Source organism: Ischnura elegans (assembly GCF_921293095.1).
Source record: "Ischnura elegans chromosome 13 unlocalized genomic scaffold, ioIscEleg1.1 SUPER_13_unloc_1, whole genome shotgun sequence".
Classification (NCBI taxonomy): domain Eukaryota; kingdom Metazoa; phylum Arthropoda; class Insecta; order Odonata; family Coenagrionidae; genus Ischnura; species Ischnura elegans.
Genome location: NW_025791657.1, coordinates 15882491 through 15954579, shown reverse-complemented (window position 1 = coordinate 15954579; position 72089 = coordinate 15882491). Strand labels below are relative to the sequence as shown.

At 37.5% G+C, this 72089-nt stretch overlaps 4 protein-coding genes across 4 annotated transcripts in view; 2 read left to right on the top strand and 2 right to left on the bottom strand.

Moving 5' to 3' along the window:
* Positions 1 to 20033, bottom strand: part of LOC124172302 (zinc finger protein 260-like) — a 23874-nt gene extending 3841 nt beyond the window's left edge. The window contains exons 1-6 of the mRNA XM_046551743.1: positions 20001 to 20033; positions 19745 to 19882; positions 9648 to 9806; positions 7404 to 7520; positions 6118 to 6249; positions 1388 to 1519 (exon numbers count right to left, since the gene is read on the bottom strand). Of these exons, the coding sequence (XP_046407699.1) occupies positions 1388 to 1519; positions 6118 to 6174 (189 nt within the window). The 5' untranslated portion in view covers positions 6175 to 6249; positions 7404 to 7520; positions 9648 to 9806; positions 19745 to 19882; positions 20001 to 20033. The remainder of the gene's footprint in view (positions 1 to 1387; positions 1520 to 6117; positions 6250 to 7403; positions 7521 to 9647; positions 9807 to 19744; positions 19883 to 20000) is intronic.
* A 1118-nt stretch (positions 20034 to 21151) lies between these two features.
* Positions 21152 to 26138, top strand: LOC124172307. Its single transcript, XM_046551751.1, has 3 exons — positions 21152 to 21586; positions 21698 to 21835; positions 25557 to 26138. Exons 1-3 carry the CDS (start codon positions 21434 to 21436, stop codon positions 25755 to 25757), a joined length of 492 nt encoding a protein of 163 aa, XP_046407707.1. The 5' UTR covers positions 21152 to 21433; the 3' UTR covers positions 25758 to 26138.
* On the top strand, positions 25690 to 55090 carry LOC124172116 (zinc finger protein 260-like). The gene is made up of 7 exons (XM_046551521.1): positions 25690 to 25724; positions 26442 to 26561; positions 28590 to 28757; positions 33179 to 33298; positions 36261 to 36333; positions 38831 to 40220; positions 54913 to 55090. Exons 3-7 carry the CDS (start codon positions 28701 to 28703, stop codon positions 55088 to 55090), a joined length of 1818 nt encoding a protein of 605 aa, XP_046407477.1. The 5' UTR covers positions 25690 to 25724; positions 26442 to 26561; positions 28590 to 28700.
* A 116-nt stretch (positions 55091 to 55206) lies between these two features.
* On the bottom strand, positions 55207 to 70071 carry LOC124172114. The gene is made up of 6 exons (XM_046551520.1): positions 69637 to 70071; positions 69387 to 69524; positions 64112 to 64231; positions 62787 to 62859; positions 58048 to 58169; positions 55207 to 55329 (listed from the first exon to the last, which is right to left on the bottom strand). Exons 1-6 carry the CDS (start codon positions 69802 to 69804, stop codon positions 55207 to 55209), a joined length of 744 nt encoding a protein of 247 aa, XP_046407476.1. The 5' UTR covers positions 69805 to 70071.
* Between the last annotated feature and the right edge of the window lie 2018 nt (positions 70072 to 72089).

Below are 72089 nucleotides of genomic sequence, written 5' to 3'. Positions count from 1 at the left end.
CAAGTAAGAATAATGTATTAACAGCAGATTTAGAACTTTTATGGATAGGATTTACTAAAACTTAATTTTACACATTCATTTCCTATGGATATGTTCTTCAGGCTATCCTGTAAGCTGCCTCAAGGAAATTAACAATAGAGAAATAACTTAAGCATATTTTAGATTACTATTCAGTTTAATAACACCAAACATTTTGACAAGTATATATAAATTAAGCAGACAATACATAATGGAATGCCATTCTGATTTAGGTAATGAAAATCAGAAATATGTAGATGACGACCTCATGGGACAAAAGGTGCATAACTCCAAAGAGGAAATGTGATGGTTCAATTTACTCTGCAATGACATTTGATATTTGGTGCTTACTTTAGTTGCTCTTACATCTACGGACTGCATACAAATTTTATTATGTATATATTAAGTACAACGTCATTAGTATGGTGCTTACTTTAGGTGATGTTACATCTATGGACTGAATACAATTTCTATTATGTATATTTCAGTACAACGTCATTAGTATGGTGCTTACTTTAGGTGCTGTTATATCTATGGACTGAATACAAATTTTATTATGTTTATTTTAGTAGAACGTCATTAGTTTTTCTGGAAATAGATCAACCATTCACAATTTATTTGCAAAAATGGTATAAGACAGTGCTTTCCTGCATATAACATTGTTTCATAAGTAATTGCAATATATCTGTGATAAAATATGAACAACAAATGAAAATTTCCACACTTGAATATGTAACTCCACCACTGACCAAGGTTATAAAAAACTACATCATTTTCAATGTCTCATATCCTCACAGTCAGTTGGATATGTTAAGCAATGGGAAGCCAAGTTACAACTGATGGATCAAACAAGCAAAAATAAAGTGAGTTGACTAGTGCAGGCACAGAGTGCATTCCACAAAAAAAGAATCTGATCACAGGTGAGAATACTGATTATAAAATGAGGAAACAATACATCTGGCATTACATTTGAAGCATATTTAAAAATGGTAGCAGAGTTTCCAAATGGAAACATGCAGAAAAGTCAAAGCTTTGAATGGCTTGCTCCCAAAGAATGTTAAGGATAAAAAGGATTGAACAAGGAAGTACAGAGAGGAGTGGAAAATAAGAAGAGTATTGGGTAAATCTTAACTTAAAAGGTCAGGTGGAATGTGAGAGGGGAACGTTATGCTTTTGAGTGTGATTCAGAGGTCAGATTATTAAGGGTTAAAAAGAGATAAATACCATAAATATTAATAGGTACGCAGATAGAAGAGAGGAATGGGAGGACTGAATGAAACCTATTCTAGGGTTGACGACTTATAATGGCAATACTGTTCATAAGCTAATTAAGGTCAATGTTCAATAAATAATTCATAAATAGTATTACCTGATTAGAAGAGTCTCGATGCATCAGGTTGCTTGTGGTGACATCAGTGCAATCGTTAAGCGCACATCCTTCGTCATAATCGCTACTCCTATCTTCTTTCACACAAGAGCACTTGTATGTTACTGGATCACTCTATTGGAAAGAGGAAAACCCATTGATACACTTCCTAATGAATTGATACAAGAAGCAAAAGTAATCGTGAACAAAGCTTGAATTACAGGGTGTCCATACAAAATATATGATCCCTGATGAAAGACTTGCCTCTTGACCAATGGGCATAAAAACAATTGATAAGGAAAGTCACGTGAAAAAGTATGATTGAAAACCTCTGGTGGAAAAAGTTCTGGAATTTCCAATATTCACACAGAGCTTACAAAAATTGCAAAGGAAAAGATAGTAGCTCCACTCTTGTCTCGCAGCTCTTGTCAAGTTGATGCAATGCAGAGCTAAGAAGGCACTCTTTCTCTCATTTTTTCTTCAGGTTGTCAACAAAAATTGTTACTAAGTATAAGTCTATTTCATTTAACCTAATATAAAAAGTTAGTAACAGGAATAAATTTGGAGTTCATTTTTTCATCGTGCATCAACATACTACACCACAAGCTGCCTTTGCCTTTTCCGGCCTATGAGATGAAACGTTTTCTGTGCTAAGAGTGGCATAAAAATATTTGGAACCTCTTTGCGCAGAGCTCTTTTTTGGGTATTCTCCTTTGATGAGGGTCCCTCCTTTAACGAGGCACCCGGCCCTCACCACCACAACTGGACCTGATCCTCTAACCCTATCTCAGCACAAATCTATGGTCAACTTATTGCAATACTAGCGTTTTTTCAAACAAATATTGCATTTGATATTCAATAATCACCGTATTTAGTTCTGTAAGCCAAGCCCTCGTGTCTCCCACGCTTTCACATTTTTAGGCTGGCTCGTGAGGAAAAACTTATCAGTAGTTTTGGGGTATGGTTTTATATTGTAACCGTTGCGTTTGGCTCGGTTCATGGGTGATTAAATCGGCGCTTACGAGGTAGGGAAGGCTTGTGCAAATTTTGTAAAGGCTTGAGTTAATTTTGTAAATGCTTATGTAATTTTCTGTGAGTGTGTGCGTGTGAATGAGAAGTGAAGCGTAAATGACTAGGTCTTGTATTTTTCCATTCCCCTCCCCCGATTCTTATGCCTACGAAGAGTGGAAAGTTCCGATGTGATTCGTAGCAAGTTTCCCTCCACCCCACTGCGAAGCCGGAACACCTGCACATGGCAAGTTGAAGGTGATGTAACCCTCCAACCCCACCCTCCACAGACTCTTCGAAACACTCCCCCTTCCCTACTGAAGAATAGCCGAAAACCCGTTCTGGGTTTTCCCCTCCTGCTACCCCCACACCCCCAAAAAGTGACCCATGGGGCTATAAAAGCGGAGTCCGGACGAAAACTACGGTTCTATTTTGCCTGTGAAGTCAGCCGGAGGCTCTTGATCTCGACCGATCCAGTCCTGTGGGGAGAGAGAGAGAGGAGCAGCAAGGCGTGGAAGTCGGCGTAATATTTAAATACGGCAGTAACTAAGAAAGAGGAGACGACAGGGAAGTTTTCTAGTACGCACGGTAAAAATCGTCACTCCACGGCGCCCAATGAAGAAGTTCTCTCATCCCACAGCAAGAGGAAACGCAAATGCAATTATTCGGAGCCAGCCAAGGAATCCTTCTACATCCACAATTTAGAGAGAGCGATAAGTACTCTAGCCACCTATTAACCCCCCAAAAAATTTCAGCAGAATCAGAAGAGGCCCATTTCCCCCCCCCCTCCACCATTCAAGATAAGAAGAATTGTGATATATTTCCGTGCATTTTTTAAATATTTTTTTATGCCCTCCCTTTTTCCCGTGTGTGTGAATGGTTAATTGTAGTTATTAGGACAGTAAGTGATAATATGGAATTGGCGTTTGTCATTATTCAATCATTTTGTAATATTTTATGCCACAAATTGTTAAATCGAGTTTATTTTCTTTTGTGATTCATTAATTTTTGTAACAGGGTATTTAACCTCCCAGTAGCAATAGTTTAATCTTTGTTATACAGAGAATTATTCATTTATGTATTTTGTAGATCATTTCCAAAACGAAATGCATATTTAAAGTGTTGTTGTAATTTTAAACTGTTACGTAATCCTTCATTATTCGGTATGTGCCAGCCTCTATTCAGCAAGTGAACCTACCCCAACTCACTTTTCCATTTCCATTTTCCCCCCTCCTCCCCTTGTCCCCGAACAACGACCCGCTCACCTTGGGCGAACCCTCTCAATTATCCTCCCCCACCCCCCGAATCCGAAGCCCGGACGGATGGACGGAATGGGTTACAATGTAGAAACTTCGAATTCATTGGTCAATCAATAAATATGAGTTATGAAACCATGACTATTAAAGTTAAAAAATGTCAGAATTCTAATTGTAATTCTGACATTATTTACCAATGCTAAACTCTGGAGAAAAACGATGGGATTTGATCTAAGAGTTTAAAGAAAAGGATAGTGAGGATTTTGATTTTGAGCTCTCTATGGTGAGGAAACGTGGACACTGTGGAAAGGGGGATCGGGTTGGTGTGGTGGCTAGAGTGTTGGCTTCCCACCCGGCGGGCTCGGGTTCAAATCCCGGCAGTGGCAGAGAATTTTCAGAGACAGCCCGATCCCTGCTTGGATGTTGTGTGGAGGACATTTCAAGCGCAACACTCCGTCTGTCGGATGGGACGTTAAGCCGTGGTCCCCTTGGCACCTTTCGTTAAGAGCAGGCTAACGCCGACGCCGGGTTTCTCTCCACCCTTCCTTCCACACCCTTCCCTCATGGCGCAAATGACCTCAGCTGTCGGTCGCCTCCTCCAAATACCATACCACTGTGGAAAGATGACGAGAGAAGATTGGAGGCATTTGGAATGTGGGTATGGAGAAGAATGGAGAAGGTGAAATGGACAGAGGAAAAGGAACAACTAAGGGCTGGATATGGTTGACGAGGAGAGGCAGCTTTTAAATGAGATACCGAGGAGACAGAAGGTGTGGATGGGAGGAGCACTTGGCGGTGAGGGGATGTTGAGAATGGAGTTAGAGGGTAGAAAGTTAGGGAAACGAGGGTGGGGAAGGAAAAGAATAGGATTTTTAGATAGATTGAAAGGGAGTAGGGCTTACAATGAATTGGAGAAGGCAGTGCTAGAACTAAAAGGAGGCTCCCAATGTGGAAAAATGGTGCGCAGCTTACATTAAAATTTGGAGGATTCCTGTAATCTGCACACACCCTTTTTTCAATAGCATTTATGGAAAAAAAGGTGTGCGGTTTCACTGAGTAAATATGGTAACTCTTCTAAAAGAATAACATATTTTGAACACTGGAATTTTACGCTGATTTCTAGCGTTGATAACAACAAAGATAGTTAACACAAGGCACTAAGACTATAAGCCCTGCAGTCTGTTATTTTTAACACTAAAATTTTGTTTCAAAGTTGCTTATGCACACAACAAAGTGAAGAATTCATTTATTGTATGGAGTAAATTGCAGTATGCAACAAAATATATCACTGCAAAAACTAATGGCAATATAACCACTTCACAATGGATTATTGCAGTGAGGATGATCATTAATGATAGGGAGGATCAGACTTAACTGCCGAAGAGTGGCCCTAAGGTCTCGCTTAGCTGGGTCTCAGGCCGTAACTGAATACAAACGACAATTGCTTCCCCAGCGGTTCCCTCGCATTGGCTATAGCCGACATCTGCTCGTTTTCTATTGGAAAATCCATGACAACTATACCTAACAACAGGTCTTCTGCATATGAAAATGCCCGTCAGCTCCACCCACCATTTGGTGCAAAAGGATTAAGGAAAGTAGTGCAAGGAATTTTATTTTCCTGCAATTCGGTTTGCAAGTTTGACACTAGGGCATCTTGGCTACATACTTAATACACGACTTAAGTGATACAAAATCTCTCAGATGATCCCCAGAGAAAAGGACCCTGGTGTTTTCAACCTCCAGATACCATGTTCTTTGTCATGACAAAATGTGTATGGGTATTTGCTTTGCTTACATCAGTGCTGCCCTCATACTGGAATTTTGTCATTTAACAACTGACGAAATGGTGAGTGAATGCATGTGAAATCCAGGAAATTAGACAAGGAAGGGATATTTAAGATTTCAAGCATTAAAACTGCTTTTTTGTATTACTTCCGCTATTATTTCCAAAACGATATGCCTGTGTTGAATACTAATAAATGAGTTTCACATAAACATACTTAAGTTCTACCTCCAAAGAAAACTTCCCAACTAGAAAACATTTTAACTTAATAAACAAACAATATTCCACCATTAAAGGCCTTATTTGTTCTCATATAATCTAATGAAATCCTTCGTAACAATCCTTAGTCACCACACAAACAACAGCACACACATGAAATACTATGGGCCACCGAGGTGCCCCTCGTGCCCACTGAAGGACTAATATGACATAATTTAATGGTCCCATGATTTATTAACTTAAATATAAGGGAAGTTAACTTTAACACAAATGTAGAACATAAAAAGGAAAAAAGCTTATTTTGAGATATTAAAAACATGTTTGAGTTATTAGTAACTTAGAATCCAATGAGTTACCTTTAAACTTGGGAAGAAGGTACAACGTCCTACAATGATAATAATTTATTTTACAACCTATTATTAGATTCGTTCATGAATTTAAGTCCATAACAAGGATTCTGTACATACCTGGGCATTCTCCTCGGGAGATGGTTCCTCCTTTGTCCCAACCAGCGTCAAGTCCATGTCTGCAAAATTTGCTCCTGCGCCCAGAGCTTCCAACTTTTCGCCTTGGGAAGCAGTTAAGGTATTGGGCTGCAACTTAATCCACAATCATCATCATTCATGATTGAAATAAAGTAATATAGAAAAACTTTTGAGAATTCCTCACACGAATAAAATTAAAGTTCGTTTCACATGGATATTTTTTTCATACTTTCCTACAAGCTCCCTTACCGTAATTAATGTCAGGAGTTCATAATTTCTGTAATTATGTTTTTAAATTTACCACTTTATACCTCTTTTTTTCACTGCAAAATCCCTGCAAAAGCCACGTGATGGCTCTCAGGGCAATGGTTTCTGGAGATATAAAACTCCAGTTATAATCTTATTCCTAACAGACACTTATTTTATGGGAGAACTCTGTATGAGAATCCAGGGCCCATAGTAATAACACACACTCATGGAAAATAAATAGGGTCAATAACGCAGGATAAATTTAGTGTATATTGGTTTATTATGCAGTTTAGAGACTAATATATAACTGTTTCAAAATAGTTTAAAAATCTTCTTATAGGTCAAATGTTGCATTACTTCAACTGGAAAATATGACTAACAAGTGATGTCTTTTGGCAATCGACTTGCACTGCCAATGACCAACACCCCATTCAATAATGGTGAAAAGGACAAATCCCTAGACCCCATCATAAATGCCTGCTCACTTTCATCACAAAATCCCAATATGCACAACCTGATTTCTGTGAATATCAAATCTCTCATAAGGGACTCATTTTATCATCAGATCTGAATAGCAGCTGCATCATGATGTCATGGTCATTCTGTCAGAGTACCAAATTCAACAGAACTCAGTAATACTCTCAATTCCCTAGCCCCCTTCTGCTTCGTGGTGAACGGAAAAGAAAATTGTGTTCGTATGTTCACAAAAAATATAACTGCTCAGTGCCCTGATGATACAGAGCTGATACAAGAACCTTAATTTAATCGCCAGAAGATAAATGATGCTACTTGCACATGAGCAAAGTTAACTGTCAGTTTGGTAAAATAAACCAAATCCATTCCTTACAATGAATCACTTATTTTAAACAATTATTCATTAAGTCTCCTCTGTATTTGTAAATGACTGTTCAGGTGAGGAACATGCTGTAGGTTTCTGCTGAGAGGTTTTGTGAATATTCCACTACGAATGATATTTTGCCCTAAAAAAAAGGAACTATACAAGGCAAAAGTTAACTCACCAAGTCAGATGCCAATGGTTCTGAGTCATAATTTGTTATTCCAGCTGGATCTGATGTGTACGGCTGAGGATTATTCCCTTCACTGAGAGGGTCTTGGTTCTCCTCTTTCACATGAAACTAGGAGAGAAAAATGGGCGTCACTTCAAAGCAAATCCACAATAACCTCCTTTGATAACAAAAGCTTCTCTTTTACTTGCAGCCATCCAAGCTGGCCAATATCATTATAATTAATTCCAAAATGATTTGACATATAACAGTATAATGGCTAATCTTCTAAAAGAATTACTGACTTATTTTTAAGCATTGTGGAATTTTAAATGGGATTCTGGTGTTAATAACAACCAAGTTAGTAAATATAAGGTAATAAGACTATAAGTCCGTTATTTTGAACACTAAAATTCCATTTAAAAATTGCTTGGGCACAAAACCCAACAAAGACTTTATTTCAGAGTATAAAAACATAGTAATATGCAATAAAACATATCACTAAAAAACTATTGAAAACGTAACTACTATGCAACGGATTCCTGCAGTGACGACGGTGATTAATGAGTGGGAGGGTCAGGCTATATTCCGTAGGAGTGGCCCTAAGGACTCGCTCATCTGGGTCTCAGGCCAGGCCTGAATGTATGAGACAATTGCTGCCTCAGTGGTCACTACCCTCCCATTGCGTCGGCCAAAGCAGACGTCCTGTCATCTGCATTGAAAAATCTGCAATAGCTATACCCGACGTCAGGTATTCTGCATATGAAAATGCCCGTTGGCTCCACTCGAAATCCGGCATGAAAGGGTTAAAAAAAACTTGAAATCTTCTAGAAAAATATTTCCTAAAATCTAAGAATAATATTATCTCACAATAAAAAATTGCTGAAATGTTTCAAAACTTTGAATAACAGCAGCAGAAAATTGAGTGAAATTAATCAAAATCACTTCATGCCACCAACAATTGAAATATTTTGCAATCGACCTTAATTGCGCAGCCCTGGTTATAAATTCCTGCTCACTTTCATCACAAAATCCAAATCTGTGGCAATCCAATTCCTGTGAATATCAATCTCTCATAAGGAACGAGTTCAGTTGTCAGATATGGCTAGCAGCTACATAATAAAGTCATTGTCAATCTATAAGAGAGTACCAAATTCAACAGTACTAAGTATAATTCTCAATTCATTTCCTCCCTTCTGCTCCAAGATGATAGGAAGTGAAAACTGTGTTTGTATGATAACAAAATTAAAGACTGCTGATGACAGAGAGCACACTTGCTCAATAAACTAAGTTGAGCTGTCAGTTTGGCAAAATACACCAAATCTGTTCATTACAATGAATCAATCATTTTCAATAATACATTCATGAAAGCCCTTCCACGGTTCCCCATGACCTGGCAAGAAAAAAATGCTGTTGGTTTCTGCTGAGGTGTTGCGAATATTCCACTTCAAAAAGACATTGCCATGGCAAAACAGTACTATATCAGGCAATGGTGCACACATACAAAGCCATCAGTGGCCAGCGGGTCTGAGGCATCACTCGTTATTCCAGCTGGATCTGATGGGTCATGATGATCACATGAAACTAGAAGAGAATAATGGGCGTCACTCAATAAAAGCAAAACAATAATAATCTTTTTGATTATGAAAACTCCTCTTTTACTTGAGACCTCTCCAGCTGGCCAAAATAATTGTGGGATTCTTGCAACTCACAGATCTAATTCTAGAATATTTATGTCCTAATAAGGAGGGGGAGCTGCATCACCAAGAGCAGTTTAATGACAGTTTCGGAGGTTTGAATGAGAGTTTTGGCCACTTACACCAGTGGCAAAACAACAGAAACGATAGATCAAAGTTTCACTGTGCATTGATTTTCCTTCATCTTTTCTTCACCTAGACTTATAAAAAGGTGCCACAACAATCTATGCTAATTCCTTAGTAGAATTTAAGCAGGAAGATGGGTTGAACAGAGATTTGACAAGGGTATCCAAAAGTCTACTCCATGGGAAAAGAGACATTTTTGTTGACAGATTAGAAGTGTTGTACAACTGATATTGACTTGCATGAAAAAAGATTTGTGTGGCATGGCTTTTTGCCTCATAGATTACTACTGGACCAGTCCAACAACTGAAGGTTGCATAATGGTGAGTGACTTCCCATAAAAATACTTATATTCATGACAGACACACCCTCTTTCTTGAAAAAACCAAGAAATTTGTACAACTGAAGGTGGTTCACTGAGTATAAGAATAAAACTCACCAACTTGTCATCCCTGGGCAGTAGGCAGTCTGGAACTGGAATATATATTTCAGTTGTTTGGGCTGAGCATGTGGGCTGTGAATTGATTTCAATCGCATCTTGAATGCAGTCCTCAGTCTCCAAAGACTCCTCATCAGCTGCCCCTCCTCCTTCAAAACTCTGCAGACAAAGTAACACTGACAAAACTCTTATCTCCCTAAAAACACATACATGGGATGCACTTAATCATTACAAAAAAAAGGATGGTGAAAAAATTGTATCTGCTTTCATTTAAAAATGGAGAGGTGCCTGCATGCCGCATTAATCAATTACTGAAAAGCTACAGCACCGACTGAAACGAAATTTAACAAGGCGGTCCATGGTATTGTGAGTCCATGCAGCGTCTTTTTAACATTCATGAGGGGCCATGTTAGCTGGCCCTTCACTGCAAACTTTACGGTAGACACTGTAGATCATACAGATGTAACATTTTTCAAATTATAAGAAATCAAACTAAAGATTAAGGATTCAAATGTTGGCAGTAAAAACGAAATAATCGACTTTCCTACTGCTACACACAATTTGCTTCTGCAATTATATTTTTTGGAGCAGTGGCTTTTGTTAGGCCAAAATCACTGTATAGAACAACAGTATATCACAATATATCTCAACAGTAGAATTGAGGAAAAACCATGTGGAAGATGTTATCAATGTATTTATTATGTTCCATGCCTTCTGCTAATATTTAAATATAAACTCTGGAGGAGAATACTGGGTGTAATATTTATGCAAAAAGAAAAGAAACCTCAAAGTCATCTTGTTTTCCAAATCCTTTTTATGAAACGGTTTTTTAAATAACACAGATACTATTATCCTTAAAACTTGCAAAACCAATCATACAACAATTATGCATTATGCACTATGCAAAGTTCTTGCTGTCTGTCAATAGATAGCTATAGAACTGATTGCTCGTCGTTTTTGAAATACCAGAAACATCATGACTCAAGCTAAGACATTTGGTAGACAAACAGCTCGATGACCATGATGAATACACCTTGGTAATATATAATTAGTGTTGTGAGAAAATGCCTAATATTGAGCCAATTAACCATCAATTGAGACAGGAAATGATTTCCTTCTTTCACTCAAAGAAAACAGGGGATGGAGTTCATCAAGAGTCCCATTAAGTTAACTGAGATGCTGCTGCACAAGAAGCAACGTAAAAGAATTAGTAACATTGCTTCAAACACAGTAATTCTAATGATGATGACGGTCCATTTAAAGGAAGACCAAAAGCCTTCAACGAAAATTAATTGGAGGTATTGCTTGAAGAAGAGGAATGGGAAACTCAAAAAGAGTTTGCTTTGTATTTGGAGTTACTTAACAAGCCATTTCCAAACCATTGCATGCGTTGGTAATTTAGTTTAAGCAAGGAACTTGAGTTCCCAACGATTCAACAGTAATTCTAAAGCATATAAATGATCCACCTCACATTAAAAAATCCATTAAAACCTATCTGTAAATAATCAAATGTAAAGGCCAAACATTACCTGCAGATTCTCCAGGCATTGCACTGTCTGATTATTACTTGTCCCATTCGATGGTACATGGTCTGACAGGTCCACACTTGCACCCACATGAATACATTGAAAAATGCCTTCATGCATGCATAACCTCAAAAGATGAACACTTTAACCATTACGGAATTCAAGCTCTGCCACAATGATGCAGAAAAATTGCATCTGACAATGGAAAACTTCCTTCCTTTTATATGTAACCCATTAGAAATTCGGATATATAGCTCCGTTTTTCTCATAGGGTGGACAGAACCTCATTAATCACCCAGATTTTTAAATTATTAATCAAATTGTAATGTATGTAAATGGATGCCGGTTACTTAGTAGCGGGAAGTTTGTTTTTCTTTTAAAAATGTGATTGTCACCAATTTTGATGCAGTTGTAATGATGAATTAACTGTGCCTGTGAGAGATATTGTACATTGGCGATGAGGAAAATTAATTAAATCATATATGGAGTAAAACTTTGGTTAAGAAAATGACTTCACCAGCTGGAGATGATGGAGGCCTTACTAATCCACAAACAGGAACTATGAGTATTGTCCATTTTTCTGCTAGCAGCATCGGTTCCCTGAATGAATACGGAAATGGAGATGATTGAGAGACATACCAAGAGAGATTAGAACAGTACTTTGTAGCAAACTATATAGATACTGAAAGAAGAGTGGCAGTTTTACTGACTCTGGTTGGTAAAGAGGCATAAAAGACACTGAAAGACCTGTACAACCCGGTACTTCCTAGGGAGATATCTTATGACCAGCTGCGTCTCATTTTAAAGCAGCATTGCTCAAAGAGGATATCAGTATTCAGACAAACAATTGAATTTTATGAGGAGCGGCAATCAGTGCAGGAGACTGTTCGGGAATGGTATGCACGGATGATGAAGAAGGCCGGTGACTGCAAATTTGGAACTATGCTTGACGAGATGCTAAAGGATAAATATATTTGTGGACTATCAAGAGGACCGAATCTGGATAAGCTGTGTGAAGAAGACCACACTACACCACGGCAGAACATCTTGGAAATGGCCATTAAGAGGGAAGCAGCAATTTCTATCATGACAGCAGCATGTGGGGAAATGGATTATAATTATGGCAAGAGGAAGCAGTGTCACAACCCAGACCGGGCATTTCAAGTGGCCATGAATATACGAAGCAGGGCCTAAAGAGAACTGACCTTCAGACCCACCCTTCATAAGTTATGGGAGAAATGAACAGGTGCAGAAGTTGTGGTGAATGTAACCACAATTTTTCGAGTTGTAAGTTTAAGAAATATAGGTACCGAAATTGTCAGCAGATAGGACATTTAGCCAAGGCATGTAAAATTTTGGGTAACCATTCTGTTGATATTAGCGACAAGTTGGAGTCTCGTTTGAATTTTGTTCAGATGAATTATTGTGAAAACAGTAAGGTAATAAGGCCTTCGACTGCCAGTGTAGTCATTAATAATAAGCCTTTGTGTATGAAGCTAGACTCGGTTGCAGGGATTTCGGTAATTCCAAATTCGGTATATGATGAGCATTTCTCCATGTATGGGCTTAAAGAAACTGATATTCGATTAAGAATGTATGACAATCATGTTGCAGTTCCTGCTGGTGAGATCAATGTTCAAATATGCTATAATGGCATACGCAAAGTTTGTAGGCTTATTGTGGTTGGTGGTGGTACCCGCTCCATGTTTGGGAGGGATTTGATGGATGTGTTTGAAATATTTAAAGGTAATTTATTAAACTATTCTATGAATGCCATGAATTGCAATAGAGATTTAGTGATACTAATTAAGAAACATGGGGATTCGTTTAAATCCGAGCTGGGTAGGTTTAAATTTGAAAAGGCTTCTCTAAACACTAATGGGTCAGTCATGCCAATATTTTTTAAACCTCCTCATGTACCATTTGATTTTAAAGCAAAAATGGATGAGGAACTGGACAGATTGGAGAAGGAAGGTGTTATTTCCTTGGTCACTAATTCAGAATGGGGAACACCCTTGGTCCCTGTGATGCAGCCAGATGGCCGATTGAGACTGTGTGTTGATTACAAGGTAACAATAAATAGGCACTTGGATGATATTAAACATCCTTTGCCTCGCATCAAGGAACTCTTTGCTGCTCTGCAGGGTGGGGAGTACTCCACCAAGTTGGATTTTTACCAGGCCTATAATCAATTAGAATTAACAGACGAAACTAAAAAGTTGTTGACTTGGAGCACTCATAGGGGAATATTTGTTCCTAATAGGCTCCCATTTGGTACAAAACCGGCATGTGCACTCTTCCTGAAAAGTGTGAAAATTTTTTACAAGGGTTGACAGGTGTTATAATTTTTTTGGATGATATAGTGGTTATTGGAAAAACTACAGAAGAACATTTTAACAATCTGGATATGGGTCATTCCATGTCAACTCAACCTGGAATTAATCTCACGCTGGAAAATTCACATTTTTTTAAATTAAGAGTAAATCCTGCCTTAGTTAGCCTCTCGCAAACTACCTGGGTCATTCCATGTCAACTCGACCAATTTTTGGGGGGTCCCACCCCCACCATCTTGATTTGATCATTTTTCCCTGTTGTTAGTTTCAACCTTAGTTAAGAAAAATCCAAAATATCAAAGACCCATTGCAAGTATTTTCCAATATATGAGTGTTTGAAGTCAATAAGGCACACAAAAAAATTGTGTGCACCGATCAAATCATTCATAACTATCATATTTGTGCCCCTGTAAAACCTAAACCAAACTAGTGAAGCTAGTAAAAATTTTAGAGGCTATAAAAACGCTGCTATAGTTTTCAAAAATGTGATCAAAACGATTTTCACTTCACAACTTTTTTTTCTATAAATGTTCAAAACTTGCACTTTTGACAAATTTCGACAAAAAAGTGACATTTTCAAATACCTGTAAGAATCACATATATCAAATGAAAGCCATTAAAATCTCTGTGAGCATGGTAAATACCACCAACTTTAATATAGGGTGAGGTTTTGGGCAATTTTGGATTTATTTTTTAATAAATCTTATGAAAATCATCATTCTGCTAATGTTTTTTGTTGAAAAATGCCACTTTTTCAACTTCTAATAACAAAAAAGGGACACCAATTAGGTGACTGAGTTTTTTAATATAACTTGCTATATACTTCCTCTTTCAGGAAAATTAAACCTAAGTTGCTCGCATGATGGATAGTACTTATATGATTTATGTTATTGATGGTTGTAAAATGGTGGGCTACAGCACTTATGTTTCAGGACTTCTCTCAAAAGGGGAGTTGTATTTGAGTGTCAAAGTTCCTGTAAACCCCTATCATTCTTTAACTTTAGCAGGCAATCTATTGTTAATTACCAAATAGTAGAAAATGGAAACATTTTCGTAAATATATGGATTTACTAAACATTTTTAATTGGGCAAAAACTGGTTGAATGTGTACATATTACCTAGTACCTATTTGAAGGATAAGTACATACCTCTGACCTCTAAGCCTGATGGTAAGCATCCCAGGCCTTCTCAATTGCAGTGAATGTGGAATCTGGCAAGGTACACTGCCTTCCTGTGATGGTCTTACGCTCTGGTGCATGCATTAACACATCTGTCAACATTATCCGGCACTAATCCAAATGTTTTGGCAAAATGTTTGACCTAGCCTTACCATCTGGTGTCATGAAATTCACAAGAATTTCACCATCCTCAACTGTTTGAACAACACAGCCAATGTACCATCTGTTTTCATGCACAGCAGCAACATAATATCCAGGTGTACGATGAAAATATGAATTTAAATAAAAAATGGGATCCCTGAGGCAACCTGTTATCACCATGAAGTATCTCTTACAGTATCATGGAGACTTTGTGCAAGAGATGTCAAGAAAGAAGATGACACCTTTTTTACTTGAAAGTAGACAATTAGATAGGAATACTGTTGAAGGGTTTTGCCCAATCACACCCGGGTTTGAGGGAAAAAAGCATTTAAAATTTAAAAATACGATCACATTCAATTTAATTAAACAATTTGGCTCATTGTTTCAATGCCAGTTTGGCCTAGTGGTAACGCACTGCACTTTCATTTTGAAAGACCAGGGTTTGAGACTCCGAGAGAGTAAATTTTTTCCAGTCAGCCACCTCCATTTTTGTTATGTTCAATCTTCTTCAGATTAGTTGATTTCAGACGTTTTACATTATTTTACTTGACTGCTTCTTGAGAATAAGCCTTATATTGACACTGATATTGCTAAGATTCATCCAAGCATGAGTGGTAAAACTGTGTTACTGGCATCAAAATGAAGGGAACTTATTTTCAGAGCAAAAGATTTTAAACATGCGATCTTTGAAGAGTTGCCCAGGTCCCGTGTGGGAGAAAGATATAAAACCAGGGAGAATGAAAATTGACAAGCTTGAAATGATCGACAGATGGGTATACGATCGCTTTGTGGAAGGCAGGAACAGGAATGAACAGGTGATGATGCGGACTTTACAAGAATAGGCTATTTCAGGGTGATTTCAGCACACATCTCCAGGATTTGAATTCTAAGCCAGTGCTTCATGGGTTGCATCTTACAAGAAGAGACACCGAACCGTGCAATGCAAAAATACATGTCAACGAGCGAGCGTCTGCTGAAGAAATATTGCACAAAGCATAGTAACACACTCATATACAACAGAGTATGAGTAGTATTATGGCCTCAGGAAAGCTGCTTCCTAAAGTTTTTTGTGCATGCCATAATCTGGTGGTGATTTTGGAAAGACAGCCATTATAATTAAGATGCTAGATATCCCAAAAATATACAAGAAAAGAATATCTTCCCATTCATGTAGTTCATTCTAATCTCTACTCCAACAATTTTTCCATGCACTTCAAATTCATTAAACAAAATAGATCTATAAAATTAAATACATCCTATTCCCTATGCCATGAAGCTATTTGCAAAAACCTTATCTGTACAAATAATAAGCATTTTCAAAAAAGTTGACCGAAAAAATATATCATGAGAATCAAAATCATCACCTCATATTTTTAAGGCTAGTTTACACCACAAAATAACACATGCAAGTTAATGTGTGAATGCATGAACAATGAATGCAAGAACCAAATCAGACAGGTTCTATTTTCTATTCATGCATTCACACAAGTTGAGTGTGTTACACAATGCATTCTTTTCTACATTTCTGGATTAATTTATGTAGACAATAATTAGCACAGGTGAATTCATGGAGTAAACAGACCTTTAACCATGAACCATAGTGCATCAAACCCTACCGATTTAAAAAGCAATACAGTGTTTAATATCCCAAGCCACAATTATGGTGATTCTTACTTGCAACAAACATCTCAATACATAAAAAATAGTATTTCACAACAAAAAACATCTCTTAATATTAGGATACCTATAGAAATGTACCCATTTTTACAGAGTAATTACTAAAAACCAAACTCTCAATAAATAAAAACCACACTCTCAATAAATAAAGAACACACTTTTGTGTGCATGATTTTCATAGCACCGAAATCATGTACACAAAATATTATTATCGAAGAAATGTTTGAAATAACGATTTATATAAACAAAGTAATAAAACATTTGATAAACCACTACCAAAGATAATTTTAGCAAATAATATTGTTATCAAATCAATCGGATATGTGACAAATATAAAAAATGCAAACACTTAGTATTGTAACATTGCAACGAACAAGCACATGAAATAGCCAGGCATGTACAATAAATTCTCTTAACCTGTTCTAAACATTTTAGATCGATTTGTTGAAATATTTCATTGGATATGTCTTCGTGCATTTCAACTTCAAAATGGTAAATAAACTTCTTTAAGTCCGCAACTACGGTTCTATAAATTATCAAAACTGTAAGTGCTGGAATTTAAAACCGAACAGGAGGTAAAAAGCAAAAGAAATACATCGAAAACATATTCCACAAAAATGTTCACGTTAATTGATATCTTTTTTGAGTTGGTCATTCATGAATTCGAAGGATTCACTTTTTCGGCTATGATTGAATTGTAAACACTTAATTATACCAAAATAAAAAAGCGACTTCGCTCGTCACCATTGAGTAAACTAATTACTAGCGAGTTAACTAATGCCTCGTCAGGATCGACTAATTCGGAAGCATTAGGTGGGACATTGGAGTCGTTTCACTGCCCTGTCGATCATTGCACAAGGGCCTTTAGGCTGCTATTATGGATAAGCGTTGCAAAAAATAGCATACGCTATTCTGCGGGTCATTATAGCAACGACCCCGTATTATGAATGAAGCGTAGTAATAATTTTGTTCGGAATAGCGGCATGCTATTTCTTGCGCGAGCTATTTGGAAGCTCCGCCTCTTCCCGTATGAAAAAATTTCTGAACAGTTTGCGTAACCAGTGAGGGAGAAGATATTTTATATATTTTTCTGTATTTTACGGAATATTGACTTGAAATTATAAATAATTGCTTTATTTACATTTAAAAATTATATTAAACCTTGGAAATATATAATACGCTTTGAAAATCTCATTTAAGAAATCAGCTGTTTGTTGTGGTTGTGATAATTTCCCAATGGCTTCAGACAGGTGGGTTAGGTCATAATTTCGTTGTTATAATGATGATTTATCGGACATAAATATTCAATGATTTACCTATATCCGATCGGTCCTTTACTGTGAGATATATGCTATGCGAAATAATCATTGAAAGCTAAATATGTTTGATTTTCTTCGTAAATGTGTTAGGCTTCGAAGTCTGTTTGTTGCATATCAGAAGTAATATGTATCAACTTTTATTGTACTGCTCGTGACGATATCGTTTTACTGTATGAACTAGAAGCTTTCGTTTCTAATGTTATCTATATATTATTATGACTCCCTAATTTCAGTGTTCATTCTCTGTTTAGGAAATGAAGTAGGTGGCAACGTCACAGCTGTGCTTTCATGTATTATGATGGAATAGTATCGATATTTCAGCTGCATATTTGGAAAAAGCAGAGGGAGGTGATGGTGAATTTGAGGATGGATGGAACAGCTGTGAAAAAGTGAATCTAGCAATAGTGAATCGTGTGGAAAGTGCTGTTGTGTCAGTTATCATTGTTTTCGTATCAGCTGATTTTATTATGTGCTCACTGAAATTTTTGATAGACCCTGAACTGTGCCGATAAACTGAAACTTAATTGTGTGAATAACTTACTTGTCTATAGAGGAAACAATTTGTATTCAATTCCACATGATATATATTGCATTAATGATGTAGTGCATGGATATTCCATTAAACGTTTATGGTGAATCATATTTGTTCGGAAACTTTATTGGTGTTTGGAGAAATCCTTTGTTTTCAAGCAAGTAATTCAAGTCGACTGCCCGTGTTTATAATTTAGTAAATTTTTAGTTTTAATTGTAGAAGGCAGCGAATAGTGGGGAAAACAATTTCGACTCGTTGCATGTATTTGTATATACTGTCCAATTGAGGAAATGAACGGCTGATCAAAGTATATGGTATTATTATGGTAATATATGGTTTTCATTGAAAGCTATAACTATTAATATATTTGGCGAGTTAGTGTGTTAACACAAGCTTGAAATTTTTCAAGAATCGACCTGATAGCCTACATTGAGGATATTTTTAGTAGCAAGTCAAGTGATGAAATAAAATTATGAATTGTAAATATGAATAAAACACGTAAAATTTGGGCTAATGGTAGTAATTCTTTGCATTAATTGTTATTGTTTTCGTACTGTCGATGAAGCAAGCTTGTGCTTCATATATTAAGCTCGAATGTTAATTCCTAACCAAATCACTTAACTAGTTAAATATTCATCACTTATGCTACTATTATTTAATTAAAATAAAGCTGATATCATTTTATTTTTGGCTATTATTCCATTTTTCAATGCTTGATTAGGTTACTTTAACCTCAGAAAAACAATTCGACATCGCAATGCGCACGTTTTCTGGTTGCAATACCGAATTGCTCGGCATCGAAGACCGCGTAATATTATAGCAAGCCTACCGGTTGCAATTCGCCGTTCATAATAGTAAATAGCAACGGGCCTATGCTATTCTGAGAATTACGTCTTCCGGTGTAGTAAAAACACGAATTGCAACCGTTCGTAATACCAAATAGCATAGGCGTTGCAATACGCTATATTATAGCAACATCGGTTGCAATAACGAAGAATAGCATGATGCTATTCCATCCATAATAGCAGCCTTAGTACCATCTAATGTTGTTCATTAACAAATTTAATACCCCATTAACTTTTGATGCCTAATCAAAGCAATTTTTAGCAAACGTTACATGCACCAGTTTGGTACAGTCATGAAGCATTATCATTTGCCCGTCATGGCAAGTGATTCATGAAATACACAATTAAGTTACTTTTTTAAAGTTACTGTTATAACCAGTTCAACCAACAAATGCAAATATCTAGCTAAATTTTCCATTCTCGTTGATATAAACTGAAAACTACTAATACCGGACTACACGGCACATAATCACGAACAAGTTAATATCTGTTTGTCATGTGGAAGTTACATGAGGCTTCTAATGAAAAAAAGTAAGAGGCACTCACCCTGAAGTAATTTCTGGACGAAAATCTTCTCAGTTCTGCGTCCGATTCATGACAAACATTTCTGAAATCGTAGAATTCGATGAGCTTTTTTAAGCACAGTGAACATAAAGTGGCAGGCAGGCCATCTCCCACAGCAATCTAAGAAAGGAATAAAAATATTTTCAAGAGATATCAGACGTACCGTGGAAAACATGTACTCATAGAATGGAATAAAACAAGAGGCAAGGAAATCGATAACATGTAACCCGCCACTTACTTTTAAGTCGACTAAATCATATAAGGCATTCTCTACAGTTATCTGGCTTGCCAAAATTGAAGTGAATATGTTGTAATAATAATCATTTTTCTTCATGCAAAGTCTGCACGGGGTGCCCTCGGAATTCCTGTATAGAGACTCTGAGTAATTCCCGGTGGTAGCACTCATGGTTTCACAGCAATAACTAATTCAGTCTCTAAACCAGTTGTCTCCTCAACCAAAGCATCCACACAGCACTCAGTGATTACTAAATTCGTAATAAATTACGATCATTTCCATGACGTACACCAATGTAAAAACATTTGTATTACTAAGATAAAGGGCGTATTAAGCTCACATTTAAATATGACCTCAAAAAGAAATCACATCGCAGCAGAGCAATCAGTAAATATTTCAACGAATTCCATGTTTACTGACGCACTAAATTATAATAGATCAGATAAGAAAGGTTTAGCTCAGAAGCCGAACTTTAGTTGCTATTTTTAGCACTAGAGGATAACGTACGCAGTAGGCCTACAATCGATAAATGAGGTATTTGCAACGGGTGCTTTCCATTCATTGACACACGTCGACACAAGTCGACTTGCGTCGCGGTTTTCGTGTTCCATTCGGTGTGTGTCGCCGACTGTTGTGACACAAGTCAACAAACGGTAACGCACAGGAATAGGAGAGTTATAAACAAATGCCGCGAGCCGACACAAGTCGACGCGTGAGTCGCATGAATGGAAAGCACCCAACGTCGAGTGATAAATTATTGAGCTCTATTGCATTATTTTAAACAAGACTATTTTATTAATGTTTATAATTAAACGTTCAAGATATTCTGTACCCTTTTTCCTATTTAAAGACCGTAAATTAACTATGACCGTGTGGAAGCTGAAGTCGGGCTAAAATTCAGCTTCTGGCCTAAGCATTGAATATTAATGAAACATAAATTATAATTCTACCATAAATTGAAAGAAAATTGATGAATATGTATTGATTGTCCCTTTATTTTTTCAAATGGAAAGAAAATTATCTTGAAACGCGGATGTTTGGCCTGTTCTATAGGTGTGCTGTTTGCGGATAAAATGGCAACTAGATATCATCGATTCTGAGGCCTTATTGCATGTTCTTGTACTAACAAATAAACGTTGCTAATGGATCTTTGTCGTGCATGTTGTGTTCGTAAGATTTACAATCATGTCATAAATTGTTAAAAATATTCTCAGCCCATGCTATTGAGCGGTGAAATGTCTCTCAGGCGATTGTTGTTTGTTGTTGGCGTCGTTGGTTCTTTCGTTGAGCATAATAATCATAAGCATTTTCATTTTCAAACATCATCGAAGTGAATGTAGTTTCCTTGTGAGATTTTGAGATCTTTGTCGGTGAGTAGATGATGTCTTTGGCGATATACCTGATTTAAACAGTGAATGAGATTTTGAATTGAAGACATGAGTCGCACCAGCGGGATTTTGACGGAATGTTCAGGAAGGAATTGCAGACTTTGTAGGAAGAATCATGATTATTATTATAACATATTCACTTCGAATGTGGCATGCAATATAGCTGTAAAGGATACCATACATGAGTTAGTCGGCTTACATGTGAGTGGCATATCAAATGCAATCGATCTTCTTTGGTGCTTACTTCATTTTGTTTTTTTCCAAGATAATTACGACTTCTGTTGACGTATAATTTGTTTATTAATATCTCAGATTGCTGTGGGAGATGGCCTGCCCACTACCATGTGTCCACTGTGTTTCAAGAAACTTACTGAATTCAGCGTCTTCAAAAAGATTTGTTTAGAATCAGACGCCGTTCTTAGAAAAAGTTTGCAGAGTAATTGTTGCAGGGTGAGTACTTTTCCTTTTTTCTTATTTGATGACTGGCGTAGTATAGGCATGGTAGAGTTAGAGGTGACACTCTTCGGTATTTGTCGACTACAGTAGGAATGTAGAAAGATAAATTTGGCGGACTGAAATAGTTATGGTATGAAGTTTTGAGGAGTTTCTTGGTGGCACAATTGGAGAAATATAATGTTGTAGAACTACCGGTGGCCATTTAATCGAACACTAACTAAAAAGGTACTTCGATTAACGGTCGAAAGATAATTTAGCATACATTTTGTTAATCTACAATAAAAGGTTACATGAAAGGCCCTCGTCCATGGTACACGGAAAAGTGTAATAAGTCCAACATCCCATAAACGGTTTCTCCCTACATGTGAGCCCTTGGCAAGATGCTATTTATGTTGCAGTTGGTTTTTCAGTGTCAATGACTGAAGAAAACATCGTCTTCTGGCAAAACTTTGTGTTTACCATATATACAATAATATTCGGGAAGAATGGGATTTAAATTTACCATTTATCAACGTAGAAAGGCAATCCACACACTTGGCTCTGGGTGATTCCATTTCAAATCTACCAGGCCATGACACCCACCGATTCGGATTTTCTTGAAACTTGCCATGGCCATACATTCTGGTTGATATAATTAGAAATTGTGTACAATTTTATCCTCCAGTTGTCTATTGTTGATGAAATATTCACTGCATGTATGACTTCATGTTTTGAATATATAACGATTATCGTGGGATCAATATGGAACACTTAGCTTTAGAAAAAATAATCATGGCTTTTCATCTCACAGGAATGGAGTTATGGATGAAAATAAAAATCACCATGTGTTGCACGTTGCGGCACTCAAGGGGTCACTCCCAAATTCGGATTGCTCATATTTCATTAATATTTGAAAATTGGAGGCAAATATTGTACACAATTTCTAATTATACCAGGATGTATGACCATGGAAAGTATCTGGAAAATCTGAGTCATTGGGTGTCATTTGGTCAAAATATTGGTTGATTTGACATGGAATGTCTCCTCTACCATACTCCTTGTTTTAAGAACAAAGAATTCCCTGACCTATGCTGCTAAATAATAAAATGTGAGAGAACTTGAAAATAGTTTGTTGATCGGTTGCTAAACACAGTCCCGAGTGAATGCAAACATTTAATATTTCTTTTTGCTGACCTCTCCTTTAGGTTTAACTATGATCTTATGAGGCTAAGGTTATGTTCAACTAAAAACATATTAGCAAAATTTGATAAATTGGTTGTTTATTTTCAAGTCATCTTGCATGAATAGATGGTAGGTACAATGAAGGGGTAGCGATTTACTACACTGAATAATACTTTCATACGGTAAGTGACGAACTTGTGTCGTTTCTATTATGAAGCGATTATTCTCACTTCATAGTACACACTCAAATGACTGAATCATTGTTGGTTGAGATTGCATGATTATATATTGCGGCAAATGCGGAACGCTGCTTTGGGAGTTCCTGGAATATTCCCAATTTTCTCTATTGCCTGTTGTGGCAGATATTGCACCACAAAGGCAAGATTTGGCAAAGTATTAGAAATTTATTTTAGTGCACAAAAATTATCCATGAAAATATTTTCATCAAAAATGTAAAATTAGAAAGAAATCAGGAATTTTGATGTGATGTATCTTTTCTATAGCTGATTAGTTAATTTGTAAATACTATTTTCCAATATTTGAATATAATTTTAATATTCACATCAATTTTGATTGATTACATCACAAATGTATATGTCTAAATACATATATAAGATTCATTCCTGTTCATGCCTTTTATGAAATTATTTGTTTCTGTAAATAATTTAATAGATGAACACTATCCTGTTTTAAAGATGCATCATAATTTGTGAAAGTATTCTATTAATATTGTTGTTAACAAGTTTATTTTATATATTATGTTAAATTATATTGTGGTTAAAGTTTAAATATGACCTCAGTATTAATAAGTTACCTGTACCTTAGTTGTTACCATTGTGGGGAAATACATTTTTTTAGGTACTGAGATGCTTATCCTACATAACAGCCTTAAAAATCTTGGCTAAGGATATGGTGTGCAAAGGGTTACCCAGGAATTATACCGGGCCAGATTCTTCAACTCAATTTTCTATGAACCAGTTGCCCAGGTGCCCTGATGACGATGGACAACTTGTTCATCGAAACTTTGGCTGATTGTTAGATGGAGTTGGATAACCTGACCCAGTGGAATTCCCGAGTAACGTTACACAGTACTATACTCTGGGAAAACCTGTGATAATTCTTTATATGCTATGCATGCCTGGCAGGTTTATTGAATTCTTAATTTTTCTTGGTACCAATTTGAAGGGTGTGTACGGAACGGAGCAAATAATAATCAGATGGTACAATGCCTGTGGAATTTGACTGATGCGTTCAGCCTTTGTTTTACAGTGTTTCCAAATAGGTTTTCATGTTAAATGTTTTAGGTTTTCTTACATTAGGTCAAGCATTTTATGCTGTGGAATCACTGTAGAATCATTGGGAACCCAAGTTTCTTGCTTAATATTAAATTCCCAACACATGCAATCACTAGGAAATGGCTTGGTGGGTAACTCCAACTAAAAAGCAAACTCTTCTTGAGTTTGGTGTTGATCTTCCTCAAGAAATGTCTCCAATAATGTTTCTTTGAAGGTATTTGGTCTTCCTTCACATGGACAGTTGTCATCATTGAAATGACCGTCGTTGAAGCAGTGATACCAATCATGTCATATTGTCTCTCTTAGATCAGCATCTTGGTTAAAGTAATAGGGCTCTTGATGCACTATATCCCGTTTTATGTTAATGAGAGAAAAAAATCAACTGCTCATGCTAATGATGGTTAATTAGCTCAAACCCAGAAATTTTCTCACAACACTGGTGATGATGCTACTAATATTTCAAAATCGACATCTGTCAGTACTATATCCATCTATTAACTAACAGCAAGAACTTTGTTAAGAGGGTAATACATAATTGTTGCATGATTGTTTTTGCAAAATTTTAAGGATAATAATATCAGGGTTATTTAATAACAGTTTTATGAACTGGTTTTGTAAGAGAAGATGATTATGAGGTATCTTTTCTTTCTACATAACCCAGTATTGCAATGAGTATTCTCTTCCAGAGTTAATATTTAAATGTTAGCAGAAGGCCTAGAACGTAATAAATACATTGACATTATGTTCACCATGTTTATTCCTCTACTTATCTTTCAAGAAAAGAATAAATGGACATTTCAGCCTATTAGAAGCCACTTATACAAAAATGATGACTTCAGAAGAAAGAATCAGAAGTATAAGAATCAGAAACTGTCATTTTATTATCTGAACGGCAAAAATTTTAAATCCTCATTCTCTACTTTGATTTCGTGTAATTTGAAAAAAAAACTGAAAATGATACCGCTGGATGATCCCCATTCTCTATCGTATATTTTGCTGTGAAGGACCAGCTACTATGGTCCCAAATAAATTTTAAAAAGGCACTGCAGTAACTCAGAATATTAGGGATCTACCTGCGAGAATTTGTTTCATTCAGAAAGATAGATTTTCAGTGATTGATTAACAGGTATGCAGACACCACTCTATTTTTATATGAAAGCATGGACAGTATGTTGAACATCCTTCTTCATATTGCTTAAGAGCATCCCATATATGTATTTTTAAGGAGATAATTGTTTTTTCTATTACTTTTTCTGCAGAGTTTTAAAGAACGAGGGGCAGGTGATGAAAATTTGGGGCCTTCTGTGGAGACTAAGGGCTGCATTCAAGATGTGATTGAAAACAATTCACAGCTCACTTGCTCATCCCAAACCACTGAAATATACCTTCCTGTGCCAGACTTGGTACTGCCCAGGGACAATGAGTTGGTATGTTATGTTCTCGTACACAGTGAAACCTGATTTGAACCACATTCATTTGTACAAATTTCTTGGTTCTATAAGGAAGAGAGGATGCCTGTTATAAAAATGAGGAAATTTATGGGAAGTTACAGTAATGCCATTGTCAGTTGAGGTATTTTCCGGTTGTAATGTATGAGGCAGAAAGCTGAACCACACTAATATTTTCCTGTCAATATCACTTGTACAACACCGGAAATCCTCTGATAGAAATTTCTTGTATCTGATGGAGTAGTTTTGTTGATAACAGTGTGAAATGTCTGTTCAAGCCATTTGTCTTTGCTATAACTGGGCTGTGTCTCATTATTGCACTCTCTTTGTTTTAAGCCACCTTCCTCCTTAATTTCAATGAAGGATCCAGCGATAACTGTTGTGGCACCTCTTTATAAGCCTGTGTAAGAAAAAATAAAGACAATTCAATGTACAGTGGAACCTCAATCTATCATTCCAGCTGTTTTACCTCTGCTCTAAGTGACCAAAACTCTCATTCGAACCGCATGCCCTTTGTGAAATAACTCCCCCTCCCTAGATGAACGTTGATATTCTGGAGTTTGATCTGTGAGTGGCAAGAATCTCATGATTACATTGGCCAGCTGGAGTGGTCTCAAGCAAAAGAGGATTTTTTATTATCAAATTAGGCTCTTAATGTTTTCCTTGTATTGAGTGAAGCCCATTATTCTCTCCTAGTTTCATGTGAAAGACAAGGACGAAGGTAACCTTAGTGAAGGGAATTATCCTGTGCTGTACACATCAGATCCAGCAGGAATTTCAACTGATGTGTCAGATCCATTAGCCACTGATGAATTGGTGAGTTTACTTGTGCCTTGTACTTTTCTATTTTTCTACTGCACAATATCATTCCTTTGTGGAATATTCCCAGCACCTCTCAGCAGAAACGTAAAGCATTCTCCCTCACCTGATCAATGATGACCAACTACAGAATAGATTTCATGAGTGAGTCATTAAAAATTAATTATTCGTAATAATGAACGGTGTTTTTTGCTAAAGTGACACTTTAAATTAGTTTACTAAGCAAGTGAGCACACTGTCTTCACATTGGTGAGCAGTTGTTGTTCTTCTGATAATATAACACAGTTTTCACTTCTGTTCATGACAGAGTAGATGGGTGATTAGAAATTGAGAGTTAAGCGGAGTACTGTTGAGTTTGGAACAGTTTAATAGCAAGACCATGACATCATGATGCAGCTGCTAGCCCGGTCTGACAACATAGCTCGTTCCTTATGAGAGATTGATATTCACAGGAATCAGATCAGATTTGGATATTTTCATGAAAGTCAACAGGGTTTTATGACAAGGACTAGGGATTTGTCCTTCTTTACCACTTTTGTATGGGGTGTTGTATGCTTTGCAATTCAAATGGATTACCAAAAGACATCAAAAGTTAGTTACATGAACTAATTTTTGTATACCTTCACTCAATTTTCTGCTGCTGTTGTTCATAGTCTTGAGAACCTTCCACTATGAATTTAATATTTTGCTTATTGTTAGATATTTATTAGGCATTTTTGGACACACTCATCTTATCTTTCATTCCTGGCATAAGGCAGGAATACCCATCATTTTGATAAAATGACTGAACTGAGTCCACAGTAGTTTGTTCTATGTTTTTGCCCCTCCTTGGATATGGTATAGCATTCCATATTCACTAACATTTAATATGGTGGCTACCATGTGTCCGCCCAATCTAACAGAGATCTATATGAGTGGGCTTACGGTATACCCGGCGGTCCAGTCATCAGCCATCTTGATGTATTAGAATTTCAGGGAACGGCAGACATCCATTTTTCTTTTTCTCCATTGTGAACTCGATTTTGTGGTTTTTTCTATTCATGTAATGGAGGTTTACTGTTGGGCCTTCGGCCCATCTGGCCAAACAATGAATGTGTCATTCATGTAGCGGTTTCAGTACGTAGGCTGTTGCTGGTCACTGGGTTGTCTTCTCCTCAAAATCCTCCATTAAAAATGTGCTATGGATGCAGTGATGTTTAGACTATATCCAATGTGGATGCCTTCCAGCTGCTCAAAGAATTTTCCATCTTTTGTGAAGTATGTTGTTATCAATACCGGAAGAAATAGTTCTACAATATTGATTTAGAAGGGCATGCTCAGGAGCTGAAGCATGTGTCCAAAGGAAATCCTTTGTTGGGATAGGTACAGAGGGTCAAAGCTCATCATGATGTCACTCTTTTGTTGACCATGCAGATGAATTGTTGGTCCATCACTCAATGCCCTGAGGACGATGGCAGAGCTAGCCATTGAAACGTTGACTCTGGCTGAACAGCTCACCTGATGACAAGGCCGTAGCCAGAAAATATTTTTGGGGAGGTTTATGGAATAATATACAAACATAAAATATACATATTTGTTGTAAACCCTTAAAGGAAAATATAAAAATATTATTATAAAATTGAATTTAGCCTTTCAGCTTTTTTTTGCAGCGACCAAATGAATTAACTCCTTGGTGTCGATGTCAATTCTGCGGTCCCTCAGGAGGCCCATAAGTCACCTACCTATCTTCTAATTCACAGCACTATTATTTCACACACTGCACTACAACCACGCACACTGCACCTACAAATTCGCTTAGACAATTATTAACTTAAGTCGCATTGGACTACTAGATGTCCCTGCGCAGCTATGTAATATCGTCATGTGAGCACCAAGCGAGCATAAAGTATCTATTTAATTTTTTTCATTTTGGGGGGGATAAATTCCCCTTGATCCCCGCCCTGGCTACGGCCTTGCCTGATGAGAATGAATTATTTGTTAATTTTAATGTAGATGCCTTGTTTACCACTTTTACTTTCTGCACAGATCATCAAAGAAGAGGAGGCAGCCAATGACAATGCGGGATCTTCCGCTAGCGCAAAAGAATGTATTCGAGATACGATTGAAGAAACTTCACAGTTTGCATGCTCCGTTCAAATGACTGAAATATACATTCCCATGCAAGACGGCCAATTACCCAGAGCCAATATTGTGGTAAGTTTTATTCTCATCAAGGAGTAGCATGGCCTTTATTTGAGTAAAATTTCTAGTTGTATGACAAAATTAGGATTGCGTTGAGTATATGTATGCATTTGTATGGGAAGTCACCCTCAAATGTGAGAGATTCTGTTGTGCAACTTTTCCAGTTGTAAAATATATTGCGAAACCATTGAGTTCTTTATCTATTTTCATGTAAGTCAATCTTTTTTGTACAACATCACTATTCTTCCGACAGAAAAGTGTTTCATTCCATTGAGTACTCGAGTGGTGAACTTTATTTTGTCTACTTTCAAGGTAAAAGTCTTGGTATGTCAGGAAGCCTAAACACGAATCTTTTTCACCCGATTAGATCCTTGTAGTACAATCCTGCTAATCTTCTCATAGAAAGGTGGTGCTTCCCATTCCTTAAATAATATTTTGCTCTGGTTGAAACCTTGCATCTCTATTAATTCTATTGTTTGAGAGTCCTATTCCAATCACCTCTTTGTTAAGCAGATTCCAATACCCATCTGCATAGATGAAAAATATGGCTTCGTTAATCAGAATGGCATAATTGTGTGCGATACAGTGGCTGGCTACTGTAGATCCCTCAAGGTATCGAAGTCTTGTGCAACGTTTGTGCTCTGATATATTGGTTTCAATAGTTCTCTCAGTTTCACCAATCTGTATGTCTCCACACTCATGAGGCATGTGAAAGTAGTCGCCAGAGGTCTTTAACCTTCATATGGATTCGCTGCACCTTAGCGGTGCTCGTGGTTTTAAAAGTGGTGTAAAAATTTTCCATTCCGATGGATCATTTTGAAATTTTCAGTAGTCTATTTTTTATTCTTCATCTAGATATATAATTTTGTTTGCAAAGTGTTGACAGTTTACATTTTATTTGCTTCTAATGAAAAAGATGCGTCATTGGATTTAAGGCACCGAGGCAGCACCGAGAATTTCATGGTCGCTACATTGGGAATTGCACTCATAATGTTAATGCCAAAGCAAATATGTTCCATAGGAAATGCTATAATATATTTATAATCATATTATTTAATTTTTTAAACCTTATAGACAAAATGAGATTGTTTAACAAAAGGAAAATATTACAATACAAATTTTGCTTTCTCTTTTATCTAAGAATCATAATGTTCGCCTCATTATAATGTTCATTGAAAGAACTTTATCTTTTCATAAGAATTATTCATAGAAACTCTTGGCTTGCCAAAGTTGTTTTTTTCCATGGCATCCGACTTAGTTTTGCTTGGGCACCTTTTCCGCTCCGCATCTACTTACCTGCCATGGTGATAGTCACCTTTTGGCAAATCCTGTGGTTACTATGTTTAGAATTATGCCAAGCAGCAATTCAGCAAGCAGAGAGTAGGCACCTATTCCTTCTCCCCTTCCACCTGTAACCCATATTTCAAAGAAGTTATTTTGTTGGATTTCCTACCAATCCAGGAGTAAAACCTCATCTGGTGCACTCCCACGCATCAAATTTACCCGTCCATCACTAAAGAAACGTCCTCAGTGAGGGAATGTGGCTCCGCATTATAAAATAAAACACCGGCTCTTCTAGTTCCACCTCCAAAGCAGCATTGGGTTCTTTCACACGTCTCGTATTATCCCATATTCTTTATATTTCAAAACCCATAAGACTTTACTTTTTTGAAATGCAGGATGTTAGCTCCCAGAATATTCATAATATTTGACTTGATTGCCGTAATCCTGTAAAAATCACGAAAGTAACACTCGTCTCTTCTCACTTCACCTACACCAGTCCAATTATTAATGTTTAATAACTTAGCCTTCAGTATATGCTGCAAAGATATTATATATGGGTGGACGCAGTGAAGCAAAATAATATCACATGGGCATAAACGAATTCTATGAGATCCTAATATTTAGTATTTAGATACATAAAAATATAAACATTAAAAAGCGGATTTTTCCTGCATTGCATATCATAAAAAATATATAATATACCATTGCACAAAAATTTTAAACTTTCATTTGAAAATAACAGACACAGGGAACAGAAATAGATAGCATTACGGTAAAAAATGGAAAAGAATGCAGCGTTCAAGTTTTTTGTTATAACTTCCACAATAATGAGTTAAATCTGGCAAAACACTGTGAGAAATAAAGATAATAGATGTACAGTAGACTCTCGTTAATACGAACAACGTTATTACGAAGTACTCGTTTTTACAAAGAAAACCGTTGGTCTCAACGACAAAGGCCTATCCTGGCTATAGGAAAAGAAACGTTATTGCGAAATTTTCGTTTTTACGATATTACGAACCTCAGTCCCGGTCCTGGCGGTTACAAAATGAACTTTATTACGAAGTTCCACGCATAAGCTACGGCATTTAGATCGATATTCACTACGATAAGTTTTAATAATCATGCAACGTTTAAGTTGTCCTCGTGTACTGTGACCAAGAGCGTCATTTATGGTTATTTCTTCACCATTCGCGAAACGTTATACAATAAGCTTCATTCCTGGGGAATCATGGTGACAGACTCATTACAGCTCGTCAGTTCGATCTACAGTTAGTTCTCTTCCTACGCCCATTCGATTTACGAACTTTCAGGTATGACAACATTCAAAAATTTCAAATTTGGAATTTGGCGCCTTTTGATTTGGCCGTTGATACACCATGCGGCGTAGAGGAAATCGTACTCTGGGCATAATCTGAACAAAGTATCATTCATTCCGGTATGAAGTTAGGAACTGGTTTTTCCGACGATTCCTGAAAGAATCGTTCATGCAAACTTCGTTATTACGAACCTCTGGATTTTCGGTCCTGTAAACTTCGTAATAACGATAGTCTACTGTATTTACCATTATCAATAGAAAACTTGTAAATAAACGCTAACATTGAAAGAAATTTACAAAAAATGAAACTCCATCTCTGCAGCACCGTAAATCCAGTGACATAGCTAAATTCGTAAAGCCATATGAGGGTTAAACTCTGCACTTTGGCCCCATTGATTTTCAGGATACATGTGGATTGTCTCAATGTTTCCATTTTTACGAAATGCATGACAATTTTCCTGAAATAGTGGAAAGAAATGAAACAGCGAAAAGAGAATTGGTGTCAAGACCACCAGCATCTTTCGCCAACATTGAAAATGTTGAAACATCTAGGTTGGTGAAGCTGGAAGAACAAAATATGCAACCCCTGGGTTGCCAGGCGACGATGTTTGCTTGCTGTTGCTGAGTCAGCAAGTGTATTAACCCTTTCTCTGCCATGGGGCCAATATATCTGCCCTCGCTGGTTGAGCGAAAAATGTCAGGGGCCAATTTATCGGCCCTAATGGGGAGCATGCACAATTTTTTTTAAGTACTAGAATAAGAAGGCCTCTACCTCAAATGTACTTGCCGAAATTTCGCCTATGAATAATGCTTCTCAGCTGAGTTATGAGTCTTTAAAAATTGATCTTCATTGGCTGCTTGAAAACACAACGTCATCGGAGCGTGACGTCATGGCACGGTATCCACTTATGACACACTGAGGAAGTGGATAGAAAATCGATCTACGAGGGTTCAAATGCAAATTTGGCGAAAATAATTGCTGTTGTAATGACAAAATGCAGACTGTGAATATTTTGGGTTGCCAAGGCGTTGTTGAAATAAATAAAGGGGATTGTTTGGGGAGATTTGGAATGAAAAAAAATTAGCCACCATAAAGAAATCGAGCGAAAGTAAACTGAGGTATTTTGCTTTCTTAAATCCCTATTGAGTCAATTTGTCCTTTTAGGAACTACTACACAGCTCGATGAAGATATTTACTTCGATATCTTGCATTCAAGGCTCTACCACTCTACTCTTTTAGCGAAGTGAAATGTGTACCGTGCGATGATGTAAGTAGGCGTTTCAGGCCACGTGACTTCAAGCGATATTCGAGCATTTTTAATTAGCAATTATTGACGTTAGCAGAGTACTAGGAGAGTTTTGACTCATATATTTGGACTCGTGAGAAAATTTTCTATTCAATGAGACTAACTAGCATGATGAACAAATTTCATGCATGTTCCCTATTATTTCACTTTTTTCCTGATTGTGGCCTTTTCAATGGCTGTAATTTATGTAAACCCCCATAATCTATCTATGGCTATAAGATGTAAATATATCTTAAGAATTGGGAAAAAAATCTATAGGCATTAAATAAAATTGAGTAGCTGTAATTTTTTTTTAAATCTGAAATGATGCTAATTTCAGAAAATAGCCTTGGCAGTCTTCGTACATCCCACTTGAAATTGGCTGGCAGTGAAAGGGTTAAGTTTGGTCATAAGAATCTCATGCATCCACAGTTTCGACCAGCATGAGTGGTCTCTGGAATTTGACATGGTTCTATTATTATGGATTAGAGATGTTATAATTATTATATAGCTTTTATTGAGTGACACTCAACATTCCCTTTTAGTTTAATGAGAAAGAGGAGAAGGAAGAGCTCCTCAATGAGGAGAATTATCCTGCATTTATCTCACCGAATGCGGTTGGCACCTCAAGTGATGCTGTAGACCCCCTGGAAGTTGATGACGAGGTAAGTGCACTTTTACCATGTTAAGTTTTTCTGTCTCAAAAATTCATTCCTCTCTGGAACTTTCCTGACATCATTTAGTAGAAGCACTCATTTTTTGTCTCACATGGTAATGTAATCTGTCCCTTTTGTTCATTACCTACATGTTTGAATTTTGCTCCTTAAAAAAGCAATGAAATGCATTTATTTGCCGATGATAATGTCATAAATATATCAAACTAGTGTTTGCTCTGACTTTTAAATTCTGCGTTTGGAGTTGAATAATGTTTATCTGGGGAGAAAAGAGTGGAGTATGGGAGTGTTAAAGTGACCTTGGGTTACTCTGGAAACGATCCTCGCTCCCTTTTACTTCTATGACACTTTATTCTTCGCACTTATGCAAACGGGACTCTCCAGCCCGAACACTCTCCATGTCTCTCGGCTCACTCGACTCAACCGTCCTTACGGCTTCTCGACGCGTCCCCTCGAGCCACCTCAGTTGGTTCACGGTCACCTCTTCAGGTGGCAGCATCTCCCGGGGGGGGCACGCTGCCTGGCGGCGTAACAGGATTTAATCTGAGTAAATCCCACTTAACTCATGGGGCTGGGTCTGTGAAAACTTTGCATGGTTGGCACTTGAAGGAACATGCATCCTTTGGAAAAATGGGGATTGAGCTTCTACGGCCTCAATGGATTAAGGAAGAAAAGGAATTTCTCAAATGGCCGTATAATTCTCCCTGCTCGTCCACCTTGCAAGTCGAAAAATTTTGCTGCGTTGGTGTGCGGGAAGGGGGAGAAATTCCCTGCAGGGACCAAACACCAGCCTCTCAACCGGAAATCCCAAACTACACACACACTCAAACAACACGTGTGTTTTCCTCGTCCCCTTGCCGAAATCCCCCCGACGACGCTCTTTTGGAGCAAACCTTTTCTCCCGGAACATTGAAGCCATCCACAGGTGAGTGACTGCTTATTGAGTGAATGTGTTTCCACAGATCACTGGCTGTCTTTAACAGGCCCATCCTGTGAAGATTCCCGGTTTTCTGTGGAGCAAGAATCCTTAGCGGAGGTCCCTACAGCCCCCACAAAGGATCTTGTTGTGTATGTTTGAGTGAGTGATTGTGTGAGAGTGTGTTGTTTGGGCTTTCCGGTTGAGAGGCTGGTGTTTGGTCCCTGCGGGGAATTTCTCCCCCTTCCCGCACACCAACGCAGCAAAATTTTTCGACTTGCAAGGTGGACGAGCAGGGAGAATTATACGGCCATCTGAGAAATTCCTTTTCTTCCTTAATGCATCCTTTGCATTCACAGTACCAAGAGCTGACTAGGACAGGTGTGAACAGAATAGAGTTTTGAAGCAGTAGTTCCACTCCAGTGGCCATTCAATCCCAAGGAAAAACTTCATTACTCTACCAATAACTTAACTTTTCCTCCTTCAAAATCTCCTCCTTTCTGCTGAAGCTTCGTTGGTGTGCATTATCACTCTTATTGTTTCAAAATGATAATTTCATTTTTCTCTTCATACCTTCAGCTATTAATGGCCACACCAACATTGCCTACCATAATCTGGTAGTAGCATAAAAAATACTGTTATATGTATAGGTAACCAATCGGGTAGTTTCCTTCATCGTAGAAAAGGAAAGGCATTGGTGAAATTCATTACCCACCATTAGTGAATTCATAATATACTAATTATTTTGTTATAGAAATTCCAATTTAGACGTATGGAAATGGTCCATTTTAACCTGATTTGAAAAAGGCTAGATTGGCACCCATGCGATGCCAATCCATGTGAAATCACTGGGACCTAGTTTTTATATGAGTAGGTAGGAGTTTTACAATGTCTGAGATTACCAATGCATGCACGAGGCACAGAGCTCAGGAAAACATGTCTTAATGATCACCAATAAAACTGCCTATGGTTGTAAAGTTTCCTTCGTTTGATAAGGTACTAATAATCCTTATTCAAGCCAAGCACTATCTGCTAGCAGGGTACTCTGCTACCTGCTAGCAGCCTGCATCACCACAGCTCACATATCATCGCCGCAAGGCCACCTCACACGATGGCAGTGGGAACCAGAATGAATTCACGTGGGTTTTTCCCATCATTCATACTTAGCTGTCACATTTTTGCGCACTTGAAAATTTTCACTTCATTTAATCCCGAAAAATAGATATTGTCATATAAAAATATAAAGTGTTAAATGCGTACTCTAGAGGTAATAATCTTTCGATTCAGGCAATAAAAAAATAATAGGAAACCACCCTATTCCTGGTCAGATGATGGTGTAGGTCTAAGGTGGTACTGACCATGGTTAAGACCGCGGTTGGGTGAACAATTAAGTGAATGATTTTCTTAAATAAATATAGCGTCTCCTAGTTGTATCAAGGACCAAAACAAGAATTGTTGCTTCGTTTACACAGATATTTACTTTGCAAAAGGATTGCCCTGTGCCAAAATATAGCCTTTATTCTTTGCAGCACAGGAATTTTTACTGTTGAATAAAAATTTTTGGGCTATGTCACGCATCAATTACTGGGATGGCCCAACATAACCGACCGATTCTGGTCGCTTTCTCAAGGGTGACGTGTACCCACAGAAGTAATGAAGAATCAGGAATTATAACCTTTGTAGGGTTGGTAATGTTATTAATGTGTATCGCTTCCATGGAGAGTGGCTAGTTTTCCATTGGGTAATGGAATTACTATGTGCTATAAAAGTAGCTCTACATTCGGTATGTATCATCAGAAAATGAAGTCAACGATAAAAATTTTATAAATGATTGCATGAATGGCATTGTATTTAAGGCACAGTTATTTAATTTAGAATGAACATTATTCAAAAACTGTCTCATTGTTGAAAGGAATTTCAAATTGTTCATTGCTGTATATGTATGGATGATAGTTCTATATTGTAAAAAAATCGTTTATTAAAATAATACTGATTCTTATGTGCATTCATGATTAATGATTTGATTCCTACTTTCAGCCTATGTTTACAGAGGACGAAAAAGTGATTGGTAATTCTGAAATGACCAATGACTCTATGACTGAGGCTATAGGTGAGTAAACTCTAGGTCTTGCAAATATATGTGCGTGGAGAGGGTGTTGTAACTTTTTTGAAGCATGAAGAACCTAAGTTAGTCATCCATGTGTAACTTTTGTTTTATTTAGTTTACAGGTCACTTAAATATGAGATAATGTTTATCTTTACATTTGTGTGGTCTGGATTTCTAATAATATGAAATGTAATGTATTATATTTGTAAATGTAATGCATTAAATGTAATGAATTATCACAATTTTCTTTAACATTTGTGTATAGTAGAAGTCCTTTTAATGTAAAATATTTTGTTCTGCTGAAGTCTATCAATATTTAACTTGTGCGACCATTGACTAGTAAAATTTCATATTTTAGTGACATATTGCATTAATGGCAGTGAAAGATTCGTATAAGATCTGATCACTAGTCCAGTCAATGAAATTTAACAAATGAGTTCTTTATGACTGGTGTTAAAGACAAAAATTTCTAATTATAAATGATCCATTACGAGTGCTTAGCATGAGAAACCAGTGCCTGTGCAACTAATGGTGGTATTTGCATAAAACATGTTGGTGGAATTCAGTGAAATGACTGAATGAAATTGTTTCCGACTTCTTTTGGCAGAAATGCGATACATCCATGTTGAAATACATAACACCGGTAGTACTTTCCACCCATTTAAGCACTACTCCACCGCCTACTGTTTGCCTAGTTTTGACACGCAAATGTCATTCTGAATTCTTTCTGGCCTGTGTCTATGAAAGGAAAACGTTTTCTATGCTATGGGTAGCATGATAATATTTGAAACCTCTTCGCATGGAGTTCTTTGTTTTTGGGGTTGAGTTACCCTGGTATCCTTTTCCTTGTTATTTGGGACCCAGCCGGTTCCTTACTCCAACCACTGTAGTGGACCGTAGAACCCTTTCTTAGCACGAATCCACATTCAACTCATTGCATTGCTAGTGCATTTTTTACCAAATATTGCAAATGATTTTCAAAAATTTACTCTTCTGTAAGAAATACTAAAATTATTTAGGCATTGTTGAATTATAAATGGATGTCTAGCATTAATTACAGCCAAATTAGTGAACACAAGGTACTGAGAGTGTAAGCCCAGAAGTGGTATTAGCATGTTGAATTTATAAAATTAGCTTGAAGTTTGTAATGCACAGTCTTATTGAATTATTTTTGTAGGCATGGCAACTGCTTGGTTAGGTGTAACAGTGAATCATGTCAGAAAATACTTTGTAACAGAAAGTAAGTAGATATATTATGGATTTCAGAAATAAATACAAGAAGACAAATCAATACTGCTAAGTTGTAGCACAACTCAATTTTAATAAATAGTGTGTTACAGTTTGCTGCTATTGATTAAAAAATGATAATCCCTAATATTTCAATATACTTATGTGGATCTCATCAGGAGGTTGATCAGGAAATGATTTAGATGGATACCATATTCAACCTGGAAAAATGTAATTGCTCCCTTTATGACTTATTAACTGTTATCCTCAAGCGGACAAAAGGAGGAAATTATTTAATTTTTAAGAAATTTTATTTTTTTAATCAAATTTACCTCTGATTGTTAATTACGCTTGATTCATGGTTGATGCATTCCTTTTTTGACAAAAATGTGGTGTGAATTTTTAAATAGAAATGCATGAATTGTGGCCTCTTCCATAGCACACATGATTTCAATTGCTAAGTACTTTATGAAAAATGTTTACTTATTGGTGTGAAAAGTAATATATGTAGCTGCTAAAAGTAAACTCATATTTAAAATCTGGAGCATTTTAACATTAAAGGAATTATATTTCTTAAATATTTTGATAATTGTTGTTCTCTCACGTAGAAGGATTAGGACAGCATTATATTCTCCTCAAGTATTCTCAAAAGAAAAATCTATACCATTTTAAATATTAACTTAAGGAACATTACGATGTGTATAATCCATAACCACTGAACACATGTTTTTGTATTTTAAATGGATATTGTTTAAAAGGGCATGATTTCATTTTTCTTCAGCAATCTCAAGCTTGATATGAGATAATTCTTGATGCCTGACTTTTCTTTTTGGACAAAATTGTAGTTTATTGAAATTGCCAAAAAAGACTGACTTCTGATCTACTTGCAAAGGAATGAAAGGAAAACATTATTCTCTCCTTAAGTATTCCTAAATGAAAAATTATTTGTCATTTAAAATATCAGCTTCAAGAAAATTACAATTTACATAATACAAAATTTCTGAGCACACATTTGTCTTTTGAATGAACAAATTTTTATAGGGGATGATTTCATTTTTCATCAACAATTTCAATATAGTGATTATTATGATGCCTTCCTTCCCTTTTCAGACATAATCGAACCAATATTGAAATTGCCAAAAGAGAATGACACCTTATTTGTGTTTAGCAACCAGCGAAAATATTTACTAAAGGGAATAGGTTTCAATCTATCAAATGGTTTTTAAAAATTAGATCTGTGAGTCCTAGATTGTAATATGATTTTCTTTTCTAGGGCTGTCAACTCCTGACCAAGTGCTGGTTGAAACAACACCAACTTTACACCTGCTGGCAGAAAGAAATATATGGATTGACCTTAACGATGATTGTATTGGTTCATCAGCCTCAGTGACACACATTCAATCCAAGACTGTGGCATCCCCCTGTTGGGATGGAACAAATTCGAAGGATAAAGATTTGAAAGAAGGCATTGCTCATCATGCTGACAAGGTAGTGTCTAACTCAATTCCTGATGATGGACACAGTTATATGAAACTTATTCCAGCATCTAGAAACAGTGGAAAGGGAGCCACAATGACTGTTGTAGGGGAAAGAAGGGATGCACCAAATATCACAGGTAGCCTTAGGTTGATCAGAGTCAGTGAAAACAGAAGAAGTGGCATTGAGGCAGAAATGGAAAACAAAAAAGAGATGAGTTATTGCTTCATCAAAAGTCCTAGAAATGGTAAAAATTCAAACGAAAAGTTATATTATTGCTCCCACTGCAGATATGGATTCAACACCAATGATGATCTGATCAAACACATGGAAATTCATTCTGCTACCAGCAATTTGGATCTTAGTGATGAATCATCAATAGAAAAAGATGAGTCTTTCACAGTCCCCGCATCAAGAGAAGAAAGTAATAATTCTTTTGAGTCATCCACCTCTGAGACATTGATGGGATTGAAAAGGAAAAGACGAGGGGCGATGCAAAAAGTACAGGCGCCTGTGTTAGAACTCTGTGGTGGAATTGGAGAGAGGAAAACTGCGGAACGAGTGGGAAGTTCTGATGGGGATGGGAAACCATACACGCAGAAAATGTCCTCAGAGTCCACGACCTCTTGCGCGAGAAACCTCAGAAATGACGCGGTAGGAGGCGCAAAAGGAGGGCCTTTCAATTGCAGCGTCTGCAACAAGTCGTTCACTCGGAGAGGCATTCTTGGCAATCACATGCGTTCGCACAAAGAAAGAAAACGTTATCCGTGTACGATCTGCAGAAAGTCTTTCGCTTGGAAGTCTCACATAACTCAACACATGCGCACACACACGGAAGAGAAACCATTTTCATGCAGTGATTGCGCAAAGTCTTTCTCTGTTAAAGGCAACCTTATGACGCATATGCGCACCCACACGGGGGAGAAGCCCTTTTCGTGCAATTATTGCACAAAGGCTTTCGCTAGTAAGACGAAACTCATACAACATTTGCACACCCACACAGGGGAGAAGCCTTTTTCTTGCAATTATTGCGCAAAGGCTTTCAGCGCAAAGGAGAAACTCATCCTACACTTGCGTGTACACACAGGGGAGAAGCCGTTTTCCTGCAATTACTGCTCAAAGGCTTACACTGCAAAAAATGCACTCGTCCAACACATGCGTACGCACACAGGGGAGAAGCCGTTTTCGTGCAATTATTGTGCAAAGGCTTTCAGTATAAAGGAGCAACTCATCCTACACTTGCGTCTACACACAGGGGAGAAGCCCTTTTCGTGCAATTATTGCTCAAAGGCTTACACTAGAAAAAATACACTCGTCCAACACATGTATACGCACACAGGGGAGAAGCCTTTTTCGTGCAATTATTGCGCAAAGACTTTTGGTAGAAAGAACAAACTTGTTGAACACTCGCGTGTACACACAGGAGAGAAGCCTTTTTCGTGCAATCATTGCGCAAAGACTTTTGCTAGAAAGGACAAACTCGTCCAACACTCGCGTGTACACACAGGAGAGAAGTCTTTTTCGTGCAATTATTGCGCAAAGACTTTCAGCATAAAGGAGAAACTCATCCTACACACGCATACGCACACAGGATAGAAATTTTTTTCATGTTGTCACTGCACTAAATCTTTCAATAGAAAATAAAGTCTCATCGGACACTTGCGTACATACACTGGCAAGAGATCGTTTACACGCAAGATTTGCAGCAAGTCTTTCACTTCCAGTTCTTCCCTTACCAATCACATGCAAAAACACTCAGGAGAGAAACCTTTTTTTGCAGAAATGCGTTAATAGTATTCGCGAATGCTTAAATACTAGAAAGTATTTGAGATCTCGAATAATTATGCTACAGGTAAAATCTTTAATGCTTTGAATTTTGTGCCATACACTGTCGCACGCACATCGTTGGTAGTTTACTCGGAAAATTGTAGAGAACTCTAGTCGTTTAGTGCATGCAGTGCCATTTACAGGCAAGTTGACGAAATACATCAAATTCGCGGATTAGAGTGGTGTAAAGAGTTCGACATGGGAACCGAAAATGATCGGGTGAAAAAATCGGAAAATCTCCACCAGGAGAACCTCAATGCGATAGTGAGATAGTAACTACATAGCACAATTCCCAAAATCCGCTACCTCCTCCATCCATCAGCCATCGGCCCCTTCTCCGATGCTTTCCTCCTCTCCAAAATCGAACAAAAGGCCCCAGCTCGCGCAGGGTTCATATTACAAAGACCATAAATGAAAAGCTTCAAAAGAAAATATCAAGTTGAAGGAGAATAATAAAATCATGCTTCACCCTTCCCTCTTTCTCCCCACTGACCTTTTTCTGCTCACCTGCTTCAAAGTTCCCCATTTCTGGAGGTCAACTGCTGCGTGAGTTATCTTCTAACCCAAAAGGTGCCTAACAATGACTTTCGGTAATTGATATTACACCTTTATTGGATTGAAATATTAGTAATGTATGCATAATGTAAAAACAGAATAAGACCAAACACGACATATTTCTGACTTTATTTAAGCATTTACGTAAAGAAATAAATGCCAAATACGACGGAGACTTTGCATTCTGGCGAAACTCGATATCCTCGCAGCCGAGCTTCTGGGAAGTTGATGGGGTATTTTTTTGCAAATATATATCAAGTTACAATTTATTAGTTATGCTATAAATGTATTGTAACAGTTACAGATGAAGGGATATTTTTCTCAGGATATTTGGTTTCTCTCTGCTAGCAATTCGAATTCATCTGCTAATCTTGTGAGAACTTCCAAAGATTGACTGAAAATAACTGGTGAAGAAAGCCTGGTGGAGAAGCACGTGTGTGATTTCAAATTGCCTCTGCTTGTCCGCTAGCACTTGACAGTAGGAGTCAGGGCAAAGTGATCTACCTGTTGAAAATAAGAAGTTGGATGAGGCCCAGTGTCAGATGGGCGAGCCACTGAAATGGCGATTGGTAGATAAGAATACATCAGACAGAAATCCATGGTAGCATTTTAATGCCAAGATGGCATGCAATCATTTTTTGCGAGGTGGTGTCCCCTTTGCATATTTGAAAGAGATGTTAGTTAAATCAACTATATGCCCAAATTGTTTCCATCGTATTAAAATATGCCATTATTCAACTAAATTCCTGTTTGAATCCTGTAACGGAAATCACAATTAATTGCCAAAATCTTGGGTTTCCTGCTGCATAGGCCACCTAGTCAAACATTCACGCATTCATCGTTTTTTCATCCATCCCCTTGAAAAACAATTGATCGAGGTTCCCTTGTATACCTTTATATTTATACATTCATCAAGGGAAATAAGAAGTACGTTCAATATGCCTTATGCAATTCTAGTATTTGTGGTATTCGAATATTCGAGCAATGATTTGCTATTTGAATTCAATATTCCAGATTGAGAAATCTGATATTCGACCAATCTCTACTTTTATGTGTAATAATTGCCAAAAATCTTTCACTAGTAGAAAATACAAACTAATGCTTCACTTGCGTACACATGCAGAAGAGAAATCTTTTTCATTAATTATTGTGCAAAGTCGTTCTCTCGTGAGAGAAACCTCACTGTACTCATGCGAACACAAAGACCTTATCACTGCAAAATTCGATCCGAACACTAAATGCACACATGCAGAAGTAAAACCTTTTTCGTGAAATGATTTTGCAAAGTCTTTCTCTAGTACGATCAACCAACTGATGCACTTGCATACAAAGACACAGGAGAAACCACTCTCATGCAAGATATTTTGTGAATATTTCATTCAAGGTTCTCTCCCTCAGCAATCACATGGTATACTATTGGGATAGCAAGCCTATTCCTGATATTATTGTGCAGTCTTTTGCGTGCAGCTTTGTCTCGCATTTGCTTACACACAATGGAGAGAAATTTTATTCATGATTAATTTGCTCAGATCCTTCTCTACAAGGAGTCATACACTGGCTTGCACACACAGGTATGAAACCTTTATCCTACAGATTCAGGCTCCAGGTGCTTCACCATTTTTACCAGCTGGGTGACTTATCCATAAGGATGGTACATATAATTTTGACACATCTGACACCTTAAGGGTATAGTGCTGATGTGAAGTTAAAATAAACGTATCAGTAGTATTGATCTTTCGCATTGTGTATTTTAGCCTCACCAATGCTACTCCAACATAAGAAACTATGTTCATGAATGTAGTCTTATGACAAACTTACTCAGTGTATTTAAGAAAATTATCATTGTGCATGGTTGCTTTACCTAAGTGAATTGGCATTCAGGGAGTTAATAATATGAGTAATCTTGGTAACTCTTACTACAATGTGCATGGTCATTTATTTATAAAATAACTGAAAACAGAAGTAAAATAATTAAAATTAAAATATGACATATTGGAAATTAATTCACTTGAAGTTTTCAATTCCATGGACATGTGACATGCACATGCATCAAATATCAGTGACAACAGTTCGTTGCAAAGAGATATAGATAGTTGGGGGAATGCAATCATCACAGAAAATTTCAAAAATAACTCTTGTGACACAAATGAACAACCTCCACATGATAGGAGACCAAAACGATCACTAAGAAAACATGCCACAGGACAGACAGGGTTACAGGATTTAAGGTGATATATGTCTCACTACAGCTATGGGACAGGAAATTGAAGCAATGTTGGAGCAATAAACCATTTAGTAGAAATGAGCATGAAGTTTGGGCATCAAATCATAGAGGAAAAAAATGTGGAAGATATCAAATAATTAAGAGGGAATCAAATAATGAGGAGAAGCACTACATGTATGAATAAGTACTTCATGATGAGCCACATGAAATGCACACACTAGGTAAACTGACTTTAAATGGATGGTACTTAGTAGTTACTATCTTTAACTTATAAGTAAGAAAGTATGTGAGCGCAAACACAGTAAAGAGAGAAAAGTAATGAATTTTGATGCAACTGTAGTTGAATTTAAATCCTAACTTCCCAATAGGAGAGGTTCCTTGAGACGACCAAAACAATATTGTGATCCAATATCTGACAAGAGGCGACACAGGCTACAGCAGTGCCACTTTGTGGGGTTTCCCATCAGGACATTTGAGAGCTTAACAAAAGTTTTTCTGTAACATTTCACATAAGATATATCACAGTAAATAATAATTAGGTAACAGTAACATAATTAGAAATAGGTGAAATGAGTTTTGGCTATTTATTTAGTTGATTTAAGGAAGGAATATTGCAGAAACAAATGCATAGTTATTTAGCTATCTTGAGATTCAGTCCATTTGAAGCCATAATCATGTTTAGGGAATGTGGAATGTGTCAAGCATGGGATATCTCAATGGTGAACTTCTAAATAAGAAAGATTTATCTGCTGAAGTGTAGGATATTTTTTACCATCATCATGGAACCAAATCGTCCTTTCATGTCAACCAAAAGCAATATAAGACTTTATTCTGTGTTGGAACTGTCAGTAACATTAGGTTTTGGCAAGAGACTAATAGGTATGTAGGAAAAAGTGATTAAGTTTGTGAAAGAGTGCAAGTGTTTCATTATGCAGTGGTGAGGTGAGTGTGGCGTGTACCTCTTGTGTGGACTGCAAAGGGTAAAGACAACTTGGGAATGCTTAACATGATTTGCTTGGCAGAATATGGAGAAACACATTTCAAATTCCATGAGTAAGCAGATGATTTTACTGCAGAGAATTTCTGATGCTGCAGGGAAATTCTCCCTTTAGTGAATATACCCAAAAGTATTTGTACCCTAATGAGATAAAGTATCATTCAAATTTCACTGTTTCATTCCGAGATCGTTCCATTTTTTTCTTTTCTAATGATTTAGTGCATTCCTTCAAGGAGGATACGTTGGAATCTGAGAAAGTTGAAATACCTTTGCATGGTGAACTGGTAATTGAAAAGGAAGGGAATGAGGTGAGTTTTCCTCTTGCATTCACAATCTGTTGTAAAGATTAATGCAATGGTTTTGGCGGTTGAGTACTTGAAACCATACTAGTGATTTCTCTCACACCCTTGTGTGACCCATCCTCGCTTGTCAAAGATGCACTTTCATCAGAATAACTTGCAAATAATTAATTCTTCAATATTTTGTTGACACCTAAAAATTCTAATCTTTTTGTACCTGTTGAAGTCTTCGTAGCGATTCCCAAGCATAAAAATAACCCCAAAGAGAGAGTACACCCAAGGAGAATTACATCACAACCTGAAAGAACACTACTCAGCATGAATGATTATGGTGTACTGAAATGCATTTCTTCGAATCCCCATCAACGGAGACCTGGGTGAATGGTGATGTTTCCAATTAGCAGAAGACTGCAAAGTTATTTTTCGTGAAGCAATCATTAACTTACATCCATTCTGAAGGGAGTTACAAGGTTTTTATCTTAAGGAAAAATGGTTTGGCTCCGCTGGGATGAGAAGAAAATTTCAATAGTTAAAATTGTTGCATCTTTGAATCCAGTGAATCGAGATGTGTTGTAGAGTTGTTTCAAAAAGGAAAAAAAAATAATGAGATTTATGGGATCGAAAGAACTACTTAATAATGCCATAGGACAATCTAAAAGATATTTATAGATTATATTATATGTATGTTATTTTTATAGCTTCCTTTGTAAACATTGTGAATAATTTATAGTGTGTATGATTGCCTACATAATAAGTTAATAAGTGCAGACTCCCTGTGCTCTTACCCCCTGCTTCCTTATTTGTACCTCTGTAAATTAGAGGTGTCTCATCAGAACCTTTTTATGCGAAAATCCGGGTAAGAAATAAACCTCCAGAAGCGATAATCTAAGGCCGATCCTTTGAACTCCTATTTATCAACGACTGTTTGTTTTCGACTGTACTCACCTGTTTTCGACTGTACTCACATTTTTCTCTTTATGACTGTAAAAAATAAACCACTGATTTTCTGCACACTACAAAAACCCATGACAAAATACCTAGCATATCCTGAATGCTATGCAGTCCAGTCTGGCCTACGAATTTAACAGTGTTGCATGTTATAAGGATGACCACTCGTGGCTGGAAATTGCAGGCCCGATTGTAGATGTATTTTATTCAACAAAATGTTACACATACGGCATATTTAACCCCTCAACACTGTGATGTGTACCCAGTACGCTTACTAATCTTCTCCATCCAAAAATTTTTCTCATTGAGATATTTTACTTTGAATTTAAACAAAATCATGTTTTTTGCATGGTACTACTAAAATAGGTAAGCCATTCCGGCGAACGAAAACGAGACCGGTCTGCGTATGACGTCATCTGGGAGTCATACGGCGGCGCCACTTCAAAATCTGCCGTGAAGCATACGCGAATCTCTCTAAAACTTACCCATAAAACAGTCATATTGGCGTTTGGAATAACCTAATAACAATGGAAATTACCATACGTTTGTCTTTCTGAGTAATATACGGCGGCAATCTTACAAGTTTAAAGTTAACTTTTATGTTTTCGCCAAATATGTCAGAAGAGGTAATCGTTGAACGTCGCCATTATCGAAAGGATTATCTGTCGTAATTATATCAACCATTAAATGATAGCAATTAAAGTCTATGAAAATGAGCCTTTCTTCGACCAATTTCAGATTCAATTTATATACTTTCACAGCAAAAATCATGAAATTTCATCAAGATTTCGGCATTTAAAGGTTTACACATACATATAATATTGTTTCAGAGATTCTGAAGAATTTTTTAAAACAGTTTTATTTCTGAAACTGAAGTAGCTCTCTTATCAAAAGCTACCATAAATAGCACAATTGTAAGTTTAAGAAAAACTCGAATCAATTAGGGTTATTTCGTAAGCAGTGCGAGAGGACTGTCAATTAGTTGTATTAGTTTCTGTTAAGGAAACAATTTAATAAAAAATGAAGAACATTTTATAAAAATTTGAATGGTATAAAAACTCCTAGGTACGTTAATTTAGTAATTAATTAATTTCTGCTTCCATTGCAAGTAATATTTATTCACAATACTGACTTAAATGTTGGCTCGAAAGTTTCCTCGGCGTGGACTAGATGTCATCTGTATAATTTACGCATATGTTGGATTTTGGAATCATCCATCCGTTTGTGCAATCATCCATTAACACAAGTTTTGATAAGAGGTTGCAATTATATTTTCAGCCAAGGTGATTACTCATTCGTATGTACATACAAGGACACTAAATGGAAGTAGTGAACGACTATGTGTGCACGAGCAGAAACATTTATTGGGCTAAAACATACGTTATTGAATTAGGTTTTAGTTTGCTGTGCTGTTAATTCAAATTAGAAACAGACTTCCAGGCATTACTCTGTCATGGATTTCTACGATTGGGGTGACTACTTAAGGTGATAAATATATCTGAAGGTATTCTAAATTCTGACAACACAGGAACATTGAAATGTTTGCTTCCTTACTGAATATCTAATTCAGCAACTTTACATATTTTTTTAATGTATCTGTAATTCATACAAAATATTCATTAACACGTTCCCTGCCACGCGCCGCCATAGGGCGTCTCACATAACTTCAAATTCGAGTTAGTGAGACGCCATATGGCGTCTCGCATTGCTGCTGGACGCAACTAGTGAGACGCCAATGGGCGTCAAAGTAGCGTTTTCGTTGAATCATCAAGCGATGTATAGAACTTGAAATTTAAGCTACATTTCCTAATGCACTGACGAGACAATGTTATCTTCTGTGAAGGGAGGGTATTGGTAACACATTTCAGCTCGAATTTCATTTTTTTATCGCCTTCGGTTTCTCGTGTTTTTTTTCGGGAGTGGTATATTTCAATGTCTATATCATTCTATGTTTCAGGTGGAAGCTTGAGGTATTATATCTCCACACAATGTTTCAAATTACATTTGCAGAGCTTTTTTTCGTTTCTTTCCTTCCCTCAGTTGTCGCTCATAATTAACCGAGTGAGGAGCGCATCAGTATGCCAAATTTATTCTCTGTGTCTGTGCCTTCGATACGGAAGTGATAACCAGTTTAGTGAATACATCATGTGTACTCCGTCACGCATTATTGGGGGAAAGAAAAGTTTTAACAAAGAAGAAATCGAGCATATGTTTTATTCTGACAATTCGGCTTCCACCAACGACCTTGACGGATTTTCTGAAGGAGACACCGCTAAGTCAGGGTGTCTGAGGAGTCGTATGAATCCTCAGAGTCAGGTAATCTTTCTTCTTCTAATACAGGTATGATTCCTTATTCCATTTTTTATTCACATTTTAATAACGCCTGCTCAGTGATTCCACGGGGGCCTGAGGGGGACCGAGCCACCCCAAAAATTCGTTACAGATGTGAGGAAAAAATGTATCATGCTTGTCAATTTTCCCCGGATTGTCCAGATATCGAGATTCGAGTGATCAGGGTTCTAATGTCGATCATATGACTCTTCTAAAATGCTTAAAAACATAAAATTCACTACTTATAAAATTTACAGAGACAGGGTCCCCGGTTTAGGCCCCCCAATATTTTTTGTAAGTCGGCACCCCTACTCCTGCTGTAATGTTTAGATACTTCTAGTGAGGCGATTCATCCCACGCTTATAGAAAGAAATGTTGGGAGATAAGTCTCATTTTGTGGGTACCATTAGGAAAAATAGGAAAGGGTTGTTAAGAGAAATAACGACTGCTAAATTAAAGAAAGGCATTTCAGTGCTATGAAAAACTTGTGGAGCAACGGTAAATAAATGGAAAGAACAGCGCGACGTATTCATGATCTCCACCACCATCAGATAGGAGATAATCCCAACGGGGAAAGAAATCGAAGAGGGGAAGTGGTTACTAAGCCAAAGATGGTGATTGAATACAATAAAATAAAGGAAGGAATTGACATTGCTGACACCCTTTCGTTGTATCACTGCACCCATCGAAAAATAGTTAGGTGGTACCACAAGGTGGCCGATGATGCTCTTTTTGGGACTTGCATTGTTAATGCTTTTATACTGTGGAATGAAACACGCAATCCAGGTGCCCACATGATCTCTCTCCAGCAGTTAAGACGATAAATTATAGAAGAATGCTGCATATTCTTCGGGATTCCGTTGATAGGGTCTAAAAAAATTGACGCACTACCTGGTAAATACAAATAACACTGAAGGAAGTCTTCGAATTCTAGTAATGTAGAGGATAAAATTATCATAACAAAAAATCGAGAATTAGTATTTTTCGCACAATTTTTAGCTGTTTCTTCATTTTAGGAAAGCCCGTGTTGGCTGTCGCGGATGTTACAAAGAATTCTTGCAGACGATGAGTCGCAAAGTTGCCCTCAGTAAATCCAAACGTGTTTCTACAAAATTTATGATCTCTCCGGATCAGCCGTACCTAAGCCTCCCAAATATAAATCATTGCACTAATCATCTCTGGATACGATAGCAAATATTATTAAAAGCATAATCAACAATTAAAGTTTGTTTTAACATTATTTTCAACCATAGCTTTTGAGTGTACACTAAAAAGTTGGAACGCAGATCCAATTGCCTGAGCCGCCAAATGGCGTCTCATCAAATTATAGGAATTGTCAAAAGTGAGGAGACGCCCTATGGCGTCGCACGTGACTAAAGTTACAATCGATAGCGCATCACATAATGAGTGTAAATATACCGAGAAATATTAGTTAGACCCGGAGATAGGCTCAATATCATTATTGCCGTTTGGTAATAGGTTCGAAAATATTCGCCTGGCACACGCGGAATGACACTAGAATTCGGGACCGGCAGCGAACGTGTTAAAGAATATGGTAACCCTTTGAATGCACAGAGGAAGTCTTCAAAGGCACATTTAAATAATTGAATAAGTTCTTTCTCTGAATCTCAGAAGTGGTACATCTGGGAGTTTTTCTAAATTGTCACCAAGGAGACTCACTCAGGGGTCGGAGAGAAGGAAATGCCTTTGCCGAGGTTGAAAAGCCTTCCAAATTACCTACTTCCCCCTCCCCACCTTGCAGTATAAAAATGAGCTTTGGCTTATTTGGCAGTCTAGCTTGAAAATCATGTAGAACACGTCGAAACGATCCAAAAGTACTAGGTGATTTGATTTTATCATTTTTGTGGTTGTCTACAAGGCTGAGAGGACAAGGAGGCATTGACTCATGTGCTTACCCAGGGAGGGGCGGCTGCTTCCCCCCTATTAGGGAAAATAAATTTATTCCGTAGCAAAAGTTTTTAACAAATTACCTTTTGATGAAAAGTAATATGAGCCTAGAATATGGAACTAAAATGAAAAACAATTTTTTTTCAAGCAAATGATTTTAAAAACTAATAAAGCCCTGTAATAATTCTCTTAAAATTTTGGTTTTGTTAGCCTTATCTGTGCTAAATTGTCACAACTTGAAAGACTACGGCTTTCCCACCACCTCTATAGGTACTGGGTATGCCCTGGTATTGACTAAAACACGTGTTAACTCTGGAACTCCAGAATTAATTTGAAGAAAGAATAAGGAATGGGAGGAATGTAATGATTATTATGTTGGACAAAAAAGGCTCCTTTATATTATATTCTAAAATTGCTGTACTCAGGTTAGGTCAAAGACACACAAAAGCTAAATATACTAACATAACATTAAAAATATTGCTAAATTACATCATTTTGAGGTAAAATATGAAAAAGATTCTGGTTATGTGGGGCTATTAAGTCATATTACTTTAATATCGATTCATAAAATGTCATCAGCCACCCTGAAAATATAATTGAATGATAGGATTGAAATTAATGATAGTGAAAATTATGCATACAAAGTATACTTTAATGAAAAGAATACTACACTCTGTCATCAAAAGTACAAATCACATTATTTCATTCATTAAAGAACAATTTTCAAACACAAAGTTTAAGACATTTTTTTACAACATAGATCACCCATTACTTTTGGGTAGCATATTTCTTGGACTACACACTCAATTTTTTCAATTTTTTCTTAAATTGCCGACCATTAATGTCATCCTTCAAAAGACAGTTCATCGATTTTACTCGAATGTATGTCCTAGTCCTTATGAAGCATGTAATGACTTCTTCTGGCCATTTTGGGTCCACATCTTTCATCACTAATTAACTTAAAGTTATGATTTTTTGAGGAATCCCACCTCAAGCATTAGCTGCGCAAAAGATGCATTCTTCATATTTGCTATGAATGCTCTGAATAGTTCATTAAATACTGCAATAGTTACAATACTACGGGAGATACAAATGTATCTCTTCGGTACATGCATCATCCGGTCCACGTTATGACTGAACACCATACTATGCTTCTTGTTCCGAATTTTACAATTACTACACTTGAAAACAAAATATTGGTAAAAATAAAACTATTTTTATTATGAAAACAAAAGGTATTTTATCGTTTTTTAACCATCTGCATTGATATCTTCCCTGTTTCTGCGTTCACTAAATCCTGTCTCCGGCAAGCGTTGATACAAACTCTCCTTCTCTCCAAATCTTTGGGAAAACGAAAAAACGTCACACTTCCTTTGCATTTGCGATAGCTATTGCTGCAGCCAAAAACCGAGCAAAAAGACATCGCAGTTCCTAGGGTGCAATTTCCTAAAAACAAAAGTTGTTCGCCACGAAATCCAGCAGTCTTCTCAAGATGCACGTTGGAAATGAAATCCGGTTGACGTCACGCCTGACGTCACGCGACCGCCGGCATGCGCAATGGCTTACCTATTTTAGTAGTACCATGGTTTTTTGAAGGTATTTAAATACTAATTCGTACTTTGTTTTTCTGACTCCCAAGACAAAATTATTCGTTATTTTCCATTTAAAATACATTTGGAGCGGATCTTGTATTTTAGTAGCATTTTTCTTTTTATGCCTGTAAAAAATAAACCACTGATGTGCTACACATTACAAAAACCCTTGATGAAACGTCAAGCATACCCTGAATCTTATGAACTCGAGCCTTTCCTACGAATATAGGAGTGTTGCATATTATAAGGATGACAACTAGTGGCTGGAAAATGCAGACCTGTTTCTTCATTTTTTTTCAATTAAAATGATACACTTAAGGCATATTTGACCCCTCAAAACTGTGATGTGTACCCAGTACCCTTTCTGATCTTCTTCATGCAAAAATTTTTCTCATTAAGATATTTTATTTTGAATTTTAACAAATTACTGTTTTTTTAGGAACGTTTTTTTCTTTCCAATAAATTTTCATTGTGATTTTATTTTGTAATTTTCCATGACTTACGGTTTCACACTGGTGAGCTGGCAAATTTGGTCTAAAAAGTAAACGCCTTCCTTCAACTGTAGCATTTTGAAAACTGCTGCCTACCCTGCCAGAGAGACGTAAAAAGGTGTCAACTCTTTTAGCATGAGATAAGACATCTTTCTTATTAGCTCACTGCCCTGTCTTTGTATTTCCCTTGTGTCATCACCTTGAGACCCAATATATACATGCAGCTAATAAACAACATGCACCAATACCACTATTTCTAAGACCGCGGCCAACACAGAAGAATATAAAACAAGTGAACACATTCAATTGAAAAGCAAATTGTTGCATGGTGATAGTTAGACATATTAAACTACAACACAATGATAGAATTATTAGAAACATATGAGTGAAGCAAGATTGAAGCAGATCAGTAATTGGTGGCTGAAGTGAAGGCCCGTCTATGTAAACCATTCACAATAGTTCAATTAATAAATACAAGAAAAGAACGTCTATGACACAATGCTTGAATTTGAAAGAAAGTCATAGAAATTGTTGCTTTTATTACAACTTATGTAATTATCTTTGAACAAAAACTTTTGAAAATAGAGAAGTGGGAATAAAATTTCAAATACTTAGAATAAAAAAAACACTAAATTTATTAATTGACAAACTCAGTATATTTTTACTATGAAAAATAATACATTATCACCAACAAACACAAATATTTTGTTTATTTCAACCAAGTATGCTGCAAGCAAACATTATTAATTTTAGAAAAATTCAGAACCATTACGGACATTACAATTTAGAATGGACTCCGAGGAAGAGAACTTTGACAGAAAATTATGGGCATGCCTGCAACCAAAAATTGGTATGCACGCTTTACGATCCCGATCTGCTAGCTAGGGCGTGTCCTTTTATGCTACCGCACTGCTTCAATATTCATTATGAAAATCGAAAAAAATATGACTTGATATGTACCTCATGAAAGTATAAAGATGGCCCATCATCCCTATTGGCACTATACTATCATTCATTCCTCGTTGTGAAGGCGAGAATCAACAATATACCTCCTCAGTACAGACATGCATGAGGCTGAATTAGAAATTTTGTAACACATATATATGAATTATCCTGTCTGTGAGCAAACATGTTGCATGCGCAAAGGTGACTTATCTGAGCGAAATATTACAGCTTACACTACATGAATAGTGCCTCTAACTGTGTGTGGAAGTGGCAGTTGAGGTTAGAACTAACAGAGATCGGCATAAAATCAGCATAGAAAATATTTCACAACTGCACGTGCACACATGTAGAAGTCAGAGCTGTTCCTTGGAGTGACGGACTTGCTGCAGACTATGCATGAATAGTTTTTGCTCACATGTAAATGTTAAATTGATATGATTCATCTCCTATGTGTGTAGGAATGTTTCTAGGTCGCAATAATAAGTTAGAGACTTCTGCAGACGTACCAGAAATAAGGCTCCTCCAGCGTTAGTGTACTTATGTCTATTTTAAGAGGCTCTTTGTCGAGAAAGAATTTCAAATTTGCCACACTAATGAAGTTTTTTTCCACTGTGCGTATGCATATGTGTCACTAAGATGCCCTTTGTCCAGAAAGACTTCCCACACTTGTAGCACGTATAACGTTTTCCTCGACTGTGCGTACGCAAATGTGTCACTAAGATGCCCTTTGTCGAGAACGACTTTTTGCATTTCTTGCACGAATAACGTTTTTCTCGACTGTGCGTACGCAAATGTGTCACTAAGATGCCCTTTGTCGAGAAAGACTTTCCACACTCGAAGCATGAAAAAGGCTTTTCTCCCGTGTGTGTTCGTAGATGACTAGCTAAGTGGCTCTTATACGAGAAAGACTTTTCACATTCGTTGCATGAATGACGTTTTTCTCCTGTGTGCGTATGCATATGTGTCACTAAGATGCCCTTTGTCGAGAAAGACTTTCCACACTCGAAGCATGAAAAAGGCTTTTCTCCCGTGTGCTTACGTAGATGACTAACTAAGTGGCTCTTATACGAGAAATTCTTTTGGCACTCATTACATGAATATGGTTTTTCTTTCGCATGCGTACGCAAATGTGTCACTAAGATGCCCTTTGTCAAGAACGACCTTCCACACTCATTGCATGAATAAAGTTTTTCTCCCGCCTCTGTTCGCATGTGTCTGTCGAGATTACCTCTCTGAGTGAAAGACTTGCTACCACATGAATAAGTTTTAATTCCTGCGTGTGTAAGACTGTGTAAGGTGAGGTAACTTTTCTGAGTGAAGCACTTGGTACACTCACTGCGTGAAAATGGTCTCTCTTTCTCCCTCGCACCCATATGATCGCATACGTTTCTATTACATGATGACTTTGAGGATGAACTTTGAGAAGTCGATTTCTCTTCAACATCGACGCTTCTCGTCACTTGTCTTATATTTTTCTCATCGCCTTTCCCCCCACTGGTTTTCCTTGGAAGCCCACTTTCCTTTTTCCTCGGCTCTAGTCTTTTTCTCACCACTCCACTTATGGTCTTGGAGGAGATAGGCTCGCAAGAACTGCCATTTACGCTTGAAAATACATCTTGGTTTGATGATTCTGCTACAGCAATAAAATTACGAGCATCAAAATGAGTTTTCGTGTGATCGATTAGATCATTTTTTTTCTTGAATCCATCTCTCCATTGAAAGCAATGATATGAATTTTCATTTGATCTGTGTTTGTTCCCAGGATTTTTGTTTGGGCAATCAAGTACCTCTTCTTTGTCTCCCATGACTGCCTCACAGCCACTCCTGTCATTTCCACAGATTCCGATACACCTAAGGCTATCCGTAGTATTTGGTGCAACAAAACCAGCTTCGTCCACTGCAACAGTCATTGTGGCTCTGCCTACGCTGCTTTTAAGTGATTCAATTTCTTTTGTATTACATAGTATATCATCAGGAATTGAGCAACATGATATCTCATCAGTATCAAGAGCGCCAAAATTTTCCAACTCTTTATCCCTAACGTTTCTTCCTATCCTTACTCGGGCTGCTCCAGTCTTGGAATCAATTTGTGCCACCAAAGATTTGGGACCAATACATTCATCATGGAGATACGAAGCTGATGATATTTGCGTGGGCATTTCTTCAGGAGCTGGGAGCCCTGTAAAAGAATTTCAAAATATAACTATAACATTCAAACACGAAAAACACTCATAGGAAAAAAATCGGAGCTTTCGAAGTGGTTACCTTTCTTCTCAACCAAAGAAACATTCTTCTGTTAAGAAAGCTTCTTATTTTTTGGTTGAGAAAGAAGGTTACCACTTTGAAATCTCCAAGTTTTATTTTTCTTGTGACAGTTCCTTTTTGTGTCTATGTTGTATATTTGTGGCATGAACATTGAATATACATGTCACATAAAAATATCCCAGGTTGGGCACATACAAAAGAAACAATAAAGATAAAAGCGTTCACAGAACTAAATTTTTGGTAGGACACATCCACCTTCCTCAGAGGTAGGTAGAAGACTAGGTTAAGGATGGGAGAGCTGAGGGAGAGGGAAGGGGGAATGGAGGGTAGGTAGGGTCCAAGGGGGGAAAGAGTGTGCTGAGGCAATTAAAGGGATTATCTGTCAACATTTAAGCCGGGAGGAAGTAATGCTTACAAAAAGCTATATGTAGGTTAAATCGGTGGAATGAAATTTAAGTGGGTGGTCTATGGGGGAAGGGAGGCCAAAACTGAAACATTGTAACAATCATTGAATTGACATTTATGGGTGGCTGTATGTTTTGCCACAGGGATGGATACAAAGTAGGAGGGAGTGTATGATGCCCTGAGGTTGTTGATCCTTAGGTTAGATTAAGGATTTACCTATGTAAAAGGAGGGAGAGTGATGACATTGAATAAGATAAATTACGCGAAAAATACGCAGAGGAAGAAGCATTCGCCTTGACCGGGATTCGAACCCGGATTTCACCTTCAGTGGATTTTTCGCACAATTTTTGCATTGCGGGTGACTCCGTAAAAGTTATCACCGTGGCTAGTCCCGGTATAATTAAATAAGTCTAGAGCAAACACCTCTCGTGTTCAAAGTTCGGGCTTTGCTCTCCGGCTGTGGCGCCATGCGCAAGACCAGTGCACCATGCGCATGTCACATAATCCAGTCCATACCACCTTGTCCGGAATAGTCCACAAATTTCCACAAGGGAGAATGATGCCTCGGTAGCTTAACTGGCTAAAGCACTCGGCCGGAAATCCAGGGATCTGGGCTGGAATCCCGGTCAAGGCGAATGATTTTTCCTCTGGGGATTTTTTGCTCAATTTGTGCAATGCGGGTGACTCCATAAAAGATATCACCGTGGCTGTTCCCGGTATCATTAAATAAGATAAATTACATATTTGGAAGTATAATAGGCCGCAGGAGGGTCGTAGACAAGGGGCGAGAAGACTGGGGACAGAGAGAGGGGTAAAAACTGGACAGGTTCTACTTTTAGGATGACCACAAGGCGAAGGTATACTATTGGGAGTAGTGGGTGACTTCTGTAAGGGTTTTGTCAAGCGAAATAAATCAGAAAGGTTTTCTGGTCACCTACAGGTGATAGTAGGGGGCTTGACGAAAAGATTGGCTGTAGACTTATTACTTTTTAAGATTGGGAAAAGGTCCTTAAGATGACTGCAAGGATTGTATTCCAGGGGAGTAAGTACAGTAAGAGATTAAGTACAGTAGTAATTCCACTCTTTTTATTATTTCAGTTTAACCATTTCCCAAGCTATATTCAACAAAAAAATCATTTCTTACAGCTAGAGAAGTTATTCAATGAACCATGAAAACACATATAATAGCAGATACTTTAAATAAATTATAAAAAATTACCATTGGCCACCATCTTGTATTTCATACCACATTATAATTTGCACAGAGTTGGTCTGGTAGATAGTCGACCATTTTAGTTATGTTGTAGAATGTAACTATATTTTAGCATCAATGGCAGAATCGTGATGCATTGGGGAAAGAACAATAACTGATTTATTTTTTTGGGGCAGTATAAAATGAACATACATTTCCTCTGGAAACCAAAAAGGAATGCATTCACTGCTCTGCTCTTGCAGGATAAAAATTCTTTCTCAATTTACCTACTACTTGTTATCAAACCAACGATTGTAAGCCTATTTCCACCAGCAAAGTTTTTGGTCAGGTCACAATGAACCAGTTTCACCAATAATATTCCTGTTAGCACCCACAACTGCTTCAACTAATCAAAAACCAGCTGAATTACTACTTCAGTACGGTCCTTTGGGCCATAAAAATAGATAAAATAAGTTCTATTAAAATATTAACTACCATGAAAAACTGTCACACAAACAGGACCGCTTATTCCCATACTTATCATAGAAAATGATCACGGAACGCTTCCAATTCCAATGACTATTTTGCAATTCTTCTAATAGGACGATTCGCACACATCAAAACTCTACAGGCGAGCAACACACACTGTAAACACTCATGCATCGGCGAAGTTAAGAGAAAATGAATCCAGAAGAAGGATAATTTCAATATACTGTACTCATGGGAATCACCGCTCCTGAATTTTATGAGTGCGGCTCTTTGTCACTCACTGTGGGGAATAGGGTTGAGCTTTATCACTGGTAAAGCTAGAGCTTTAGGTTGCTTGCAGCCCCACTTAATCCCCTGCGGAGGATGAAAGAAAGTAGGGCACTTATCGACGTACCCATAATAGTAAGATAAATGTGTCAAACATTGTTTCCCCATCAAAGTAGAAAAATATCATACAAATGCCCAACACACCCACTCATTTATATCCTCACCCAAGTCTCTGTCGTGAAGTGGTTATATTATCAATGAATTTGGTATTATGGGTACCTGGATAAGTGCCCTGCTTTCTTGCCTCCTCTGTAGAAGATGGTGTGGGGCTGCAAGGTGGGTGGGACCCTCTCGTGCCGGACATTGGGTGGAGGCGACGGACATTTTCATACGTAGAAGACCTGACAAAGAGGTATATAAGTGACAGATTTCGCATGGCACACAACCAGACGTCAGCTGTTACCGACACGAGGGAAGAGGAGTGAGAGCTGAGGCAGCAATACTCTGATGCATTCAGGCCCAGCCAGAGACCCAGCTTAGCCAGTCCTTAGAGCTACCCCTCGGCAATTAAGCCCGACCCTCCCACTCATTTATGACCATCTTCACCGAAGGCATTATTTTAAAAGAGTAAACTATTCAAAATAAAATACAATGTTTGGTTGAAAGAACAATGGTAATGCTATGAGTTGACTGTGGATGAATTCAGGGTAAGGGACAGATGCTAGTTAAGCTAGGTCCCAAATCTGAGGGACGAAAATACCTTTGCAACTCGCCCCCAATGAAAAGCTCCATTAAGAGGTTAAAAACATTCTCATGGCTCTCATAGCACGAAAGCGTTTTCCAATTGTAGATGCCGGCAGGAAAGAATGAACTGCCTGAGAGTGGCCCTAAGGGTGAGAGCCAACGTCCGGTTATTTGGCTTGAAAAATCCACAACAGCTATAGTCGATGTTATGTGTTCTGCACATGAAAATGACCGTCGGCTCCACCTGATGATGGCACTAAAGGGTTTAAAGGGAAAATGTGACTGCCCCAGAATTCAATATGGCGGCAATATGGATAAAACAAATAGTTAGAAACATTATCTAACTCAGAAAAATTACCATGAGACCCCTCTATCATTACTATGCGGAACTAGCATGCCAAACTCCTAAAATTATGGGATGGAAATCAAGTTCGCCTGTTTCTCAGCCATACTGATTTCATTTCCGGGGCATTTATCCCAATTCTATATCGTGTCAATGATATTTTCTACCCCAAGGAGGCTTCAAACTTGATTCTCTGTTAAACCTAACAAAGGACCAACGCCAACCTCAGGAAAAAAGGGTGAATAGAAATGCACTCATTTAAAATATATTCACTAATTAAACTTAGCAATAAAAGCTTAGCTTAAACTAAGCAATAAAATTGACATTGCAACATTTTATTAATTTTTGATTTATTGCGGTCTCCCAGACCGCACATCACTGGTAGTGTAACAAGAATTGCATGTCACTGGTTAAGGGATAAAGGAAATTTTCCTAGCCAGTGGTTTAAGTAGTTAAATATTCAAAAAATGTGTGTACAACAAAAATTTTTGCTATGGAACACCATTCAAAAATATACAGATGACTAAAACAGGTCCTTCATCCTTCACAATTGGTTACAATAGGGCCACCTTCAGACAAGACGAATTTTTGCCATCCTATGTTCTCGGTATGGTGCCGTTAAATCCATAGATTCATGTCGTCAGAAAGCCTCAATATAGAATTGCACATATTTCACTCTGTTTATGGTACTGTGCCGGACCAGATTAAAATGGGTGCCGTGGAGACCATGGCAAGATTTGACTCCTTTGAAGCCATCCATACACAAATATGGTAATTTGAAAGCATGGTGCGGTGCCGTGAACATTGTCGTCCCATCTGAAAGCAGCCTAAGCTCTAACTATATACAGCTATTTTTATTTCTTGAGAGCAGTTACCCACTGCTTCCATTGTGGTCTCATGGCCCACTGCCTAACAAAATAACTAAAAAAATAGAAAATGTGGATAGATGACTAATCCAAGTTCTTCATCCTTTGCAATCAGTTACAGTTATGCCACTTTCAGAAGAGAAGTCATTTCGCTTTCCGTCCCTCATGGCATGGCACTGTGGAATCCAGCGTTGTCTCCTCTGAAAGCTGCCAGAATTTCATGGCCCGTCGAGGGCACAGCACCCAGCCAGATTGAAATGGGTGCTGTGGAGACCGTGGCATGCTCTTACTCGTTTGAAGCCATCCGTAGAGACATATGATCATAGAAAGCGCGGTGCTGTGCCGTCTGATGGTAGTCTAACAAGGGGAGACCACGAAACTTGCTCTGCCTTTTTCAATGCCGTATTTTTTATGGCCTTTGGAATGGTGAACACATCCCTGAACTAGTAGTGGTTCCGTTGAATGGGCCTTAGTTTGGCCGTAATTAATTAATTTTCATGCGCTACTTTTCTTAAGCCGCGTATAGTTTCATAATCACCCAGGGGACCAGGGTTCGGAGCTTTGTGCTGGCTATATATTTTGTTGACTTCATTGTGATCATACGGTGTCAACTTTTTCGTTTATTTTAATTGCGACAAGCATAGACGTGAGGCTATTTTTTATCATCATAATGGCGTTTAGGTATTTAAGCAGTGTCATTTCCAGCGCGGAGAAGTGAAGGCTCCACTTTCTACTCTCCTCAAAAACATACTGAAAGATTAGCGTGGGGCTAAAACAGTGGCTTTTTTTCTCGAAGAAATGACATTTGTTGGTGGGCATCTTGTTATTAATTGGAAGGGCTACGGAAGATTTTGGGAAGCGGCGAGCACAAGACACATTTGGTGTAATTGTTGCTTTTAACCCTCTAACAGGCACGACTTTTATTTCTACATAACCGGGCGAATGGCATACTTTGCCCATGTCATGTGCATATATGATAACACTCGATTTTTGTTAAAATTAATCTTTATTTGTAGAAATTAGTAAAATCTTGTACATTTATAGGTGAAACAGATATAAAAGTACACAGGTGGTACAAGGCCGGTCGCGCGGCGTAATTTATATGCCACGTGTGACGGGTTCCTCTTGCTGATCTAAAAACATTAGCTACAATACCTCGAACTTTGAAAATTTGCAATATAGACAATCAAAGTACATTGTAGGAATACACGAGGCCATTATAGCCCAAAATATACGTATGATGTTGCAATCCTTGGTTTTTGAAGATTGACATATTTTATACGCCAGCACGCCCGGTCCAGGGTCATCAACTTTTATTTCATCCTATTTATTAATGGAAATTATATGGTGGGATAGGATGGTTGTTTTAGCACGTAGGTACTGTGTTAGTAAACTCCGTTTGGAGTAAAGTGAATTACAAGTGTTCCAGAAATATGGCATTTTGTAATCGTTTTGTGTTCTTATTAATTATGTCCGTACGTACGTTGCTGATCGCCGCCAGCCTTTAATGGCATGTGCTCTCGCAAGAGTGGTTTTCATTTTTAATGTAGAAGTTGATCAGTATAAGAAATGAAAAAATTAACATTTTGGCGAACACCAACCCTTGCTATTGTAGTCGTCGTATCTCCGTACTTGAAATGACAATGCTTAAATACCTATACGCCATTATGATGATAAAAAATAGTCTAACATCTACACATGTCACAAATAACCTTTTCCCTACCGTACACGTATATACGTGTGGACGTTTCCTGACCCGGGAGACCACGGGCGTATATGTACGTGTGAGATTTTCCCGGTCAAGAAAATGAAACCCGTATACATATGTTTTCTAGCTCTCCCCCTTTCAGGATGGTCGTGGGTTTAGGTCGCCTTTGTCTTCGGACCCAACGCTTTGGGGTTTAGGATTAACCCTCCGAATCCGGGAGCAGGTACCCGGACCCTTCGTCTTTTAAAACCCCTCTCAGCGGTAAGGGACAGCGGTCATACAATTGTTTATAGAGTCAATTTTCGAAATAAATATTTGTTCATTTCTCAAGAAATATAAACTAAGAATTGAATTGTTTGTCTTTTGAGCAGTGTTTACAATTTTTAAACGAAATTCTACGACAAATATTAACTTATATCTCGAGTTATGTATAAACATCAACATGGAAATTGTTGCTGCGTCAAATGCTTTGATAATGGTCTTAGAACTTCGTTTAAAATTTGACAGTGCTCAGATAAAAATGAGCAATTATATTCAATGTCTGTAACTTACGTGCAAGCAACAATTATCCATTTGCTAAATACATATAAGCAATACATAAGTTGACAGCGAATCAATGCCCCAGGTATGGTCGTAAACCCGGAAAGGAGGGAGCACAACTACTCTCGGAGTCCGAGATAATGTGGAGTCCCACCATGGCGGGGTCGAAAAAGGTTCAACGAGACCGTTCTTAACGAATGCCCTCCAAAACTGCTCCATACCACGAGAAAGAAAAGTCTCTTGGGGCTAGGTACAGCAGTCAAGCTAAGACGAAAACTCTGCGGTCTCGAAAAGGTTAAAATAAACGAAAAAGTTGATGCTGTATGATCACAAGGAAGTAAACAAAATATACGGAGCCCCGAACCCTAGTCCCCTGGGTGGTAGCCGTAAATGCTAACCACTACCCCACCTGACCCCCCTGCAGAATCGCGCGACATTATGAAACTATACGCGGCTTAAGAAAAGTACCGCATGAAAATTAATTAATTACGGCCAAACTAAGGCCCATTCAACGGAACCACTACTAGTTCAGGGATGTGTTCACCATTCCAAAGGCCATAAAAAATACGGCACTGAAAAAGGAGGAGCAAGTTTCGTGGCCTCCCCTTGTAAGCCTTATCTGTATACAGCTATTTGCAGCCATTGAGATCACTTCGTGTCCACTGTGAATTCATGGGCCACTGTCAAATTTTCAATTCTTTCTAAGTCATAGTTAAAGTTGGCTAATTAAAGGATTAACAAGTACATTTTCCATTATTATTGACATCAATTCCTCCATGCATGAAGTTATTTGTTTGCAACCCATAATAGTACTCACCGAATGCCTCTGTAGTAGAGTGCTGGGCCATAGTCAAGCTCTCAATTGGGTCCCCATCCTCGCCTGAATTAGGCTGGAAGCAATCATCAAGATACAAATCATGCATTAACAGTGGATTCAGGATATTTTTATAAATGATTGACTAAAAATAATTTATAAGACATGTAACATAAAAATTTGGTATTCCTAAGGAATATTTTCTGCACAATATAAATGTTTTTTCAACACTCAGAAAATTAAATATTTCACGCATTTCTTTCATCATGAAAGCGGTCTATGATTTATGTTACGGCTACTTTGCAATATTATCTTCATTAGATACCTCTGCAATTTATGTCTTCCTATTCAAACGATATCGTAAAAGAATTAAGTTTTCTTTGATAATGAAAGAACCGAAATAACATAATTGGAACTAAGTATCTGTGTGAAAAAAATATGATGTTGCCACATTTCAGAAAAAGATGTCCAAAACCAAATTTTTCGGTAAAATTGTCGAGATAATGATGAACAGTTCACATTCGTTAAGTGAAAAGTAGAAACGAATTATGATTTAAGTGCTCAATGTGAAAAAATATGACCTGTGAATGTTGAACTGCATTTTTAGTATAAAGCATTGGTCATATATGCCCATATAGTGGGTCATTTGTGGACTACATCACTAAAAAGTTTGATTGCAATCTGAGACCTTGTGTTTCTTAATGAGCTATGATTTATCAGCCTAGGATTTTATATCGTAAAATAAGCATCTTCATGAGATACGATTTATTGGTTCCAGGATTTTTCATAATAAAATAGTTATCATATTGAGATGTGATTTATCAATAGCAGAATTTAACTAGCTAAAATTAAAAGCAAGTACACTGCAACACTTGCAGACAACATAAAAAGGAAAAAAATGGCTTCTTTTTAGATAAGAATGCCTGTTTTCAGTTCTTAGAAACTTGGAGCAAAATGGGTTACACTGTCTGTAAATACTCCAGCATCATCGTAATTAATAGAAAAGGAATCTTGAAGAACGCTCACTGTACTTCCAACGAACAGTACCTATCACTGGGGATCCACACTCCTTTATTGCAGGAGCACAGCCTTTTGTTACCCACTGCAAGGAAAGAGGTGAGATTCTTCAATTGTATAGAGCTTTAATTCGCTTGCACCCTCAACCCCTTCCCTTGCAGTGGAGGCAAGAAGGCCACTTGCCAAAGTGTCAATAAAAGTACGTTGGAATAATAACATTTATGACAGACACACCCTCTTTCTTCATACAACCTTTGTACAGCTGAAGGTGGTCCAACTCACGGTTCACTGCATATGATAATAAAACTTACCAGCTTATCGTTCCTGGGCAGTAGGCAGTCTTGCACAGGAATGCATATTTCAGTGGTTTGGTCTTCTGTCTCCACAGAAGGCCCAGACTTGTTATCAGCTAATCCATCTCCTTCAATACTCTACAAAGAAGGTAAGAGTTATAACCAAACATCTTTTTAAAATCAAAATTTCCTTTTTTAACCCGGTAACGTATGAATTAAAAAGTTCCTGCCATACTTAAGGCAATCATTTATGTAAATGTCAATGAAACTCTGAGTCATTAGGTGACAAATTTATTCTTTTACCACTAAGGGTTACGCCTGGCGGTACCATATGGTACCACCAACATACTTGGCACCATAATATCCGAATATATTAGGCTCACCTCAAATTATAATTATACTTTATACGAGATGTACAGGCTAAAAAAATCGTAATTACATAAAAAACCTTCCCAGCAAGGAAAAACGGATTTCCATCAGATTTGACACTGATTTCCAACAGGTTTGACGCACTGATTTTCTTCTCCTTTGAATCTGTTTTGAAAATTGAAACAGCTGGAAATCAGTAGGAAGACAGTGGGAAATCAGTTGTGAAGGTCCAACATGGCGGCTGTTTTCCCACTCATTTCCATGAATGTGGTTTGACTCTGGTTTCCACTGTTCAACAGATTTGAATCCGGTTTCCCCGTTTAAGCTATTTCGAATCTGTTTTCCACCTTCATACCTATCTGAATCTTGTTTGCGACTCGATTCTCACCTCCTATGACCTGCTGATGCATAAGTTAACTTCAGATACAAGAGTTAACTGCTGATACCCGAGGCGGAAATAATTATTTCCGCCAATTCCAAGTTTCGCAGAGCTGCACTCAACCAACGTTTCTAACTTCACATGCTACATCTCTATCATCAATCTGGATGTATACTCAGCTGAAAAAAGTTTACAAAATACAGCCTAACAAAATGAACTTCATGTAAGTCTCCCACCACAACAAAATAACACAGGCTCTATTAACGTATTTATTAAGAATGCACAAACCCTGTTGTAAGTACATATTCAATTGAAAATACATAGTCATCTAATTTGGTAAACTTCTGAGGCAGAATACACTTAAAATCTCAATTTCATGCGTTAGAAATAATTTAGGGAAACACAGAATTTACAGATGAAATCTCATTAGAAGGAGAGTTAGACAAACTAGTTGTGCTTTTTGTAATTGTTTATCAGTTCTTGAAAAGTCATCGAAAGGCAAAAGTTTTGCCAAGAGTAACAGAACAGTCACTGCACCAGAACAACAACAACTTACATCAGATTCCGCAATCTTGAATTATCGAAGAGCACAAATTTTTCCGTGATTAACAGAAAAATCACAACACTAGAAAATATTTCAGATGCCTTTATGAAAGAAAGACTTCTTTACGTGACTTATGAAAATAATTCTGGTTCAGAATTAAGCCAACGATATCTGTATGTTACACTACAGAAACTTGCCATTAATGTTTAAATACATGAACACGGTCGTTTCACTTAGCACAAACAAACCAGCAAGATACACATTACTCTGAAAATCCTGGTAGGTTCTCTTCGGCGACGTAACGCAAGTACATATTATTCATATTGCATACAAAAATATCAGTAATCGCTCAAAATCTGTTGACACAAGATAAATTATTCAATGAAAACACAAAAGATCGAAATCACATCAGGCTTCCACTGTCGCTTGAAGACTTAAGAGATGCACGAATGGCTTAATTCAACGCTGCGGGAATTTAGCACTGGTTAAATAATACTGATATGATTATTTTTTCTCCACGCCCTATTACTTTAGCACAAAACAGACCACAAGCACGTAAACATTCAGCACGGAATCGGCGTATCGGCGTTGCTACTTTGGTTTGCTATCTTTTGTAGTTAGGTGGCAGCACTATGCCCGCTATATTTTTTTTAAAGGCGAAGTCACAAAGTGAGGTTTAAACGTGCTTAAGCCGTATTAGCCACTTAAATTGCATGCCCGGTGAGCTCCAGCAGGTGAAATGATGCACAATTCAAAATGTGGATGATGTACAGTAAACATTTTTCATCACCCGTGAATTTTTTCAAGACGGCAAGGTACATATTTCCTCTACGTCATTATTTTATTTCTGACCATGATTTTGAACTAATTATACTCATTGACACCTCAGAAGAAGTAATTTTCCAATCAACGCAGTCGTAAAGCCTGTATGAGATAGGTTTATATAAGACACTCATTTCAAGAGAATTTCAAATTCATGCTACAATTCAACTCTGTTGGAAAGCACTTGTGGAAAACACTTTCAAGCCAATAAATAAGGAAAAGAGTTTCAAATGACATTCAAGTCAGTGTCAATACAGTCCATGTGGAAGACGGCTGGAAACCAGTTACAGTGGAAATGAGATTCAAATCACTTCCTTCCTTTTCCTGTCCGCTGGAAACCAGTGGAAATCAGTGTCAAGACAGAGTCAAATCAGATTTTAAGAATTCAGATCAGATTCAAATGAGGTTCAAAACTGTTGGAAATCAGTTTTTCTTTCCTGGGTTTGTACATATTAGCAATACATGGGGCGTAAGTAAAGAAAATGAAATGCTTGCTCTAAAATATTCCGTTTATTTTTTGGGCTAGTCGATAATTCCCAAATTTCAAACGGTTCTAAATGCCTTAAAAACAGCTTTAAAACACCTAAAGTTTTGGAAAATGTAATTAAGATGTTCTCCGCAATTTATATTTCTCATAAGTCCTGATAAATTACGATAAATAATTTTAAAAAGTTACGTTTAACACGGCACTACCAGCTGGTACCATTTGGTACCGCTAGGCGTTAACGGGTTAAATTAGAGCTCCTTATAATAAGGAATGAGGATTGGGATTGTCAGTTAAGGGAATGGGAAAAATAGATTCTCATTCCAACTCTTAATTTGCTTCTGCAAATATAATTTTCAGAGTTGTTCCTTATGAAAGGCCAAAATAACTATTTATTCTTATCTTAACTGTGGAGCCTTAGAATAGGAACCATTGATGTAGAACATATTTTCAATATATTTATTCTGTTCTGGATCTCTTTTAATATTCAAATATGAACTACAAAAGAGAATATGTGGTGTAATATTTATGCAGAAAGAAAAGACACCTGAAAGTAACCTTCAATACTAAAATTATTTCATTCAACTGTTTTTTAAACTATCCCTAATATTATTATCCTTAAACCTATCATGTAGAAAATTATGTATCAGGTATGAAACCAAGTTCCTGCTGTCTATCAATAGATGGCTGTGGGAGCGATCACTGCTGGATTTCGACATACTTGAAACACCATGACTGAAGCTTAGACACATGGTGCACAAACTACTCAACAACTATGATGAGTTTGTCTCCGCAATATATACTTATTCTTGGGTGATAATTTCTAAGTTTGCGCCAATTAACCAGTGATCGCGGGAAGAGTTGAATATCTTCTTTCAATCAATGAAAATAGTAGCTGAAATGCATGGCAGCTCCAAAAATTTTATGGTGATGCTGCTCTAAGGGAAACAATATGCCATGATTGGCTGCATTGCTTCAAAGACAGGTGTTTCAATGTTGACAACTGTCCATGAGAATAAAGAACAAAAGCCATCAAAGAAGCTGAATTGGAGCCATTGCTCAAAGAAGATCAATGCCAAACTCAAAAGAGCTTGCTTTGTATTAGTTATTACCATAAAGCCATTTCCAAGCACTTACATGCGTTGGAAGCAATGCAAAACCAAGAACCTAGGGTCCCTAATTATTCGACAGCGATTCTACAGCATAACAATGCTTGAATTGGCATTGCAAAACCTGCTAAAATCTAACAGGAAAATCTCAAATGGCAAGACCAAACTCACACGCAGAATTTCCCAAACATTGCACCATCTGATAATTACTTGTTCCGTTCGATGGCACACGTTCTGGCAGATCAGCAGTTTCGCTCATTTGAAGGCATAAAAATAAATGGCTTGATTCATGGGGAGCCTCAAAAGATGAACACTTTAACCATTATTGTCTTATAGCTCTGTTACAGTGACCGGGAAAAATTGCAGCTAGCGATGGACAACTTCCTTCCTCTGACATGTCACCTATAAGAAATCCAGATAGTCCATTTCTATAGTAGGGTGAATCAAACCCATAGAATACATTGCCCACAGTTTTTTAATTATTAATCACATCGGCCATTATAATACAAAATAAATAAATCTAGGGAATGAACATTTTAAAGTCAACATGTAGGTGAAAAAGTATTTCACCACAGAAATCTGCATAGAGTCGAATATATCCTGAAAAAAATCACTCAACAACAATAAACATTCCATTGTGACTTTTAAAAATGATTTCTGCCCACATACTTCAATCTAACTGAATAAAATTGATCAACAAAATAAAACATCCCATTTCAAATATCACGCAATTACCACACAAAATGCTATCGAAACAAATAAAAAAAGGTTTTAAGGAAACAGACCTCAAAATAGATCATAAGAATCAAAAATCTATGCATGAACTTAAATGCATCTCGTTTAAGCCGATATATTTGCATATGTTTACATCCACATGAGGCTATGCATGACAACTGATAAACTAACTTTTAGGTATCTCACATTTCATTATTTAGTAGCAAATGGCTATGGATTTGTTTGTTCATTTTCATATACTCCGGTTACCCTTTGGAATACTTAAAGAGGGAGTGTGGTACAGCCTAATGGATTTATTACCTTTATGAATTGATCAATGTTCAATATGAATGCCATACTTTCCTAGATATCATTGTTTAGTACACACCAAGTTTTGCCAGAAGACTAATGTCTTCAGTCGTTGCCACTGAACAAGCAACTGCAACATAAATAGCATCTTGCCAAGGATTCACAGAAAGGGAAAAACCGTTTATGGGAAATTGGTCTTCTAACACTTTTACATAGACCACGTACAAGGGCCATTCATTCCCCCGATTATTTTAGCTTGACAAAAAGCAGCCTCAATTTACAATTGATCGTTAATCGAAGTGCTTATAAAGTTAATATGGGATTCAGCGGCATCAAGCAATAACACAATATTTTTCCTCCACTTGAGCCACCAAGTGATTAATCTATCACCAAATTCAGTTAATCGTTACAAATTTATACTATAACTATTTCATTCCGCAAACACTCGTTTCCCTTCAGTTCTTTCTGCAGTCGACACAACGCAGGGGTGTCACTTTACACTCACCGAAACTTATGATGTACCAGGCTTCTAATAAGATTAGAAAAAAACGGAAAGTACTCACCGTGCAGTAATTTCTCGGTAAAAGTTTTCTCAGAACGGCGTTTGATTCCAAACAAGTGTTTTTGAAAACACTGAATTCCGTGAGTTTCTTCAAACACAGTGGACACATGGTAGTGGGCAGGCCATCTCCCACAGCAACCTGAGATAGCAAAAAACAAGTAATTCGTCAACATAATTCGAAATTATCTGGGCAAACGCGACATGAAGTAACTGCATTGTAAAAACATTGATAAGAAATAATATGTCCTTACTTGTAGACCGATTAAATCATGCAGGGCATCCTTAACAGTTGTTTTGCATTCTACTTCCGAATTGAATATGTTATAATAATAACCATGATTCTTCCTACAAAGTCTGCAAAGTTCATTCCCTGAATTCCTTCCCGACGAATCCGTGATAATTACAGTGGTACGACTCATTTTTTCACTTCAAAATCTCATGCAATCTTTAAATCATATCAATCTTCAAAGAAATCATCCACACAGCACTGACAACGATCACAAAATCCTAGAAGGAAACTACTTTCACTTGGATGATATGTGAAAACAATGAGGAGTGCTCAAGGTAAGGTCCATATAAGTCTGCTATTAATAAATCACCTCAAATACATATCACGATGCAACAGCATGGATAGAGGATATTATCAACAATTTTCATGATCATTTGACACGGTCACATCATCTGTGAAATAACCATATTATCGTAAGACCATGTATACAAGATTGGTTTAGAATCGCGGTTTTATAGTTGCTTTTTTTTCCGCTAAGGGCATACCTATATAATAGGCCAAATATCCGTGTTTGAAGACCACTTCCTTTCCATTTGATACATCAAATGGTCATTTCATTTGAAATTCATCAATATTCCTGTTATATACGGAAGATTATCAACTTTTTGTTAAAATTATATATATATATATATATATATATATACAATCATAATAACACATAATAGAAATTGAAAGAAAGAGATAGAAACATAAATGCAGGACGATGACACACTGTGGCGTGGAGATGGAATGAAGGCCGAAAACACATGGAAAAAAGTTCACCTGAACCGGGAATCGAACCACGGACCTTCTGCTTTCCGGGCAGATGCTCAGACCACCGAGCTATCCAGGCTAATCTAATCTCCAGTGTTTTCGGCGGGGGTTTATACACCAAATCCCCCGAGGTCTAGCCCTATCATTTGGCCAAGAGATGGCTCTGGGCGTAGGTCCCGCCACGAACGAAGAATTCAACGCGGACAGAAGAAGAAATGGAATTAAAGATGGTCACAATCACACACACAGCAGGATAGATATAGAACATGCGTTTCGGGGAACGCTGATCCCAAGAAGAGGAAACGAACCATATAGGTCATATACATTTCAAATTCACATTCACACAGGTCGCCACAGGCGAATATACAATCATAATAACACATAATAGAAATTGAAAGAAAGAGATAGAAACATAAATGCAGGACGATGACACACTGTGGCGTGGAGATGGAATGAGGGCCGAAAACACATGGAAAAAAGTTCACCTGAACCGGGAATCGAACCACGGACCTTCTGCTTTCCGGGCAGATGCTCAGACCACCGAGCTATCCAGGCTAATCTAATCTCCAGTGTTTTCGGCGGGGGTTTATACACCAAATCCCCCGAGGTCTAGCCCTATCATTTGGCCAAGAGATGGCTCTGGGCGTAGGTCCCGCCACGAACGAAGAATTCAACGCGGACAGAAGAAGAAATGGAATTAAAGATGGTCACAATCACACACACAGCAGGATAGATATAGAACATGCGTTTCGGGGAACGCTGATCCCAAGAAGAGGAAACGAACCATATAGGTCATATACATTTCAAATTCACATTCACACAGGTCGCCACAGGCGAATATACAATCATAATAACACATAATAGAAATTGAAAGAAAGAGATAGAAACATAAATGCAGGACGATGACACACTGTGGCGTGGAGATGGAATGAAGGCCGAAAACACATGGAAAAAAGTTCACCTGAACCGGGAATCGAACCACGGACCTTCTGCTTTCCGGGCAGATGCTCAGACCACCGAGCTATCCAGGCTAATCTAATCTCCAGTGTTTTCGGCGGGGGTTTATACACCAAATCCCCCGAGGTCTAGCCCTATCATTTGGCCAAGAGATGGCTCTGGGCGTAGGTCCCGCCACGAACGAAGAATTCAACGCGGACAGAAGAAGAAATGGAATTAAAGATGGTCACAATCACACACACAGCAGGATAGATATAGAACATGCGTTTCGGGGAACGCTGATCCCAAGAAGAGGAAACGAACCATATAGGTCATATACATTTCAAATTCACATTCACACAGGTCGCCACAGGCGAATATACAATCATAATAACACATAATAGAAATTGAAAGAAAGAGATAGAAACATAAATGCAGGACGATGACACACTGTGGCGTGGAGATGGAATGAAGGCCGAAAACACATGGAAAAAAGTTCACCTGAACCGGGAATCGAACCACGGACCTTCTGCTTTCCGGGCAGATGCTCAGACCACCGAGCTATCCAGGCTAATCTAATCTCCAGTGTTTTCGGCGGGGGTTTATACACCAAATCCCCCGAGGTCTAGCCCTATCATTTGGCCAAGAGATGGCTCTGGTCTTATATATATATATATATATATATATATAAGACCAGAAAGGAATTTAAGCCCAATTTCAGCTCCC

What these genes read in the sequence shown, in the direction of transcription:
- LOC124172307 (XM_046551751.1), top strand. Translation starts at nt 21,434, where the DNA reads ATGAGTCGCACCAGCGGGATTTTGACGGAATGTTCAGGAAGGAATTGC. An exon ending in ATGAGTTAGTCGGCTTACAT is followed by an intron (nt 21,587 to 21,697) that starts GTGAGTGGCATA and finishes TTAATATCTCAG; the next exon opens with ATTGCTGTGGGAGATGGCCT. An exon ending in TGCAGAGTAATTGTTGCAGG is followed by an intron (nt 21,836 to 25,556) that starts GTGAGTACTTTT and finishes CTTTTTCTGCAG; the next exon opens with AGTTTTAAAGAACGAGGGGC.
- LOC124172116 (XM_046551521.1), top strand. Translation starts at nt 28,701, where the DNA reads ATGACTGAAATATACATTCCCATGCAAGACGGCCAATTACCCAGAGCC. An exon ending in TACCCAGAGCCAATATTGTG is followed by an intron (nt 28,758 to 33,178) that starts GTAAGTTTTATT and finishes ATTCCCTTTTAG; the next exon opens with TTTAATGAGAAAGAGGAGAA. An exon ending in ACAGGGGAGAAGCCGTTTTC is followed by an intron (nt 40,221 to 54,912) that starts GTGCAATTATTG and finishes GTTTGTTCCCAG; the next exon opens with GATTTTTGTTTGGGCAATCA.
- LOC124172114 (XM_046551520.1), bottom strand. Translation starts at nt 69,804, where the DNA reads ATGAGTCGTACCACTGTAATTATCACGGATTCGTCGGGAAGGAATTCA. An exon ending in ATGATTTAATCGGTCTACAA is followed by an intron (nt 69,525 to 69,636) that starts GTAAGGACATAT and finishes TTGCTATCTCAG; the next exon opens with GTTGCTGTGGGAGATGGCCT. An exon ending in AAAGCAGGGCACTTATCCAG is followed by an intron (nt 55,330 to 58,047) that starts GTACCCATAATA and finishes ATTCTTTTACAG; the next exon opens with GGCTCCCAGCTCCTGAAGAA.